The 58,038-nt window shown below is 43.1% G+C and overlaps 2 protein-coding genes across 2 annotated transcripts; one reads left to right on the top strand and one right to left on the bottom strand.

The window, feature by feature from the left end:
• Window positions 1-10,622: 10,622 nt before the first annotated feature.
• MMP28 (matrix metallopeptidase 28) lies at window positions 10,623-42,731 on the top strand (the record flags this gene model as incomplete). Its single annotated transcript, XM_083374451.1, has 8 exons — window positions 10,623-10,721; window positions 17,518-17,594; window positions 18,493-18,677; window positions 25,730-25,951; window positions 27,683-27,928; window positions 30,659-30,811; window positions 32,691-32,858; window positions 39,054-42,731. The coding sequence occupies 8 exons, from the start codon at window positions 10,623-10,625 to the stop codon at window positions 39,449-39,451; spliced, it is 1,548 nt and encodes a 515-aa protein (XP_083230577.1). The 3' UTR covers window positions 39,452-42,731.
• Window positions 42,732-45,684: 2,953 nt separating this feature from the next.
• Window positions 45,685-49,957, bottom strand: LOC310632799 (uncharacterized protein C17orf50; the record flags this gene model as incomplete). The annotated part of the gene is made up of 2 exons (XM_083350229.1): window positions 45,685-45,913; window positions 49,731-49,957. The coding sequence occupies 2 exons, from the start codon at window positions 49,955-49,957 to the stop codon at window positions 45,685-45,687; spliced, it is 456 nt and encodes a 151-aa protein (XP_083206355.1).
• Window positions 49,958-58,038: the final 8,081 nt, after the last annotated feature.

Genomic DNA, 58,038 nt, shown 5'->3' with positions numbered 1-58,038 from the left:
TGATACTGATTACTGCTCATCTGGGCTTTGATTGATCAAGATTTTTACGTAATACAGGTAGTCCTTGACTTATAACAGTTTGTTTAGTGACCATTCAAACTTACAAAGGCTCTGAAAAAAGTGCCTTATGACTATTTTTCACATTTACGACCTTTGCAGCATCCCCATGGTCATGTGATCAAAATTCAGACACTTGGCAATTGACTCATATTTATGACAGTTGCAGTGTCCTGGGGTCATGTGATAAGAAAAGGCTTTAAACTAGGTTACCAGCCTTTGTCGCACCTTTGCTATTTGCAGAATTCTCTCCTGACAGGGCAGTTCTTGGTTGTTGTGCAATTAGCTCACATGGTGTAACAAGATGGTGGGTTTGTTGTCACTGTGAGTTGTGGGGGGGGTATGAAGGGAGGCTCAGCCAATCTCACTGTATACATGTTGTACTTTGATAATAAAGGTTCATTCATTCATTCATATGGGTATCTTTTGGCTAGTGCAGCCAAAGTCCAAATCAATTTCAAACATGGTCACACTGCTGTGGGTGCACTTAAGGTTTCTCATCTGGAGGTCACTTTGCAAATCAAGCTGCTGCTGTCCACATCCTCTCCCACTCTAGCTAGCTGTGGGTCTCAAAAGTGGCCAAACCCCAGAAAGTAACCACAAAATTGATGTGATCCTTCTGGACTATATAAAAAAAACAATCAGGAATGATAGATGCCAATCCTGCCTGATTATTTACTTATACAGACCGAATAACCAAAACCCGGGGTTTGGCCATAATCATGCCATTTTCAAGAAAGGAAGGTTTCCCTGAAAATTTTCACCTACAGCAACTATTTTTTTTAGTACAGTAAGCAAGATACACAAAAAATATTTATGCTGGAAATTCCCAGACTAGATGGGAGACAGAAAATATTTCTTTGGAACAGAGAGGTTTCAAGAAAAAGAAAGTCTACAGCAGTGTTTCCCAGCCTTGAGAAAATTAAATTATGTGGACTTCAACTTCCAGAATTCCCCAGCCAGTATTCTTCAGCCAGCCATGAATTCCCCAGCCAGAGAGCGTCCTCTCGTATGGTATTGTGGTTCGGTATGCTGGTCTGACAGCTGCGGATAGGAAAGTATTACAGAGGGTAGTGAGCACAGCACAAGACATTGTGGGCTGTCCCCTGACACCAATGGATGACATCGCCAGGGCTCGTTGCCTTGGAAGAGTGAGGAAGATTCTCAGGGATGACTCACACCCTGGACGGTATCTCTTTACTCTCCTACCATCAGGTAGGAGATAGAGGAGTATAGCCAGCCGCACCAACAGGCTGAAAAACAGCTTTTATCCATGGGCTGTTAGGCTTTTGAACGGGAAATAATTTTTATAAACTTTATGCAGAATTGACTTGCGAGGCCGGTGTGTTGTGCAATTAGTTCACATGGTGTAACAAGATGGAGGGTTTGTTGTCACTGTGAGTTGTGGGGTGGGGGCACAAAGGGAGGCTCAGCCAATCTCAGTGTATACATGGTTGTACTTTGACAATAAAGGTTCATTCATTCATTCATTCATTCATTCATTCATTCATTCATTCATTCTGGGAGCCATCCTGGGAGCTGAAGTCCACATAACTTAAAAGTTGTCAACACTGTATGTCTGTCTTAACTTCTTTATGAAGTGGAATTAGGGCTCCATCCTGCCTGGGTACGTCTATCCAATCCAGGTTTTTAAGGAAAATCAAATGGCATGTTGTACTTCAAGCAGCATTCTCTCCAAGGCTGTTAAACAGTCTGGGTGAGAATATGTAATATCTGGCTAAGTAGAATTTCCTCCCACAAGACCTGGCCCCATTGATAATGGTGAATTCCTTCCGTGCAGCTTGGAAAGATAGGGTAGGGCAATGGGACTTCCCCTCAAGATTTGGGGAATGGGGTAAGGCCATGCCAAATACATCCTGGGATGAAGACTAAGAAATGGGCAAATAGAAAGATTAAGCAGAATTTCCGCAAGTGTGTAATTCGTCAGTGTGTATATATCCCAAAAGCAACATAACATCTTAACTCCTTCTCCCAAAATATTGGAGAGTTTTCAGCTGGCTTGCTTTGATATTCTCCCATCAGCAAATCTTGAGGGGAGATACAAGATCTCATTGGAAGGATTGTGAATACTGGTTTCTTAAAATGTCGGATGTATTTTAAGGTATTTTAAAGATTGGTATCGTTCACTTAAACTTAAGAGAGAGGTTGCTGTATTGCTATTATCTCTGTACTAAAAAAGTGGGAGGTCATTTTTATTATAGATTTGTTTGATCTATTTTTTGTCTGTTTTCTAATCTGTCTTGTTATTTTGCTTCCCCTTTTCCCTTCATTTGAGTTTGTATGTTTTTGTTTGATTTTGAAATTTAATAAAGATTTTTAAAAAAGAAGATCTCATGAAAGGAAAGACTTGGGCAGTGTGAAGACAGGGCATTAGAAAATTTTGTTCATGTTCTCCTGCACTATTGTCTGTATAGAAATCCTGTTAGCATTTTGCTTAGTCCCTTTGTTGCAAAACAATTCCAAATGTTTCTTATGGTATTTATGTAAAACATTTAATTGAAATAGACTGTTGGTGGTCTAGTAGTTAGAATTTGGCACTTTCAAAGCACACTGTCTCTTTAGGTGTAGAGCTATGAAGATGGCCTTAAAGAAATATTCAGAACTGTTACATACACAAAAAGGACAGAAGTGTTCCTTAAATGCTGAGGAAGGAGATAGTATTAAGAAGAGACTCTGGATCCCCCCTGACTCAATGAGGTATAAAAGGGAGGGAGGAGAAACACATTCAGACTTCCAATAGCCCAGTGTTTCTAAGCTTTGACAACTTTTAAGACATGTGGACTTCAATTCCCAGAATTCTCCTGGCAGTTTCCTTTTTGCTTACTGGCTGGGGAATTCTGGAAAATGAAGTCCACATGTCTTGAAATTGCCAAGGGTGAGAAACACTGTTATTATCTATCTCAATAATGTATAGTTCTAGTCCTTCCATGGAACCAATTTCCTGATCTGGTCTACTTTGAAGAGCTGACAACAAAATTGTTGACCTCACATTAATAGAAAGTGTAAGGAATAATAATAATAATAATAATAATAATAATAATAATAATAATAATAATAATAATAATAAGAAGAAGAAGAAGAAGAAGAAGAAGAAGAAGAAGAAGAAGAAGAAGAAGAAGAAGAAGAAGAAGTTGGAAGGGACCTTGGAGGTCATCTAGTCCAACCCCCTGCTCAGGCAGGAAACCTTATACCATGAAGCCATCTATTACCACCGCTGCAACCCACCAACACTAGCTTGTTTTTTTTATTTAAAAAGTTTTACAATACATTTTGACTTTAATCCCCCCCTCCCCCACCCCTATCTAGCCCTCCCTATCCCTCTCCCCCATTCCCTCCTCCCCCCCGACTTCCCAGAGCTAAATACAGGGTATAAAATCAAAAAACAAACGTAAGCACCGCTATGTTATCAACAATAAACTATTAATTTTATTGTTACGGACTACTCCCCCAGGAATAGGCTTTGCGACTGTCGTGAGAGGACGGTGGTTGGCCTGTCCTGGGGTGGCACCCAGCTGAGTGGCAGTGGCTGGGTGGAAGCTCGTGACACCTATTTGTTCTCTGTTTTGACCCTCCTTAATTAATTGACTATGGACTGCCTGTATCTGGACTGCTTTTATGCCTTGTTTTAGGTACTCCTCTACGGACTTGCTCGCCCTCAGGGGTGCTCCCTCTTCCTGGGGGCGACCCGCCTTTCCAGCCGAGTACAATCTCGAGGAAGGGCCCATTTATTGGGACCCTGAGAGATGGCTGGACATGGGTACGGGCCTCCGACGTAAACCTAATAAGAGGCCCTTGGTTTGTTTTTTGTCGAAATTTTTTCGGGGGTTAGGGAGGAGGGAGGGTTCTTCTTTTGGTTGTTTGGACGAGGGGGGCAGTCCAACAACCTCTGTTCAGGCCAGTGCCGAGGCGGATCGCGGGGGGGAGGAGCGGGGGTCGGTTGCTTCTGGGGCTCCAGGGCCAGTCGTGGGACTACCCATTCCCACGACGTTAGGGAATGGCAGCAGGTGTAGGAACAGAGGGCCGTATCGATCTCAGGGAAGGCCTCTCCGCTGCTTACAAGCGGTGAGGCACTCCGACCCTCTGGTTCCGCCCCGAGGTCCCGGGAGTGAGGATGTGCAGCCTCCTGAGCTCCGGCTGGTGTATTTGAATGCCAGGTCGGTCGTTAACAAAGCTCCTCTCGTCCGTGACTTGGTCGAGGGTGAGCAGGCGGACCTGGCTTGCATCACGGAAACTTGGTTGGGCCCAGAGGGCGGCATTCCTCTGGTTGATCTTTGCCCACCAGGTTTCCGGGTGCTGCACCGGCCCCGGGCTCAGGGTAGGGGTGGGGGAGTGGCTGTTGTTATGAGGGAGACCTTGTGTCCGCGGGAGGCCACCGTTCCCCAGATAGTCGGGTGTGAGTCTCTCTTTTTGAGATGCGGTCCTGGTGCGCAGTTGGGCTTGCTGCTGGTGTACCTTTCGCCTAGTCATGCAGCAGCAGCCCTGCCTGAGCTTCTCGATGTCCTCTCTGGGTTGGTGGTTGAGTTCCCGAAACTTATAGTTTTGGGGGACTTCAACCTACCATCTCTGGGAGGATCATCTGAGTTGGCTCGGGAGTTCATGGCTTCCATGACGGCCATGGACCTGACGCAAGTAATTTTGGGACCGACTCATGAGGGAGGCCACACCCTTGACTTAGTTTTCTTATCTGGACGGTGGTTAGATGATCTTGGTGGGGGCTCCCCAATTGTTATGCCCCTGTCATGGACCGATCATCATCTCCTGCGGCTGGTCTTCCGTTTTGCCACCCCCCGCCGTGGGTGTGTGGAACCTATTAAATGGTACCGCCCCAGACGCTTAATGGATCCCCAGAGGTTCCAGGCGGCGCTGGGGTCCCCACCTGCCTTCCTTGCTCACAGCTCGGCAGATACCTTAGTGGAAGCCTGGGAAAGGGCAGCCACTGAGGCTCTTGACCGAGTTGTACCCCTGCGGCCCCTGACCCGGTGCAGATCCCGTCGAGCCCCATGGTTTTCCGTGGAGCTCCGGGAGATGAAGCGTCGGAGACGGGGCCTAGAGAGCGGTTGGAGATCCAGCCGATCCGAATCCGATCGATTGCGACTAAGAACCTATACTAGGTCTTATCTCGCTGCGATAAGGGAGGCGAGGTCTAACCACTTCGCCACCCTTATCGTGTCCGCAGATAACCGCCCGGCCGCCCTGTTTAGGGTGACTCGCTCCCTCCTGAATCAGGAGGTGAGGGAGGATCCCTTGCAGGGTCGTGCCGAGGAGTTTAACCAGCATCTGTCGGACAAAATCGCTCGGATTCGGACCGGTCTGGACTCTGACTGGGCAGAGTCTGTCGAGCAGGACACGGGTGGTCTTGTCGATATCATCTGGGAGGAGTTTGATTCTGTGACTCCGGAGGAAGTGGACAGGATCATGGGGAGGCTGAGTACCACCACATGTTTATTGGACCCGTGCCCTTCCTGGCTGGTGTATGCAGCCCGGGAGAGGACACGTAGCTGGTTCCAGGCAGTTATATCGGCCTCTTTGAGTGAGGGTAGCTTCCCCGCTGTCTTGAAAGAGGCGGTGGTGAGGCCTCTCCTCAAGAAGCCTGCCTTGGACCCAGCTATATTGAACAACTTTCGTCCTGTCTCCAACCTTCGCTTTCTTGCGAAGGTTGTTGAGTGTGGTGGCACATCAGCTCCCTCTGGTCCTGGATGAAGCGGATTATCTAGACCCGTGCCAATCGGGTTTCAGGCCCGGGTACAGCACGGAGACGGCATTGGTCGCGCTGGTGAATGATCTCTGGAGGGCTCGGGACAGGGGGCATTCCTCTGTCCTGGTCCTATTAGACCTCTCAGCGGCTTTCGATACTATCGACCATGGTATCTTGCTGCGGCGTCTTAGGGGATTGGGAGTGGGAGGCACGGTTTTGCAGTGGTTCTCCTCCTATCTCCAGGGACGCTCGCAGTCGGTGTTGGCAGGAGGGCAGAGGTCGACCGCGAGGTCTCTCATTTGTGGAGTTCCTCAGGGGTCGGTCCTCTCGCCTCTCCTGTTCAACATCTATATGAAACCGCTGGGTGAGATCATTCGTGGTTTTGGAGCTTTTCTTTTCGACCCCAAACCACCCCAGTGATGCCCTCACCGTGATGTCCCGTTGCCTGGAGGCGGTTCGGGTCTGGATGGGGAGGAACAGACTTCAACTCAACCCCGACAAGACCGAGTGGCTTTGCATACCTTCATCCCGGGTTTATTCGGACATTCCACCTCTTGTGATGGGGGGCGAATCGTTACCCCCCGTAGATAGGGCTCGCAACTTGGGAGTCCTCCTAGATTCACGGCTCACCCTGGAAGACCATATAGGAGCTGTGACTAGGGGGGCTTTCGCCCAGGTTCGCCTGGTGCGCCAGTTGCGGCCCTATCTAAGCCGGGATGATCTATGCACGGTCACTCACGCGCTCGTGACCTCACGACTAGACTACTGCAACGCTCTCTACATGGGGCTGCCCTTGAGGACCACCCGGAAGCTCCAACTGGCACAGAATGCAGCCGCGAGAGTTGTGTTGGGAGTTTCCCGATACTCCCATGTCACACCTCTGCTCCGTGAGCTGCATTGGTTGCCAGTTGTCTTCCGGGTGAGATTCAAGGTACTAGTCATGGTATTTAAAGCCCTACATGGCAGGGGGCCGGAGTACCTTAGGGAACACCTGCTGCCGGCGTCAACTTCCCTTCGCCCTGTCCGTTCCCACAGAGAGGGACTCCTCAGGGTGCCACCGGTCAGAGAATGTAGATTGGTGGCCCCCAGGGGGAGATCTTTCTCTGTGGGCGCCCCGGAGCTATGGAACCAGTTACCGGTTGAGCTCTGGACGGCGCCGGATCTTCGCTCCTTTCGCCGCGATCTGAAAACATACCTGTTCGAACAAGCCGGCCTGGCCTGAGGGTGGGATTGCTGGGGTTTTTATTACTATTTTATCGGGGGTTTTATTAATGTATTTATTGCTTTTATTTATGGGCATGTATTTAATAACTTTTTAATTTTTGTAACTTCATGTTTTATTCTTGCCCTGTACACCGCCCTGAGTCCCTCGGGAGAAGGGCGGTATAGAAATATTAATAAATAAATAAATAAATAATTCTATTAAGTCATCTAGTCCAACCCCCTGCTCAGGCAGGAAACCTTATACCATGAAGCCATCTATTACCACCGCTGCAACCCACCAACACTAGCTTGTTGTTGTTAGTTGCGAAGTCGTGTCCGACCCATCGTGACCCCACGGACAACGTTCCTCCAGGCCTTCCTGTCCTCTACCATCTTCTGGAGTCCATTTAGGCTCACGCCTACTGCTTCAGTGACTCCATCCAGCCACCTCATTCTCTGTCGTCCCCTTCTTCTCTTGCCCTCAACCTTTCCCAGCATTAGGCTCTTCTCCAGTGAGTCCTTCCTTCTCATCAGGTGGCCAAAGTATTTGAGTTTTAGCTTCAGGATCTGGCCTTCTAAAGAGCAGAACACTAGCTAATGAGATCCAAAAACTTAGAACTTAAAATAACAGAGTTGGAAGGGACCTTGTAGGTCATCTAGTCCAACCCACTGCTCAAGCAGGAGATCCTATACCATTTCTGACAAGTGGCTGTCCAGTCTCTTCTTGAAATCCTTCAACAAAGAACTGAGATAGCAAATTTGAGCAATCAAGCCAGTTTGTTACTCATACAAGCTACTCTGGAGAACATGACCCCACAGATGGGAAATTCAGAATACCGAAGAAATCCAGTTGTAACTGATCTGCCCCAGACTAAACTTGCATCTAGCCAAAATTACAGAAATAAAGTACTTTGGCTAATCCACAACAGTATACTGGGCTGTGAAACTCAGCCAGCTAGGGAAATCAAGCTGAAGAAAATACAGACCCAAGAATTATCTGGCAAGCATCAAAACTCTGTTTAGCAATAAACAGAAGAGCCTCACACTTAGCTAGATAAACATTTTAGGATTTTCTACTGAACTCATGAAATCTGATTAGTGGCACTAACTTATTTACTTTTTGTGTCTTTCAATCAGTGTTAACTCCTACTGTAAGTGCCCAGGCTAGTCCCTGCAGTTTTCTTGGCAAAATTATAGAAGTGATTTCCATTTCCTCCTTCTTAGGGTTAAGGGAGAGTAACTGGCCCAAGGACACCCAGCTGGCTTCATGCCTAAGATGAGACTAAAATTCCTGGTTTTCGCCTGGTGCCTTACCCACTACATCAAACAGGCTCTTGACACTTACAATCTTAAAAAGAAAGTGTCTTATCAATCAGTAAATTTTAACTTTAAAAAAATCTGTATTAACTTAGACCAGCTTTGAGGGACATTAGCAGAGTATAAGTATTTTGATTTTTGTTTTCCATATGTGTGTTCTTATGAATGAAGTGCTCTCTGGGTTTAGTTGTTTGCCGGCTGATTAGGTAACATTAGCAGATTAGGTAACATTTTCAGTGTAGCAGGTGGCTGACGATGAGAGCAAACCCCACTCCCTTGTAACACTGAAGATGTTACCTAGTCTGGTAACTGAATGTCTGCCAGCAAACAACCAAGGTCAAAGAGCACCAAGGACTTCACAAGAGTTTACACTAGTGGTTCTCAACCTGTGGTCCACGGATCACTAGGGAGCCATGATGTCATCACAGTCGGTTATCACAGGCAAAGGCTTGAAGAAATGTTACAATTTAAATCTTAAGTCTTGGGGGTTCGTGGCCATGGTCTGTGGCCAAAAAAGGTATTTAAAGGGGTCCATAGTGAAGGAAAGATTGAGAACCACCGATTTACACAACAAAAACCGCCTCACTCCAACATATCTGTCCCCTTCTGTGTGAGTTGATGCCTTAAAAACAATAAGTCTGTGCAATAAATAATAATTAAATGTGAACTATCTGCCGCCAACATACTAGTCTGGGTTGCAAAGCAGTCTCTAGATTAGAGAATTTAGCTTGTCTAGCACGTTGTCAGCAAGCTCATGGTAAGATGGGGCTTTGGTAGCCTTTACAGCAAACTGCCCAAAATGTGCCAAAGCCGACTTTGCTGAAACTTTCTTTATCTTGTCAAAACCACGGTTGTAAAAGTTTTAACTGACCAAAGCCATGTTGGGTAGCAGAAGTCCATTTTCATGGGTTGATCAGTGCCATTAAATATTGGGACAAATACCAGTTCTGTTTCCTTTGGCTGAGCATTTGTTTCCTTTTCTGCACTTTGCAGAGCATTGCTGGCTTATCCCAAAAAGGAATTCATAGATGGGCATGATTTGAAATCCGTGGAGAACACTAACTAAAATCTCCCTTGGATTTTGTTCTGGGGGTGGGGGGGTGGGGCGAAAGAGCGGCGAAGGACGTCATCGGGCCAGCTTATTCGGGGGAATCGATGGATCTGTTATGCTCTGACACACAAGGTTTACTTTTCTGACTACAGTTTGCAACGCATTAGTTTAGCGCAGACATGTCAAACACAAGGCCCGGGGGCCAGATCTGGCCCGCAAAGTGGTTTCATGTGCCCCCCCCCGAAGCCATCCTAGAAACAGTGAGGGAACAGCCCCACTGCCTTGGCCCTGGCCCAGAGACCCTCCTTCTGCCAGAGACCCCCAGATCTGTCCCACTCCTACCCAGGCCTCCATTGGCACCCTTGATGCCAATGATGTAGAGCTGGCCATGCCCACCCAGTAGGCCATACACACTCTAGCCACGCCCACCCAGTAGGCTGTGCCCACCCTGGCCACGCCCACCTGGTCCCCCAAGGGCAACCACAATGCTGATGTGGCCCTCAATGAAATTGAGTTTGACACCCCTGGTTTAGCGGATGCAACCAATCAACCAATCTAGTCAATCCCCAGGCGTCTTTCCTTCCTTCCTTCCTCGCCATTCCCACTTCCACGTAGCTTTTCTCCTTTTCTGCTGGATGACACCGGCTCCCCACCCCAAAGTATCATCAGGAAGAGGATCCCTCAGTTCAGAAGCAGCTGGGACTGGGAACCAATGGTTGGGAGAAGGGGAAAAAAACACACCATAGCGAGTGCTGGCGCGCGTTTCCCCCAAGAGCAGGGGTAGGCAACCTCGGCTCTTTTATGACTCATGGACTTCAACTCCCAGAATTCCTGAGCCAGCCAAGCTGGCTCAGGAATTCTGGGAGTTGAAGTCCATGAGTCATAAAAGAGCCGAGGTTGCCTACCCCTGCCCAAGAGAAAGGAAGCGGGACCTTCGGGGAACGGATTCAGCTCTTCCCACGTTCAGAGGCGCTCAGGAAAATGATTCTCCCCGTGGGCTGTCCTTTGGTTCTGGTCTTCCCCGGTTGGCCTTCTGCCCACCCCGAAGCCCCAGGAGGCGCGGCCGAGTTACGCGGCGGGGCGAGGCGACCTTCTCAGTCGCGCCCGAGAGGGCGGCGGAGGGCTTCAACCGGCGCCCTGCCTGCAGACCTGGGCGTGCTCCATCAGCCCTGCCGGATGGGAGGAGAGGCCGAAGCCGAAGGGGCTGAGCTGGACTGAGCTTCCCGGCTCCCTCGATCGGCTCCTCGGCGGGACGGGAGGCAGAGCGGCGGCGAGGCGATGGCCGCGGCTGCTGCCCTGATCGCGGCGCTGCTTGGGCTCCTGCCCACCCAGACGAGCACCGGCGCCGGAGGGAGAAACCAGCTCGGACCGGCCCAGGTCAGGCAGGCAGGCAGGCAGGCGGGAGGGATGCCGGACGTCGGGACCGAGCGGGAGTTAGTCAGCCGGGAAGGGAGACAGAGCTCTCTGTACATGCCCAGAGACACGATCCGTGTTAGATCTGGGCCTACCGTCGCTTGGGAAAGGGGACTAGCTAGAGGGGGCTTTTCTCATAAAAAGTGAAAGAGGCTTGAAAGTTACTTGACCGAAATCGAGATTCCAAGTCTTCAAACTTGGCCCTTTTATGACTTGTGGACCTCAACTCCCAGAATTCCTCAGCCAGGCACGCTGGCTGAGGAATTCTGGGAGTTGAAGTCCATAAGTCATGAAAGGGCCAAGTTTGAAGACCCTCTAAACGGAACAATGCCATTCGTGCTATACTGAAGTTTTCCGGATATATGGCTCAAAAATTCCTTCCTAGAGAATATGGAAATTAAGCTAGTTGGAGAGCCCCAGGCTGGCACTCCCCAGCTGTGTGTTCCTGGTGTCTGACAAAGCTTCCTTTGTGTAGAGAGGCTCTGTTGACTGTCTACCTTAATAGCTGTTGGTAGGACTATTCTTTGCCATTACTTTCATCGTTCCTTTTAAAGCCTTTATACTGGTACCAACGCTGTGGCCAGTTTGATGAAGTGGTTAAAGTTCCAGGCTAGAAAGCGGAAGACTGTGACTTCTAGTCCCACTTTAGACGCAGCTGGGCAGCTCTCTCCCAGCCCTAGGAATCAGGCAATGACAAACCATTTCTGAAAAACCTTGCCGAGAAAAACTGCTGGGATTTGTCAATGCTAACTTAAAGGCGTCCCCCTCTACTTAATGACCATGAGATTTGCTTAATGACTGCAGGGAAAAAAGGTCATAAAAGTGGATGTGACTCACTTAACAACTGCTTCGCTTAGCAATAGAGGTTCCAGTCCCAATTGTGGTTGTAGAACTACTTATACTAGGGGTCCCCAACCCCTGGGCCGCACCCCACTCCTGGGCTGCAGTCCTGTTCAAAACCAGGCTGCAATGCACCTTGCACGGGAGGTGTGTGCATGCATGCAAAGCTCAATTTGCCCAAGCAGTGGTTGCTCACAGACTCAAAACTCCATTTGCACTAGTGATTAGTAGAATTGTGTCGCTTGTGCAAATAAAGCTGTGCGCACTTGGCATGTGCCTGCCACTCCCCACCACCAGTCTGCCAAATCAGAAAGGTTAGGGACCGCTGACCTCTACATTATACAATTTTGTAAACAGGAATTGGTTCCTGAGACATTCCCCAAAGATACACTGTTGAAAGAGTCATTCAGTTGGAACATGTACTCAGAAGAAGTCTGGTTCTTCAGCCCCACTAGATAGCCCAGGCCCTAAAATCAGCTCCACAGGAAGGCTAAAACTTCCTTTATTGAGCTTGGCTCTAATACCAAAATCTTGCAAGTCTGATTGTGCTATACTTCCTCCCCCTCCCCCTTATAGTTCAGTAAATGAGGAGGCATCCATCTGAGCTGATTCTGATTGTTATCTGGCTGCCCTGGATTTAAAAAAATTCAACCCTTTTGCCTCTTACAAGGTAATCTAACTACTTCTATACTACCTGTATATGAATTCTGGAACTGAGAAAGGGCTTTGTGGCTAAGTCCTGACTGAAATGAAGGCATTCATTGGGCAGAAAGTATAAGTATCTGTGTTGAAATCACCTGCCATATCTGTCTGGCTAGACCAGTCACTGTGGAAGTCATTGTGTGGGCTGGCCCAATAGGATTCAGCTAGAAAAGAAACTGGACAACCAGTGAAAATGGGATAGTTTAGGGCAGGGATCAGCAACCTGAAACAGTGAAAGAGCCACTCGGAACCGGTTCCCTCACAAAAGGATAAACTGGGAGCCGCAAAAAAAATGTGTGCGCATGTGCGTACATGCGCGCATGCGCAGAACAGGGTTTGACTGAAGAGTGGAGCCAAGGCGAGATATGCACCTACCCTGCATATTTGAATTGATTGGTTGAACTTTTTTAGTCCCACTTTTTTTTTTGGACTGCACATAGCAGAGGACTGGGAGCCGCAGGAGACGGCTGAAAGAGCTGCATGCGGCTCTGGAGCCGCGGGTTGCAGACCTGTGGTTTAGGGGATGCAAGAGAGGTTGTGTTACACAAACATATCCATGTTTTCATTCCTTGACAGTCTTCTCTGTCAACTTCTCTGTTCAGCATCAGTGTGACACTAGTGTAGTTGGTTCCCAGACTGATAAGGATTTAGGAGACTGTTATGTAAACAACCAGCTGCCTGATTTCCTGTTACCAGTGAAGACACCTGCTGTAGAAAAGCTGCTTGAAAGAAAATCAGAAAATCTCCAACTAATAACCACATGGGGACATACTGGCTGTAAAGTCAGTTGCTGGAATTCTTGCAGCTCCATCAATTCCCTTCAGTAAAAAAAGAAACTGGTGAAATTGTACTTGAAAACGACGTGCTTTGGCTTTGAGACAGTTGCCAAAGAACTCGACAATCTGCCACCTGCATCTAACAGCGGGATAGATCCTGTAGATGTGTTCGCAGGACCTGAGACTTTTGTTGAAATGACAAAACTAGCAACGTGCCAATGTGGTGCAGACTTTTTCTTTTTCTGTGTATGCTTGCAACATTATAGCACGGGAGTGTATCTTGTATCAATCAATTAGAATAGGGCTGGAAGGGACATTGGAGGTCTTCTAGTTCAACCCCTTGTTCAAGCAGGAGACACTATACCACGGGTGTCAAACCCGATCACATCACATGATGTATCATGATGCATCCTGATGGTTTTTGCCTTTGCGGAGCTGGGGTGAGCGAGGCCTGCATATGACGCATCCAGCCCGTGGGCCGCCAGTTTCACACCCCTGCCCTATACCATTTCAGACAAGTGACTGTCCAGTCTCTTCTTAAAAACCTCCAGCAATGAAGCACCCACAACTTCTGATGGCAAGCTGTTCCACTGGCTAATTGTTCTCAAGGTTAGGAAGTTTCTCCTTCATTCTAGGTTGCTTCTCTCCTTGATTGGTTCCCATCCATTGTTTCTTCTCCTGCCTTCTGGTGCTTTGGGAAATAAGTTGACCTTCTGTTCTTTGGGGCAGCTTAAATACTGGACTGCTGCTATCATGGTCAGCCCTAGTCCTTCTTTTCTCTAGACTAGCCAAACCCAAATCCTGCAACCATTCTTCATGTCATAACAGTGCTATGTTACTTTTGACATTTGTCAACCCCTTGACCCCTTTTGCCACTCCTTAAGCCTCTGGCCCCAATCTCTGGAGCAACCCTCCTAATTTGCAAAAAAAGCATCTGTTTAGAATGCATTTCCCAGCTTGTTTCTTCAGCATTACTACTTCATGTCCTAACACGAATAGGCAGTCCAAACCTTGCTTCTCCGCTGTCTTGCGGGAACAAAGATCTTCTCTCCCGCCCTCTCTAAAATTCTGGTCCTTGTGGGGCTACTTGTCATCCATGCAGCAGTCAGTCTTGACAGGCCTTGATTTGTGGTTTCTGGGGGCAGCCTCTGGTCTTAAGCCCAGAGAGAAATTAATGAGGGAGTAGGTTGTCTGCCTCTGTGCATCTTTCCCGTTGCACAGAACAAATGGGAGAGGTATCTCTTCAGCTTAGGGCACGTTTTTTTGCAGTGTGTTTTCCCATGATGCTCGGTTGTTTATTTCCTGCTGCTTCAGAATATTCTATAGAAAATGGAATTTCCTCCTTGGGGAAATTAGGGTGGGGGGAAGAGACCCAGAGTTTCTTATGGCTCTGGGTCAAGAGTAGAGCTGTTAAAAAGCTGTTTTGAAGGAGAGTTGAGAGCTCTTATTGGAGTTGACGCATGAAGCAGCTTTTAATCCTGATGTTATCTGGCCAGTTTATATTATTATATTTTCTCTGACAAGTGTCATGAATGTTCCAGTTTGGAACTTATAAACACATTTTATCTCTTTCTCAGTCTTACAGAAACCTTCCAGAGTAGACATTCTCCCTAATTAAAATTTCACTCCTCAAAATGTTGACTTTATAGCCTGTACAGGCTAAATATCACACACTTTTAAATTCCTTTCATGATTGCTTGGAAATCTTCTACCTGCTTCTGTTATATATGATTCCTTATAGGTTGTCTGAAGAGGAACATTACCACATTCTTTCTACTGTGACTTTGCTGTTTTATGTTGCTCAGTCTTAGTCTAAACAGCTAAATTTCTTCCTGTCCTCTCATTTAAACCCCTTACTGCAGACACATAATGCAATTATTTTATTTGTATTTCTGCCAAGATGTGCATATAGCCTTTCACCTCTGCTTCCAAGGCACTTTACAAAAATAGAAAATCTGTACTGTAGGGAAGTGAGGGAAGTGATTAACAAATAAGAGAATCATTACCATAATATATAGTAGGAATATATAATTACATATTATCCACACACATGCACATATATAAAAAAATAATCAGCCAAATGCATTGCAGGATAAGGAGTTTTTTTATGGAAAGATTTTGCTAAGCTGGTCCAATGCAACTGGCATAAAAGATTTTTTTGGACTTTTCAATCCAGGGCCCAAAGTCACCCAGTCAGTTTCTGTGTCTAAGGGAGGATTAGAACTGGAGTCTCCGAGGCAGCAATACTTTAACTGTTACATTACATTTTATCTCGCATATGTGTGCATGATTCAAAAAAAAAATAATACTTTGATTTTCTACAAGAATCTGTTCCTCCCCATTACAACTGAAACTATAGACATCTGTTAATTACCGGTCAGGAAAATGGCTTCCTTGCACTGTTTATAGTTTCCCATAATGATACAAATCTGCTAATGGTCACCATTGTTATGAGGGCAGTTCTCAACATCATTGCAATTGTATCCATGGTGATCTTGTCACAGTGATTTCCTGAAATGCTGATGAATATGTATAACTAGTTTTCCTGGCAGAAGGTATGCCCATTAGTAGTTCTCACATGGTAAAGTTTGAGGAAATCCTCTGGTTTATACATTTGTTGTTGCACAACAGTCTAGGTCAGGGGTAGGCAACCTCGGCTCTTTTATGACTCATGGACTTCAACTCCCAGAATTCCTGAGTCAGCAGAGCTGACTCAGGAATTCTGGGAGTTGAAGTCCATGAGTCATAAAAGAGCCGAGGTTGCCTACCCCTGGTCTAGGTGATCCCCCGGGTCAATATTAACTCAAAGGCCCACATACCCATCTGCCCCCACCTCTACATACAAACAAATCTTTTGACAAACTGTACAAGCATATCAGTTGTCTGGCCTTGTATGATCCATCTATCCCATCAATCACAAGTAAGACATCCATCTTATCCCTTGCAACATGCCAGGAAGAAAAACAAAAAGTGGAAGGGTAACCAGGTAATTTTGTGTGCTATTTGCCTCTGATCTCCTCTCATTGCCCACAGATATTGACAAAGTGGTACAAAGCCTTGTCAATTTCACTTTGAAACTGATAGGAATAAAGTGTCAGTAACACGAATTCCTCTCCCCATTTCAGGATTGATGAAAATGGCATTCTCCCCCCCCCCCACCTTTATAGAGTGTTTTTGGGCCCTTACATTCTGCTATTGTTTCCAGATCTTTTAGAAGTATTTGGTGGTGGTTTTTTATAGTTTTTGTTTCTAAAAAAAACAAAACCCTGAAAACTATGGAACAAATGTCATCTCTTCCTAAACTTTCCATTTCTGCAGCAGTAAAAATTCATCTTCATTCCACACAAGACAACTAAAAGAAAGTGCATATTGGGAATCATCGTAATTTGGCACTTTCTACTTTGCTAAATAGGGACGCGGTGGCTCAGTGGGTTAGGACGCTGAGCTTGTTGATCAGAAGGTCGGCAGTTTGGCGGGTCAAATCCCGAGTGCAGTGTAGCAGAGTGAGCGCCTGTTACTTGTCCCAGCTTCTGCCAACCTAGCAGTTTGAAAGCACGTAAAAATGCAAGTAGAAAAATAGGGACCACTACGGTGGGAAGGTAACAGCGTTCCGTGCGCCTTTCGTGTCTAGTCATGCCGGCCACATGACCACGGAGACGTCCTCGGACAAGCGCTGGCTCTTCGGCTTCGAAACGGAGATGAGCACCAGCCCCTAGAGTTGGAAACGACTAGCACGCATGTGCAGGGGAACCTTTACTTTTTTTGCTTTGCTAAAGCATAAACATAATTATTTTTTCCTTATTAATCTCTTTCAGGTTGCCTCCTTTTTCAGGTTTATCTTTTATTTTTTCCAAGAAAAATATAGTCACTTTACATATTACAGATATTGCATTATCGTGTCTTCTGTTGTGGTGGTGTCTCTTTTGATTATCTGGTCTTTGGAAAAATACTATGGCTGGAAAAGGAAGTTCTCTCCCTTTTGCTCTGCTCAGTCTGGGATGAATTTGTTTTAGGAATCAAAAGCTGATAAGGAAAGGGAGTGCTGGGAAAAACAGAGCTGACAGAGATACAGACTTTAGAATGAAGAAGTTTCTCTGGCAGATACAATAACTGCAAGATAAATCTTGCAACTCTGAATTGAAACGGTTTCTTGGCAGACACAAACAGCATTTGAAGTGGTGTCATCATTCTGGGAGGCATGCAGTTACAAGTGGATATTCTTTGAGGTTGTGCCCAGTATTTAAAAGAGATTTGGGAGCTAACTACAATTTCTAAAATATGACCAAGAATATCCAGAATCAAAAGTGTGTAGATTTTGCATACACATTGAGTAGAAAAGGTTGGATTTACAAGGAAATAATAAAAGTAAGTATGCCAAGGGTTTGATTTTTTTTTCATATAAAGCCTAGTGTCTTGCCCATTATTATTTATTTTGATTTTAGAAGTTTCTGGAGAAATACGGCTATTTTGAGTCTGTACACCAAGTGACGGACCCAGAAGGATTCTCAGATGCCATAAAGTAAGTCTGTGACTCTCATCCTCTCCTTGCTGGTTTGAATTGTTGGCTGGAGATACAACTTCCCAGCCTTCCGCCTCTGTTAATATCTAGTTGATCCCTAAACCCCATGCCTTCTTATGCAGTCTGTGGCTAGCTTAGAGCATGCAGCTGGCCAGCTTTTAATGACAATGAGTTCTGCTCAGTGGTTTCCCTTGTATGGGCTTAGTTTCTTTTGTAGAATGACCAGCGCAGCAGTTTTGGCCCAGCCGGTAGATTCCTCAAATGCCAGTGCTGCCATCTGGACTCAGGCCACCTTCCACTACTCTGTCTGGGTTGCTCTTTTTCTTAAATCTTTTATTTCCTTTCCCTGCTACCGGCTTCAAGTTTTGTAGAGTTATGGTGACAAATGCTTAAAAATACAATGATTGTTGTATGGTTTAGTGTTAAAGACGCTCACCTCCATTTGGAAGTTTGAGGGTTCAATCCGAGGTAGCGGCAGATTTTTCTCTCCTATGGTGCAAAGAAAAAATATCTGTTGTGAACTCTACATAGGCATCAGGAAGGCTATTCGGCCAGTAAACGCTCAGCTCTATCCAGTCATGACTCTACCCCTAATAAAGACTACAGGGTCACAAAAAGAGGAATTCACAGTGGGAAATGCTTTTGTGTTTAAAAACCAAGACCTAAATCAGTGTTTCTCTTTTTTTTAAACTTAAAAATTTATATAGCCATCCATCTTTTAACCAATTTCTCCTAGTCTCCCAATCAATCTGACAACTTTAACATTGTGGACTTCAATTCTCAGAACTCCTCACCCAGCCATGAAATCTGCACATCTTCAAGTTGCTGAGGTTGAGAAATACTGGCTTAAACAAAGGAATATCGTGCAACTTCCATCCCACTTCCTTTACTTTTACAGGGAATTTCAATGGATTTCTCAACTGCCCCTCAGTGGCACCCTGGATGCCATCACTCTCCATCACATGAGTCTCCCTCGCTGTGGTGTCAATGATGCAGAGAGCCATACGGTGTGGAAGGAGCGCATGGATGCCCTCTTCTCAGGAGGGAAAGCCAGGAAGAGTCGCAGGAAACGGTACTTGCAGAGTAAGTCTGCTTGAATTTGGAAATACTGTATGTATCCTTCTTCTGGACCAGGCTGTAATTTGAAACCATTGCTTTAAGGTGGGAACTCACAACTCCAAGGAGGTGTCCAGCAGCCCAGTGGAGTTTCTGAGCATCTACTCTATGGCTAGTACAGGTCTGGGCACAAGAGACCTTTGGAAACTCTCCACTCAATTTCTGGGAAGAATAATTGGATGGGTACTTTCTCCACGGGACGCTGACTTTCTCCGGTGGTCTTTCAAGGAGAGGGCTCCTCCTTAGCCGCAATACTCCTGAAGAAGTCCAGTGGAAAGAGTTCCCTCCAGAGGTCTTCTCTTAATGTTCAGTGGAAATGTGGGACACCTGGGAGGGTTGCAGACCAAAGAAGAGTTGACTGTAGCAGTAGTAATAACAATAGCATTTAGACTTTATAGCATTCTGTGGGCAGTGTATAATGTAGAAACTTTGTTTGCATACTTCCCCCAACAATCTGGGTCCTCATTTTACTGACCTCGGAAGGATGGAAGACTGAATTAATCTTGAGCCCCGTCAGGATTGAACTTCAGGCTGTGGACAGAGTTTGCTTGCAATATTGCACTTTAACCACTGCGCCACATCAGTGTAGAATGAAAGACTGTCATATGCGCATGCATACACAATACATACACAATAGAGTACTTGGCTACATCCTAATTAAGTGTGCCGCCCACTAGAAATTCTTTTCTTTATAAAGCAAATGTTCTTTCATCAGACTGAATAAGAACGAATAGAGGAAAATACAATAGATGTTCTCTATCTGCACTTAGAAAAGTATGGAGGCCAATTTCCCAGATACCACCATAGTTCAGGAAGAAATTTGGCAAGAGACCTGGATACCTAGTCTTCCAAAGCACAGTCACCTGGAGAAAAGACCATTCAGAGGGATAGTTAGGATAACTTCCAGTCTCTTTGTTTTTCATTTATTCATTTATTTACTTATAAAATTTATACGGCTGCCCATCTCATATCAAGTGACTCTGGGTGGCATATAGCAAAAAAATGTATAAAAACAATAAACATGTCAAACACAGTTATATTAAAAAAAAGAAAAGGCCGCACTTGAGAGATTTAATCAGCAAAAAAAGTCTCCTTGCTGGAATCCTTCCAGAAAACTAAAAAAAAAATAGTGCTGGCTAACTAAGCCCTGAACCACTTATTCACTTTGGGAATTTCAAGTGGCAGGCATTAGGCTCTTTGCCTACTTACCAGCTTGGTTGGCTTAATAGCTTTCCTAGACAACAGTAGTCAGAGAAGCTGAGAGAGCAGCTGTTTTGAAGACAAACCCCAGGAAATATTTGAGTGGAAGGATTAGGCAATTGCCTGTGCCAGCCAGGCTTCAAATTGGGCCTGACAAGGCTGCATTTGGATAGGGGGCCAGAAACACCAGGCTGCCGATCTCCCATGTGCAAGATTTTTGTGGTTGTCTTCTTTTAGCATGAAGCAGGCCTGGTTTTTGTCACAATCGCCTGGCCTTCTTGCCCTCTTGCATTTATGCCTGAGGATAGGCAGCTGGATTGATTCATTTATTTATTGAATTTGGAGGCTGCTCTGACACTGAGAGGATTATACTTTGAAGAAAAGCAGTGAAGTAATAGAAAAAGATAATGCACATCCAGAGAAAGCAAAGTAACACACCAAAGAAGAAGGAGAACCAGTTTGGGTTAGTGTTTAGGGCACCAGGTGAGGTGAGATGTGAGTTCGAGTCATGTCTCAGGCATAAAAACTGGCTGAGTGATTTTGAGCCAGTCACTCTCTCAGCATAATCTACCTCACAGGGCTGTTGTTACGGGGGAAATAGGAGGAGGAAGGAATGTTAGGTATGTTCACTGCCTTGAGTTGTTTATAAAAATAATAAAGGTGGGATAAATACATTCTAAGCTAAGCTAAAAGAAGAATTTATGTTTTTTCCCCTGTCTGCGACTACATGTGGGATCCTTTGGGGTAAGTCTATCCTATTTCTACTGCATTGTCTTTTCTCAGGTGAAATATATGCATCTCCCTCAACCTCTCTTCATAGGATTTAGCTTTCAGTCCATTGATCATCACTGCCTTCTTTTGCTTTTGCTTCAATTTGTGAGAAAGTGAAACCTTTGAAAAATGGGGTAACACGAACTAGATACTGTACTAATTCTGGGGTCTAACCAATGCAGAATAGAATGGAATTAAAGGTAGTCCTTGACTTAGGATCATTCACTTAGCAATTTTTCAAAGTTAGAGTGGTGTGGAAAAAAAATCCAGTCCTCACACTTCTGACCGGTCCTTGCATTTACAACTGTCACACTATCCCTTTAGTGACATGATCACAATTTGGGTGCTTGGCAGTTGGCTTACATTTATGACTGGTTGCAGTGATCCTGCATGCAATCACATGACCGCATTTGACAATGGCATTTACTTCAGATTTTCAGCAAAACTGGCCCATAGAAAGCCATTGTTTCACTTAACAACCAGGGCATTTGCTTAATGACCACTGCAATAAAACACATCAAATTGGGTCAGCCACATAGCTGATCCCATTTATAACTGTTACGACTTATGACCATTATTTATTTATTATTATTTATTAATTTGTATACCGCCCTTCTCCCGAAGGACTCAGGGCGGTGAACAGGGCAATACATATTAAAAAACAAGATACAAAAATTAAAAGCAATTAAACAACAATGCCCATGACTAAATTAGTACACATTAAAAAGTTAAAACAGATTTATAAAACCCTGCTCCCAGCAAGAGCAGAGGGAGGGCCTCTGAGGCCCAGAAGCTTCCTTTAGTATGACAGAAGACAGGGCAGTAGGTCTAAGAACAACCAGATTTGGTAGCAAACTACTGAGTAATCAATTTAAAAATGATGTAGGAAGCTTTAGAAAGGTTTTACAAACAAATGGTGGCAATTGGAATTGGAGCTTGCTCTAAGCAAGGAAAAAAATAGTGCCTGCTTTTTGCCATGAAAAGCAATAATGCAAGAAAACTTTGCCCCTGCGTAAATGATTTTTGCCTTCCTTTGAGGAACACACCTGTAATTTGAGTCTGAGAAATTTTGCAAGGTTTGAGTCATGTTTCCCCCCCCCCTTAAAAATCTTAATTGCAGCTGTCACTTGTACCTTTCACTTTGTGGGGAAATAAACAGCTTTGCACCCATCCCAAAGGCACGTGTGCTTCTTCGGGCCTGCTGAAACTGGGATGTGTATTTCACTTCTAGAAGTTGAGCGTCAGAAGTTAGGCTCTTATAAAATAGTTGATCTTGTTATTAGGTGATGCCCATTAGGACAGACTTTTGTTATGGTTTTTAAAACTTTTGTACTTGAGCCTCTGGAGATAGAAAGAGTAGCTCTGTTCACAAATCATGAAGTCATTTAGTTTGCTCTTGAATACATGTTTCTTCTAAGCCAGGTTCAGAATGTTTTATGCGAACACAGCCAACAAGTGCCATGGAAAACACAATTGGTGGGTGCCTCAGAGCAAAACTGGCTGTTGGATCTTGGAGAGTGTCCAGCTTTGGCAAGTCTACAGTAGGTCCAGAACTGAACAGCAATGGCTGCAGGGCAGCTGTGTATCTCTATTTACAGAGGGTGATCCTCTGATAGGAAAGAATAATTGTAGCTCAAGATTGAACTGTGGTGTCCTTGGTGCTCTCTGAGTTTGGCTGTTTTCTTCCTGACATTTCATCACCAAACTAGACAACACCATCAACACCAGAAGGGAATGGGGTTTGCTCTCTTTTTGTACACTAGTGACTTGCACTTAAGCCTTGGTGGAGTGTTGTTGGCTGCTTATTTATTCTGTTGTTTATTGTTAGTTTGTTTATCTGACTTGGTAGTTCCTTGATTGAGATATTGTTCACTTCCTGATTATTTGTCTAGCCGCGCTAATTTTGCTGTTGACCCCTGCTCACCTTGGTGTTGATTGGTGGTGAGATGTTTTGGTCTTTTTGTTTCATTTTTGGCTTTTTGACTGTCTCTTTTGAATGCAGGATGTAGATGTTGTTTATCTCTATGTGTCTGTTGATGGCTGATTTGTCTGAGGGCCAAATACTCTGTGATGATCCTCCATTTGAAGGCTTGTCAGAGTAGTCCTTTGACTGAGGGTATCCTTTAAGGGAAGTCTTAATGGAGCAAATCAAGTTCTTATAATCAATTATAAGGAAGGAGAGTAGGAGCTTTGAAGTTGCCCTTTTATGGCCTGGATGGATCAGGAATTCTGGGAGTTGACCTCCACAAGTCATAAAAGGGCCATACCATGCTTACCCCAATCATGGTAAGCATGGGAACACAGGAAGAATCTCTCAAATCACCCCCCCCCTCAAAATTGCTTTCCTCAACCAGTTGGGTCAAGAGGAATCTCTCAGGGGAGGGATGCCATTCCAGGGGTGTGTGTACAATGGAGAAAGAGTCACTTCTAAGTACCCTGTAGATGACATTTGATAAGAGAGGGAACCCACAAGAAGTCTGCTGTTCTCAATTTAATCGGGTGGGAGCATATGGTCCCATAGAGGTAACGGTTGAAGCTTGGTCTATAGCCCTCATTACTTGAATGCTGACAAGGGATAATAGGGGTTATATTCCCAAACCTCCAGTCGGTGTGAGATTTTGGAAGGGGTGTTTTAATAGGCATACAGGCATACTCTAAAACATAGCATTTGTTAAAGATTTGTCACAACCAAGCTGTGCTGTTTTACCGTGATCAAAATTTATACTCCAAGCTATTTTGCAGTTCATAGTGTCCTTAATCTTCTCCCTGGGACTTCTTGGGTTTGGCAGATGGAGGGCTGGAGTAGAGTAATTGGAGAGGGGAAGATTGACATCCTGGCCCCCAAATGATGGTCTCTGAGGCTTCTTAATCACTAGGATGAGCTCACTCTTTTTCATGTGCCCATAGCAGGAAGCAACTCTTTGGGGAATGGAACTGTCTTTTCTCTTAGAAAGGAAATGCTTTCAAGAATCTAACGGCTGAAGTTTGTGTCCTTTCCTTTACTGTGAGAATCACAGCGGGCTGCCGAATCTGGAGCCCTTTTCGACTGGTACAGAATGTCAGTCTGAAGTCAACTCACTTCCTCAGAGCGATAGAATCCTCTACAAATTCCTGGGATCAAGCAAGCTGCTTGTCTATTCTCACTTGCTCTAAACTGAGGATTTTTTTTAAGGGCTGGATACACTAGCGCTTCTGGATGGGAGGTATGCCCACATTCCTGTATCGCATTGTGGGAATAATCACAGCTTATTGTAAGAGAATAACACCCATTTTCACTGCCCCAAAGCCATCCCTTAGCCGAAAAGGCAAGAAACAAAGTAGCTAAAGATTCCTAAAAGTGCATTGGTCCAAAACAAAGAACTGAAAGTGATCAACATGGCAAGGGAAATTAAAAAGACAAAAACCCCATGCCCATACTTTCCTTCACCCACAAAAGGAATAGCTAGACACCTCATACAGGACAAAGAAAGAAGCCCACAGTTATAGAAAAGAACACATAGATAGAATTGCCATCTGGCCATAAAGTGCCAGAAGGCAAGACAAGGAACAATGGATGGAAAGTAATCAAGGAGAAAAACAACCTAGAGCAGACACGTCAAACACAAGGCCCGGGGGCCAGATCCGGCCTGCTAAGTGGTTTCATGTGGCCCACGAAGCCATCCTGGAAACAGTGAGGGAACGGCCCCCACTGCCTTGGCCCTGGCCCAGAGACCTTCCTTCTGCCAGAGACCCTGAGATCTGTCCCACTCCTGCCCAGGCCTCCATAGGCACCCTTGATGCAAACGATTTAGAGCTGGCCACGCCCACCCAGTAGGCCACACGCACTCTAGCCACACCCACCCAGTAGGCCACGCCCACCCTGGCCATACCCACCCGGCCGCCTGAGGGCAACCGCAATGCTGATGCGGCCCTCAATGAAATTGAGTTTGACACCCCTGACCTAGAGCTAAGGAGAAATTTCCTGATAGTGAGAACAATAAACCAGTGGGATGACTTGCCTTCAAAAGTTGTGGATTCACCATTACTGGAGGCTTTTAAGAAGAGATTAGACAACCATTTGTCTGAAATGGTATAGTTTCCTGCCTGAGCAGGGAATTGGACTAGATGACCTCCAAGGTCCCTTCCAACTCTGTTATTCTATTATATTAGCATGATTCAGAACTGAGCAGGGAATTGGACTAGATGACCTCCAAGGTCCCTTCCAACACTGTTATTCTATTATATTAGCATGATTCAGAACTGGAGGAGGAAGTTACCAAGCCCATCTTAGCCTGACATTTGGATTGTGTCATATGTGGTGAAGATGACAGTGTGAGTCCTGCTAAAGAGAAGGAAGGGTTATTGATTTTAGAGAATAAAATTCTTCAGCTGTAGGGAATTGGGGCAGTAGGAATTTTATGAGGAAATTACAATTGGAGAGACAACATTTGGATGTTGGTGTCCTTGACTATTCAAACGGCACCTATGAACGCCCCATTTAGTTTGAATAAGACCCTAAGCCAGGGGTCTTCAAACTTGGCCACTTTCAGACTTGTGGACTAGCTGGCTGAGGAATTCTGGGAACTGAAGTCCACAAGTCTTAAAGCGGCTAGGTTTGAAGACCCCTGCCCTAAGCATAATTTATGCCATTAGTCCCTCGTGACTTTGTCTTCTTTGTAATTGAATATGGGCTCTAATTAATAATTTTCATTTTCACTTGAATTTCATTTAGTGGTTTCCTGCAGAAAATCACAGGATTTCAGAATCAGTGTATACACACACACACAAACACACACATACACACACGTACGTTACTGTTGTGGGAGAATGAATTTCAGTTGTATTTCTTAAATTTCTGCTCTCTTCTAACTCTGGGGCTGTTTCCACATTTCTTTCAAACATTTCCTTGGAAGATGCTGAGAATGTGCTCTTGTTATTGTGCTCGTGCTATTGTTATTGATGTGCCTTTAACAAGGAACAGGGTGCTGCAAACAATAGTCTTATCTCTGATTTTTCCCCCTGATATTCTCTCCGCTAATTTCTCTTTTCCCCCCATCTCAACTTTGTAGGTGGCAAGTGGTATAAACGACACTTGACTTACCGGCTAATCAACTGGCCTTGGTATCTGCCAAAGCAGCAGGTCCGACTGGCAGTGAAAGCTGCTTTTGAGCTCTGGAGCAACGTCTCTTCCTTGGTTTTTTGGGAAGTAGCAGAAGAGCCTGCCGATATTCGCCTGACGTTCTTCTATGGAGATCACAATGATGGAGTTGAGAATGCCTTTGATGGTCCAGGTGTTATGTCTTACCTCATAAGCATCCTTTGGTTATAAGACCATATTGGTCCAGAGTTCTGATTTCATGCATCTTCTGTCATGGGGTTCCTACTGTTTCTGAAGTCACCCCCAACCAGTCAAGAATTTAAAAAGAAATATGTGACCAAGATATTTGGGCTTGGAGAGAGGCAGAGAGAAGGCTGGTAGTGCAGAAGTTAGCTTTGCCCATCCTGATGTGTTCCATGTATGCAGAAAATACTATTTTCTAGACAATCTGGTTTTGCCGAAGACTTCCAAAACTCTCATTTATAGGGGTGCTTGACCAATATTGTAAATAAAATATATTTGCAGTCAAACTGATTGAAGACTTGAAATTCTGATCCTAAGTTTGAGGAGCTTCATAGCTTATGGGATTCTTCTACATGGGTTCTGTGCAACCTTCAAAATGAGCTTTGCTCTGGTGTGAAAAACTCATCCTCCTTCTCTTCATCTTTATTTGGCAACTAAGCAACTATCAAAAATTATCTTAATTTTTAACATCTGCAGTGCTGAAGCCCTACAGCAGATTTTTTTTAAAGAACCCCCCTTTCTTCCTGGCCTTCAATCACCCCAGCAGGTCTTTTAAGCAGAAAGGTGGCTTGGTGGCTTTTCATTTTCCTCCCCATAGGAATTATTTAGATTTTTTTTCCCATACAACTCAAAAAAGCACACAGTATTAAAGAAAGAACTTGGCAGCAAGGATGAAAGCAATTTATTTTATGTCTGTTTTGCATGGAATGAGGATGAAAGTTTTTTGTTTCTCCACTGCAGCAACTTAGGGCCAGGCAGTGATCCTCCTACTTTGAGGAGTTGGCATTAATAAAGATAATAATAGAAGAAGCATCAGCAGTATGAAATGCTCTGATGGATGGAACTGACTGACTTCCATAGCTTAATATAAATAAATGTAGTCCTCGACTTATGATCACAACTGAGCCCAAATTTTCTGTTGCTAAGCAAAACAATTATTGAGTTTTGCCCCATTTCACAACCTTTCTTGCCACAGTTGTTAAGTGAATTATTGCAGCTGTTAAGTAACATGTGGTTGTTAAGTGAATCTGGTTTCCACCTTGACTTGCTTGTCAGAAGGTCACAAAAAGGGTTTACATGATCCTGGGACATCGCAACTATCATAGATATGAGCCAGTTGCCAAGCATCCAAATTTTGATTACCTGACCATGGGGATGCTAAATGGCTGTAAGTGTGGAAAAGGGTCATAAGTCACTTATTTTAGTGACTATGTCATTTTGAATGGTCACTAAATGAATGGTTTTAAGTCTAAGGTAAAGGTAAAGGTTCCCCCGTACATGCGTGCTAGTCGTTTCCAACTCTAGGGGCCAGTGCTCATCTCAGTTTCAAAGCCGAAGAGCCAGCGTTTCTCCAAGGACGTCTCCGTGGTCATGTGGCCGGCATGACTAGACGCCAAAGGTGCACGGAACGCTGTTACCTTCCCACCGTAGTGGTCCCTATTTTTCTACTTGCATTTTTTACGTGCTTTCGAACTGCTAGGTTGGCAGAAGCTGGGACGAGTAACAGGCGCTCACTCTGTTACGCGGCACTCGGGATTCGACCCGCCAAACTGCCGACCTTCTGATCAACAAGCTCAGCGTCCTAACCCACTGAGCCATCGCGTCTCTTTTGGTTTTAAGTCTAGGACTACCCATATGTTCAAACTGATCTGGGATCTGATTTCTCCTTCTCTTTCCTTAGGGGGTGCTCTGGCACATGCCTTCTTCCCACGCCGTGGCGAGGCCCATTTTGACAATGCCGAGAGATGGTCCCTGGACAGTGGGAAAGGCCGTAACCTCTTTGTGGTGATGGCACATGAAATTGGTCATACGCTGGGCCTGGAACACTCTCCTGTATCCAATGCTCTTATGTCCCCTTACTACAAGAAGCTGGGCAAGGGTTTTGTCCTGAACTGGGATGATGTTCTTGCCATTCAGAATTTATACGGTAAATAGAACTTAATTCCTCAAGAGTAGAAGTTTCTCAAGGTAAAGTTGGTATGACCATATCTTCTCTCTTCTCTGTGACAGCGCCTCAAATATTGGAAGACTCACCTAGCAGTTTGAAGGCATGCAAATGTGAGTAGATTAATAGGTACCACTTTGGGGGGGGGAAGGTAACAGTGTTCCATGTGCCTTTGGAGTTTAGTCATGCTGGCCACATCACCACAGAAAATGTCTTTGGACAATGTTGGCTCCCTTGGTCAAGAAACAAGAGAGTCAGACATGACTAGACAGGGAAACCTTTATCTTTACTTTTGCTATTATGTCATCCCTAGTCCTTCTCTTAGTTAAACAAGACATACCCAATTCCTGCAACCGTTCATCGTTATGTTTTAGCCTCCAGTCCCCTAATCACCCTTGTTGCATGCTTTTGCACCTTTGGAACCAGTTGGAGTGAATGAGACTAAAAAGAGTGCAGAGTGGTCATGTGGCCAGCCTGGCTGTATGCCAGGCACATGGAACACTGTTACCTTCCCACTGAAGTGGTACTTATTAATCTACTTGCATTTGTGTCTTTCAAATTGCTAGGTGGGTCTTCCAATATTTATGGGGCTGTTGCAGAGAAGACAGGGTCCACCTATTCTCCAAAGCACCTGAGGGCAGGAGAAGAAGTTACAAATGGAAGTTTATCAAAGAGAAATCCAAGCTAAAATTAAGGAGAAATTTCAGTGAGAACAATTAATCAGTGGAATGGGCTTGCCTACAGAAGATATGGGTGCTCCATCGCTAGTGGTTTTTAAGAAGAAACTGGACAGCCATTTATCCCGAATAGTATAGAGTCTTCTTCTCAAGCAGGTGGATGGACTAGATTAGAAGACCTCCAAAGTCCCTTCCAACTCTGTTATTCTGTAATTTTGGAGAAGAGGAATTGCTTAGCCCTTTCAGAATGGCTGCTGTTCCAGTTGAAACTGCTATTGCAACTTCACTTTCTGCTTTACAGATGTTGCTTTGCCATCTTTCCACCCAACTACCCAATATTCAGGGATGTGTGACTCTTATATAAGGCTGTGCTGCCTGGTCATTATGTTTATGGCACTGGGAAGCTAGGAAATTTTAGGCATCAACTTTTTTAATTGCATCATGCCGTTCTTCAGAGAATGTCATAAAATGGATCCCAGTTGATAAAAAGCATCCATGAAAGAGACCTAAAACAAGACGGATTGACAACATCAGCAATTTGCAGGCCCAATTGCCAAAAGAAAGCTCAGGACTTTAGTGGTTGGAAACATGCGGAAGAGGCCTTCATCCTGCAGTGGATAGAGAATGGCTAAAAATGGATGATGAATGAATGAATTCTTCAGAGAACCACGGGAAACTTATAATTTGTCCTTTTCCACCTCTGCTTCCTTTTATTTATGCAGTGAGAAAATGACTGGCCCCAAGTTATGCCACTACCCTGTCTGCAACTCTTGCCCCGTTTCCAGAGATCATTCTCACATACTATTACAGCCATTGACTGATCTTAACAGTAGAGTTTTTGTCCTGCAAAAATTCTAATAACCACCAGATGGCAGAAAAAAAAGAGAGCCTTTTTCTTACTTCACAGTTTGGGAGCTCCGCATTGCTGTGAGAGAAGGATCTGCCTGCTTATCCCACTAAGCCTAAGAGGAATGGTAATGTCAAGACCTGCTTTGGTGGCAAAGCATCTCCTAGGGATTTTTCAAAGTTTAAATTTGTTTTGGAAAATTTACCTGTAAGGGCTGGAGAACAAACCTAAGTTAGAGAAAGACAACAAATGTCAATGTGGCTTATTTAAGATGTCCAAATAAAGCTACTTCCATAATATGTTCAAACTGCTGAATTAGGGCATTTTTTTTAATGAGAGGCAAGGATTCAAGCACTTAGCTAAATTCTTCAAATATATAGGCTCTGTGTAATTATAAAAAGATGTTGACTTGCCAACCCAAATGTTGGAGGTGTGGTTGTGAGGATGCAACATATTTTTATAAATGGTGGACTTGTAAAAAGGTTAAAGCTTTTTGGATTAAAATTTGGTGGAACATGCAGAAGATATTTAAGAAAAAGATAAGGTTTTCTCCATAGTTATTTCTGTTGGGTATTATTACAGATTGTACTGTTATAGATACTAAATTGATGTTGAATTTAATTACGGCAGCGAGACTTTTATTAGCACAATATTGGAAGAAGGAAGAACTGCTGACTATAGAAGAGTGGACTTTGAAAGTTTCTAACTTGGCGGAAATGGCAAAGATTTCAGCATATTTGAAAGACCAATCGCAACAGAGATATATTGTGGAATGGAGAAGATGGATTGAATATATTCAGAATAAATATGGGACTAAAAAGTATCATTTAGCATTTGAATAAGTAGCGGATTCTTATGACGTATAATTAGTTATTTTATTAATATTTTGACTATGGAGAGTTAAAGTGTGATAGAATTTAATGTTTTATTATTGTTGTTAGCATATTTTAGATTATGCTTGTTTGTATTAATATACCCTGTATTCAGCTCTGGGAAGTCGGGGAGGGGGGAGGGGAGGGGAGGGTTGGGGGGTTGGGGAGAGGGGAGGGGGAGGAGGGGGCTTTTTGTATTCAAAAATGTAAAACTTTTTAATAAAAAAAAGATGTTGACTGAATTCTCCTCAAGTAAACACCAACAATACATACAGGTCTTTGTTTGTTTCTGATTGTTGTCTTTTCTGTTGAACAGGAAAACCATCCCGAGGCCCGATAGTCCAACTTCCAGGAAAATCATTTGCTCGTTTCCAGGATGGGAAGCAGTACCTTGAAAATAGGGAACAGAATCAAGAGACAAATTTCAGGTTCCACTACTGCTTGTCATCTTTTGATGCCTTAACTGTAGGTAAGAATGAACGGACTTGGGTATTGTAGCACCGTTTCTCTAGAAAGATCTATCAGACGTTTTTAAAGGGAATTTTTTTAAAACAAGTTTGCTATTTAGGTTGACCATCCCTGCTTTAGGAGGTATCAGGAAGCCTCATATAAAGTAATCCTCTACTTACAACTGTTACAGAGCCTGCCAATTACAGTCATAAGTCATGACGATTGTAATCATTGACTGACCCAATTTTATTGTAGTGATGGGTAAACAAATGTCACGGTCATTGTTCGCTATGGGCGGAAGTATAGGCTAGTTTTTGGTGACATCAATTGTAATGAAATAGAATAGAATTAGAATTAGAATTAGAAATAGAATAGAATAGAATAGAATAGAATAGAATAGAATAGAATAGAATAGAATAGAATAGAATAGAATAGAATAGAATAGAATAGAATATAGAATAACAGAGATGGAAGGGACTTTGTGTGTCATTTAGTCCAATCCCTTGTCCTAGCACCTTTTTGACAGATGGCACCAGTCTCTTCTTGAAACTTCCAGTGATGAAGCTCCCACAACTTGTGTCCAAAATATAGTCATGTGACCCCAGAGAGAGACTCAGCAGCTGGAACTTCAGAACCTGAGTGTAAATATATTTTTTTGGGGGGGGAAGAGGGGGTCTGTTATAACGTCAATTAGTTGCTAAGTGACTGGTCATAAGTCAAGGGCTACCTGTGCACAGTCACATATGCCTACTGTCATTAGCTCTACAAAGCCCTGTCCTTGAAGGCTTTTTTGATGTTTCAGCTGGTACAGCGTGCAGTTGCCGAAATAGTTATGGCGACACTGAAATTTGTTCATGTAACACCACTGTTTCAGGTGCTGTATTAGTTACCAATCAGCTTCCAGATACAATTCAAGTTGTCAGTTATCTACAGCTCTGTATGGCTTGGGACCTATGGCTTTGCCTTTTCCAGACTGAATCTGGTCACGAGATCCAGTCTGAAAGCTTACAAAGGTTTCCTTCTTTGAGAAATGCCACTTACAGGGATTCTGAGGAGGTAGGGGATTTTCAGTGATTATCCCTCATGTGTGGAACCACTTATCCCTAGTTATCTGACCGTCTTCTACCTTTCTGGTTTTCTAAAGGACTTTAAAGATTTGAGTCCTTAGGAAAAATTTGGAGATATGGAGGCTTAGCCAACCCCTGTGACTGATTCTGTCACAGCAAGTTGCTAGAAGCATTTTACATGATTAGATGCATTTAGCATTTTTGGTATTTTATAAGCCTCTCAGGATCCACAGGAATGGAGAAGATAGAAGCACAGTAAAAAAAAAGAAAAGAAGTGATTTTTACACTTCTCTTGAGTGGTTTTTATAGTTTTTCCAGATGAAAAGGCTGCAATACTCTTAATACTGTACTGTTGAACACTAACATGGTTATTATAGAACATAGGTTATTTAACAAACTTTTGATGGATTTTATTTATTCAAACATTTGTTTTTATCTTTTTTCTCTCAGAAGCTCGCAAAGGTGCTCTTCACCTTTTATTTTATTTTTTATCTTCACAATATCAGGGAGGGAGATTAAATTGAAAACTTCACATTATCTAGTCAGCTGGGTGGGAATATAAACCTGAATTTCTTCAGCTATGCTTCAGTGTTGATTAGGTTTTGCTATAATCTTGGTTTCATTATAATTATAATTTTCTTCTGTCTTTATTATTATGTTATTGTTACCTTGAATGCTACTCTGGGGAGATATGGCAAGTTGTACATTTAAATGAAAAATAATAAAATATGGCAGAATTCCAATCAATGCACATTTGTATTGGTCAACATAGCAGTAATTATTATGTCTTTGGTTGAAATAATCAAGGCATTTACATTTTATTTTATATAGATACGGAAGATAATGTGTACATCTTTAAAGGCAAGTATTACTGGATTGTATCCAAAGGAGAGTCTGCTGCCGGTCCATACCTTCTCCAAGCCAAATGGCCAGGTCTCCCTTCTGCCATTGACGCTACAGCCTTCTCAGAGAAAGACAGGAAATTCTACTTTTTTAAAGGTAGTTCATTTGATTGTAGGTATCAAATCAGATCTTATTTCAGCTGCATAATTGCCCAGAGGCTATAAATAAAATATAATCTTTCAACCTCCACCTTTCTATTTACAATTTGGCTATAAAAAATAATAGCACGCCTTTTCAAATTGTTTTCGGAATTGCTGAGATACAGTGCTTGGAATATTTCAAAAACCATTCTCAATAAATGGAAGAGGGTGCTGATTTTTCTAATGACATTGGAGAATTCAAAGGGGCAGTTTGGGTGAGCAATGTGGCACTGCAATACCCGCACATCTGGAGTACAGCAAGGCAATCCTTGCAATTGATCCAAATTAAATTCGTTTTAATCAGTGAGTTGGTTTTCATTTAAATTGATTTCAAAGGGAGATTCAATACAATACGGTACCTGTGCTATGCCTTGGTAAAGGTGGAAGATGCTGATGATGTTTTAAAAATGGTAGGCACGAGATCAGTGAAGGTAACATAAAGATAGCCCAACTTACAACCACAATGGGACTTCAGTTTCAGTTGCTAGGCAATGCAGTCATTAAACAAGGTGCCACATGACCAATCCTGATTTTTACGACCATTTTTACTGTGGTTGTTAAGCAAATTACCATAGTTGTTAACCAAATCACATGGTTACTGTTCTCTCAAATAGTTACTAAGTGAATTATGTGGTTGTTAAGTGAATCCAGCTTCGCCCATTGACTTTGCTTGTCGGAAGCTGGCTGGGAAGGTCACATATCATGATCACATTACTGCAGTATGTCCTAACTTGTAAATGTGAGCTAGTTGTCTAACACTCATTTGCAACCAGTTCACATGACCACATGACCACCAATGTGGTGCGACAGTAATAGCTTTGAGGGTGGCTAAGTTATTTTTTCCAAGGCCATTAAAGTTTGAACTGTCATTAAACAAACAACGGTAAATTGATGACTACCTGCATATGACCTTTAACACAAAGTAGAGCTGGCAAATTGATGTCGTTAATGAGGAAAAGACTTTCACTCTTCGCCATAGTGGCTACATCTAGTGCAGGGTTGTCAAACGGGCCAGATGCATCATGCCAAAACCGCGCCCACCCCATTGCCGGCAATGTAAAAAAAATTGTGATACATCACAACACTCACGTGACATTGCGAGTTTGACATCTCTGATCTAGTGGATAGGTAGATATTCTTCCTCCCTGCTATAGGGGGTTGCCCCATCTTTTGGGCACTGCTTTGCTGCAGGGTTTAGTGACCGTGGTGTTGACAGCAGATTTCCTGATGTTTCTGTGGCAACTGTGTCTGGCATCTTCAGAGCCAAAGTGGATTACTCTGCAGATTACAAGTGACTGAGCAGAGACTGACCAAGCTCCTGTCTTTGTCACCAGGTGACCTGACCTCTGAATGGCTTTAAGTAGAGGCCCAACAGAGCCTAACAGATACAGTAGTACCTTGGTACTCAACTGCTTTGAAACACATCAAATTTGGCACTCAATGCATTTTGAGGAGAAAATTTTGTCCTGGTACTTGTCGTTTGGTATTCAAACACGCAAGTTAGAACTTGTCGGTGTCAGTTGCGTCATGACTTACTACTCTTTCCAGCTGAAACAAAGAGCGACACATTAGTCATGTGGTAGCTCTTGCCCTGTGCACATCCCCTTGCAGTCTTAGCATCTGTGGTCATTTTGTGTATTTTTGGGCTTTTAATTTCTCGTCAGTACAGGCAAAGTGAAGTTTTTATTTTATTTAATCTAAGTTTGTATTAATTTTTAGGTTTTATTTCTCATGTAAAGCAATGATATGCAACCCAATCTTTTTACATATTGCCTTAAAAATGGGCATTGTCTTTGGTTTGGGAATGCATTAAATTTATTTACATTATTTGGTACTCATTGTTTTTGATAGTCATCGTGCCTCCTGAAACCAATTAATGATGAGTACCAAGGTACCATTGGTACTGGTCATGAAAGCCTACACCAGTATGTTGCCCCATCTTATTGGAAAGGTTTCCCCAAAGCCATCTAATTGGCTGACAGACTTGCTGTTTCCTGTCTCAGTCATTTTAACACACAATGCTACATTAATGTAAGTAGGAAGCCTTGTTGGTTTGCCCTTTGCCTTGTATGATTAAAAGGCCTGGAGACTAAAACATATGAAGAACGGTTGCAGGATTCGGATTTGGCCAGTCTAGAGAAAAGAAGGACTAGTGGGGACATGATAGCAGTATTCCAGTATTTGAGGGGCTGCCACAAGGAGGAGGGAGTCTGTTTATTTTCCAAAGCACCAGAAGGCAAGACAAGAAATAACAGATGGAAACAAATCAAGAAGACACTTCCTAACTATGAACTTAATTAACCAGTGGAACAGCTTGCCTTCAGAAGTTGTGGGTGCTTCATCACTCGAGGTTTTTAAGAAGAGACTGGACAGCCACTTGTCTGAAATGATATAGGATCTCCTGCGTGAACAGGGGGCAGGACTAGAAGACCTCCAAGTTCCCTTCCAGCTCTATTCCGATAGATTGACCTGCGATTAGTTGTTCAACAGGCAGAAACTTTTTTACAGGCCTTTCTCCCCCATGACCTGTTTTCATTCTCCAGTTAGAAAAAAAAAATCACCAATTAAGCATTGCTGCCATCTGCTGGTTTTCTGTGAAAAACATGCTTGCCTAGTCTAATTCTGTCTCCGATTTAAATTGGTTCTCAGCTTAGCGGTGATGACCCATTTTTCAGGGTTGAAATGCTGCCAGGAGTAATTATATTATTTGAACAGTATTTTATTGTTGCACACAGAGAAAATTGCTGTATTAATATCAAGATTTCCCCATATGTAGAATATGGGCCCTGCCGTAGCTATCACTCAATTATGAATAACACCCCTGCAGCCCATTTCAATAAAGGTAACTGTTAAATAGCGGGTTCTTTGGTGCAGGAGTGAAGATGTGGAACAGAGTACAGTAACCCCTGAAAAGGCCCAGTGTAGTCTATGTGAACCCTAGACCAGGGAGTGTGTGTTTCCTCCAACCTGTGAACTGGAGCCTGTGGCATTTCAGGCCTAGCTTGCTAGCATGCTTGCTGACTCCCCGGGAAGCTGCACTCTTTGGTCGAACTTGAACCGCCAAGCCATTTCAGACATCTTGGGCTGGAAGTGCCCGGTTAGCTTCTTTTTGAGATCTGCGTAGGAGACCGCTTCGATTGGTGTCAGCGCGAAAAGGTTCTCAGCTAAATCAAAGGTAGCTGGGCCGCACACGCAAAGTAGCGTTGCGGCCTTCAGTCCTTCCATGATCTGGTTGGCTCTGAGGTAGTTTTTCTACTTGCGATAAATATGATGTCCATTCCTCTGGGTGTTTCACGTTGAATTCTCTCAGTTTGCCAACCTTCGGCATTCTTCTTGCTGGTTCCTGCGTTTTCCGGATCCTGCTTCAGGCTCAGGGAATGAGTCCACTGAGCACGAGGTCGCTAGCGTAGCTTGCTAGCCAACCTTGAGAGGGGGGGAAATGCCTCTTCCCTCCGGCGTGTTCTGCCTTTCTCTCGTAGACTTCAGCTCTTTATTCGGTGAAGCAGGATCCCATCCTCGTCGCCAATGTTAAATAGTGGGTTCTTTGGCGCAGGAATGAAGACACAGAACAGAGTACAGGGTAACTCATTGTTTATTTTGTGCTGGAACTGTACCCGGGAAATGTCTGCGACTAGCCACAGTGTATAGTCTAGCCCCTAGGTGGCAGCCAATAGGTTTGAATCAACCATTGCCACCTGGAGATAGCCAATTGCAGCACAGGAGACTTGTAGTCTGGGTTGCTGGAGAGCCGTTAGCTGCTCCAGCAACCTACGTAAAAAAGCCCAGTACATAACAGTAAAAATTCCCTTGCACTTAAAAAAAGAAAAGTTGGAGGAGATACCATGAACTTATGATGAGTCCAGCCAGGTCTTTCTCATTCAGACCAGCTTTCTGTGTAATATGTTGGCTAGCCAGGAGCATTTAAGAAGGTGAGAATGCTCATGTTACAGGTAGTTCTCAACTTACGACCAGTCACTTAGTGACAATTCAAACTTGTGGTGGATCTCCCCAGAGGTACCTATGACCCAGTTTGTAAGTTCTGACAGGGGCCTCCCTTAACGGTCATTTAATCACATTTTGGGTGCTTGGCAACTGGCCCATATTTTGAGCTGTTTGCAATGACCCATTTTCATGTGACTGTGATTTTTGGCTTTTTTTTTTGCCAAAAAAACAACTTTTACTTCTGGTTTCCTACAAAAAAATGCCCATTGGCTAAAACAGGTTTGTTTAACGATCATGACATTTGCTTAAAGACTGCTACAAGAAAGGTAATAAAGCCTGTTGCAGTCACATAGTGGCCCTCTTGATGAGTGCCACAACTTATGGAATTACAGTCATAATTCCAGGCTGAAGTGCAGGTACTGCCTTTACTGGTTTATGCTAACTCTGCCTCAGAAGTCAGTGCGCATCTATCAGCTCAGGCAGTTTCTTTATAACTAGCAATTAGAGCAAGAGCAAGAGCACTTAGACTTATATGCTCCTTCACAGTGCTTTATAGCCTTCTCTAAGCAGTTACACAGAGTCAGCCTATTGCCCCCAACAATCTAGCTCCTCATTTTACCAACCTCGGAAGGATGGAAGGTTGAGTCAACCTTGGGCCGGTAAGAATCAAACTCCATACTGTGGGCAGTTTGCTTGCGATACTGCACTTAACCACCGCACCACTAGGGTTCCTTGCAATTATGCAAACAATAATGAAAATTCTCTATCAAATTATATAGTAAAATACCTAGGAATCTTAGCCTGTAAACAATGTACCAGCCCTTATTGCATAGTAAATGAAAGTGGGCCAGCCTTGTTTGCTGTAATTGCAGAAACCAGAAGGATGGAACTGAATTAGAGTTTCTGGTGCTGGGCTGCAGAGCGGCAAAAACAGTAGCTATAGAATACCATTCAAGTATTAGGAGAAAGCTAGGGGTAGGCAGGGGGGCTTTGTTCCCGCAGCAGGTTTAGAAAGCAGTGGCTCTGGCTTGGGTTTGCTCTCTTCCACCTGAGGCCTTGAGAGTGAGAGTGTGACATCCAGGTAGAAGCCATTGTAGAGAAACATGAATCCTGTTTTACAGTTCTGGGTATTCTGAACTTCTCTGTGGAAGCATCAAAGGAACTGGGGATCTACCTGGATGCTCAGTGGGCTATGCAGCTGCTGCTCTGGCTAGCATGTATCCCACAACAAATCTAACACACTAGGCACACTGTATAAAGTCTCTTGTTTAATGTGCTGTGTTCTTTGGCATTTGTATTTGCTCTTGAGGTTTTTTTGAGTCCCACCAGAGTCTCTTTGTAGAATTGGACACCCATATAGAGGGAGGGAGGGAGGGAGGGAGGGAGGGAGGGAGGGAGGAAGGAAGGAAGGAAGGAAGGAAGGAAGGAAGGAAGGAAGGAAGGAAGGAAGGAAGGAAGGAAGGAAGGAAGGAAGGAAGGAAGGAGATATTTATACAACATTCTTAGCTGGTTAGTTACAGATCAAATGACTTCATTCACATAACATGCTAAGCACAACTGATTATTTATGGGTGATTTACAAAAAATACATAAAAATCATACTAACAAGACCAATGTCAAACAGAATACAATTAAGAATATTCATCATACTATAACTCACATACAACAGGCATATTGTCCTGCCCAATGCTGATGAAAAAGGCAGGGGTTTGTGGATTTCTGAAAAACAAATAGGATCAGGACCATCTGGATGTTGAGGCTGTTCCAAACGTCAGGTCCTGTGACAAGGAAATCATGTCTTCTGAATTCTATAGGATGACATTGTCTCAGAGAAGGCATCTGGTACATGCCAAGCCTGTATGATCATACAGGTATGAATGTATGTTTTCTTAAGTAACCGTGGTTCTCAACTACAGGTATGGCTTTATGATTTAGGAGCCGTGTTGGTGCAATGGTTACAATGCAGTATTGCAGGCTAACTCTGCCCACTGCCAGGAGTTTGATCCTGACCAGCTGAAGATTAACTCAGATTTCTATCTTTCTGAGGTTGATAAAATGAGGACCCAGATTGTTGGGGGCAATATGCTGACATTGTAAACTGCTCAGAGAGTGCTGTAAAGCATTATGGAGCAGTATATAAGTTCTATTGTTATTTAATAATTGACAGGCTTTGTTTCCTTACAACATTATTTCCTGTTACTTTCAACAGGTGGACGGTGCTGGCGCTACAAAGGATCTTTCCTAGAAGTTGGTTTTCCCCAAAAGTGCAGCCTTACTGGTGATCTCCCACGTCACCCTGACACTGCCCTGTTCTTCCAGCCACTCCATCGGCTGGTGCTTTTTAAAGGACCCAAGTATTTTGTAGTCAATGAGGAGACCCTCCAAGTGGAACCTTATTATCCCCGAAGCTTGAAAGACTGGGGAGGGGTTCCAACTTTGGCAAATGGTGCTCTCACACATCAGGATGGCTTTGTCTACTTCTTTCGAAATGACCAGTTCTGGAAATTCAACCCAGAGAAGCTAGAAATCGTAGAAACTGGAAAATGGGCTGTTCAGCTGAGATGGCTAGGCTGTCAGGATGTCAGTCTAAATCAAGCTGGGGCCTGATCTTTCTGTTTATCTCTGGATTTGTCACTCATTTTGCCAGTAAAATCTCCAGAAGGCTAGAACTTCTTAAACTATTTACTCTGTGTGCAGCAGCATTCCAAGTTTGCTTTTAATCTGGTCCCAAAGAGATTACAAAAAACCAAAAACAGTACACAAGGCCTGAGCCAAAATTGTATTTTCTGGAAGAAAAATGCAAACCCTCCAGAAGCAAAAGAGTTTGATGTGAGGAACCGTCAATCAAGATTTGCACCATCAATGTTAATTTATTGTGAAGTTGATGAGACATACCAGTCCTTGATTTGCAGTGATTGTAAGACACTAAATTGATGTTGTGCCTTCTACTCAGAGGCATTCTAGAAAGATGGAAGATAAGCGTAATTCTCCACTGGCAGTTGGCTGCACCTTCATATAGAAACGGGTCTTCTTCTTACAACTATCAGTTTAACTTGAAGTCTTCTGTATTTATCATCCAGAAGTGACTGGCATGGAGAATGCAAAACCAGAAGATCTTTTCAGCAGTAAATTTTCCTCTACAACTGAGCCTCAAATACTGGTGCCTAATCATGTTCCGTGTACCTTCGGAGTTTGTTCCATTTGATACACCTTCAGTATGGCGCTGAGCATGTTCCAGATTACTACCTCTCCTTCCTGTTAGAAAATGTAATTTCTATATGGTGCTTTTAGTTTCTCTCTTACACAGGTAGCCATTTTGTAGGATTTTGATGTTATATTATAGCAATCCTGTATTCTTTTTCCGTGTATTTTCACTGCAACATTTGTCTAAAGAAAAAATATGGGACAATGGTACACTCAGAAAGGACTCCACACCGTCACAACAGATTGAGGAATGAATCTGAGGTTTCCCTTTGGATACCCAAGTCTCCTTTGAGTGCATTAAATTGCTAGAGGATTAATTTTTTACCTAATATCTCCTAAGTCTTCTAACATATTGATATTACTTCTGTCAGGCATGAAGAATCAGGATCAGATATAAATTCCAGTTCAAAAGATTTATTGCTCAAGAATCTAGTCAACTAATGGTCAGCACTAAATTGGCGCTATTGTAGATAAGAGTTAATGGAATTCAAGAGGAGCTGGACTAGGAGTATTTATAGACACGTAATGATTCTAGGCTGAGTCCTCTCTTGATTCTGTCCCCAGACTCTGCCAGCTTTTCTCCTACAATTTTCAGTAGACCTGCAGTTCGAAGATAATTTTTCTCAAACTGATATATTTGAAAGATGCTGCTATTTTTAATAGCTGTCTCTATTTAGAGATTTGGAATATTCTAACATCATTGTTCCTAAGAACATATAGAGAGATATTCTGATTCAACAGATATGAAATTCATCTTGACCAACATCTGATTTCCCACATTGAAGCCAATAGGCAGAATCCATGTTCCCAGCAAATGTGGCTGAGACGGTTATGTTTTCAAGCTTTGGTAATTCCAGTGGCATGTAAATTGTCTTCTACAATACTTAGACAAGCTGCTCGGGCACTCAGAACTTGGTTGTTCTGGAGGGCTGAGCTCAGATAGTATTATACTCTATCAAGCAACCATGTCAGCAACTCACGGCAAAAGCTGGGCAGTTATAAAACACATTTCTGAAATACCAATTGGCCATAAGAGCTATAAAATGAAACCTCCCCAGCATTCTTCAGCTACAAAATCTTTGCATGCCAGGCAGATCTGGTTATTATGATAGTTGCCAAATTGAATGCAGATGTAGTGGAATGTATTCTGGATTCCCAGGAGGGAGGGGCTGCACTCCAGAGGGCAAAGATACACTGAAGCGTGGAAGATTTGGTTGGGAGAAAGATAGCTAAGAAGGCTCCTCCCTAGTGATTCCCAGAGTATATCTATAGTGATGCAAATAGTTGCTTTAGTTTGGCAAGATTTCTGTCAAGAAGTGAGGAAAAATAAAGGAAATTACTCAGAAGTAATTCCATATATCTTTGACAGGTGAGGAATTATGTCTAATGCTTTGGAGATTGACTGGTGCCATCTTATGTGAACATGGTCATTGTGTCCTTATTTTTGCAATATTTTGTAATGGTAACAAAATCATTTTCTTCTGTTGATGATCAACAGAATGATGATCAGATGACTACTGATAAATTGTTTTCACCTTTTGATTCCTTGCTGCACTATGACATTTGGTCTCTTTTTCCTTGCCAGAAGAATGTAAAAAGGAGTCGATCATTCTTTGTCCTTCTTCATGTTGCAACATGCCAATGTTGACTTTTGTCAATCCCATACTGATAAACTGCTTAGAAGGCAGCAGCCTGTTTCCCAGGATTAGACATTTGTTTACCAGTTAAAAGGCATGCACAATGCATACATATACATTGAGCAATTTTTCACTGGTTGACAAAGCTGGAAGAGGACAGCCGAAATAACAAAGGCATACTTTGCAATGGATCCTGAATGGTAAAAAATGTGCAGCTAGAAGACTGACAGCTATCAAATGTTGTTTCACCTGCTCCATCACTTAACATTTCTTTGCTACCTGTCACTGAGCAAAGAGCTCTTTGTTAGCATTGTTTCCTTTTGTTTGAATTAATATATCTTCTGATTCTCAGAAACCATGCATTTCAGGGTTAAGGACTTTATAACTATGTTTTCACAACATGCTAAGCCTAACTTTTGGATTAACAAACTACTGGAGATGGGCAAAACACTATTCATTTCTCACTGGAAACAGCCTGTCTCTGTATTCCCAGGGCTGGTTCAGTTTTTTTCCAGAAGTGGATTGTCCAGAACAAGAAGTAAAAGTCTTAAAATAATTTGGGTCAAGATACCACAAACCTCTTCCTGCTCTTCCACTTCCAGAAATGCATGAATTAGTCCTGAAACACCTGGACTGACTCAATCTGGGTGAAAATGGCCAAATATCCATATACTGAACACACAGTTGCTGTGCATAGAACACACATGCTGTCCAAACAAATCAGATTGTTGTTTAACATAATAGCATGACTCATGCCAAAATGACACACTGAACCAGTGTATCAGACCAGGGAAAGAAAATCCTCCAGGCAGTTTAGCACACATGCAGATCTCAGGGATGCCATTCACTATTTGTGCAGGGCAGATGGAATGGCCTTGAAGAGCTGCCACCAAAGCAACAGTCAGATAAACGGGGCTTGAGCCCAGACCAATAAAATAACCTGAGAAACTGCCTCCCTCTCTAGTTCACATAAAGATAAAGTGAGGGAGGGGGAAGCACATTCAGGCCTGCAAGGTTCTGTTACTATAGCTGTTCAATAAAATCTCTACAGCATTAATTTTTTAGTCTGGTTTACATTCTTGGGCTGACAGAGTTTCTGGCAAAGACGTTACTGTTTTGCTTTCAGTCATTCATTCCCCATCAATAATGGGATTTTAGGTTGACTTCCAGATGAACTTTTCATTCTTAATGAATGAAACACCTAAAATCATTGGCTAATTTTTGTATGACAATTACTTTGGGAGAATTCCCTCACGCTATAAACACAAAATACCCAAACTCAAGTAGCTTGGGAGAAAAATAAATGTTTTTCTTATTGACCCCAAATTTGTTAATTCCAAAGAAACTTGGGAAACTACATATGATCATAAGAAGTTCTGAGGGTTTAAAGACACGTTTCTAGACCAAACATGAAATATTTGGAGAGGAGAGGTTACCAACACAGTTGGAGCTAACAAGTTGGAGAACATTGATATAAATAAAAGTATGAAAGGGACTAGGGCATAGTTAAAATCTATGAACTGAGCTAGCAGAGGTAAAGATTAGAACCATCCTAATCCTTAGGATGCTATACTTAAAATTTTTCTGGTATCCTTTCAACCTTGTTATAACTCCATGTTTTTGGAAAGCCTCAAAGCCAAATAGATTTTATTCACAACAATCCTTTCGCCATACACATATGAGTAGTCATGGTGACTATCCTTTTAGGTTAATAAAGTAAGCAGATGGCTGGTATTGGTGGGCCATCAAGAAATAAGTCCATTGTTCCTTCTCACGGCCACTTTGTCTCTCTAGCTTCTGTTTCCACTGGAGCACCAACTAAGTCTATGGAACCTGGAATAAAAACAGTTAAATCAGACCTAGGTTTATCCAGTCTGGCATTATTTCCATTAATGATAAGCTAAATATCTTGGTGAAGCCCTTTCCTCTTTAGGCTTAGCACCTGGCATAGTTACATTTATAGCTAATAATGAGAGATATTCCACTGAGACATGGTACTGTATGTGCTAAATTCTGTTTTTCATAAATGTGTTTTTTTTAAAAAAAGCATAACATTATCCTTGCTACCTCAGACCAAAATGTTCTTCAAATCCAGTATCTGCTGTCCGACTATTATAGTCAACAAAATAGTTCCTCCTAGGACAATGTTTCTCAACCTTGGCAACCTTAAAATATGTGGACTTTAACTCCCAGAATTTTTCAGCATGGCTGTCTGGAGAATTCTGGGACAGACGTCAACTCTGTCAGACACATCTTAAAGTTGCCAAGGTTGAGAAACACTGTCCTAGAACATTGAGACACACCCTGAAGGGATAGCTTCTCCCAATGGGTTGTCCCTGTATATTGAATGCTGAGAAGCAGGTGGCTTTTGAATACCAAGCCCAATCACTATTTTTTTTGTTTTGCAATATGTGCCCTGCTGGACAAGATGAATATATCTCTGTATTCCAAGGATGGTTGGTGTGGTAGGATGGAGGGTTTGTTGTCACTGTGTGTTGGGAGGAGAGAACACCGGGGGGGGGGAGGCTCAGCTAATCTCAATGTACACATGTTGTACTTTGACAATAAAGGTTTATTATTATTATTATTATTATTATTATTATTATTATTATTATTATTATTATTATTATTATTATTATTATTATTAAAATCCCAGAATTGTGCTGGGCTTTTCAGTGATGCTAAAGAAGCTACTCCCTGGAAGATGAAGTCCACCCATTTTAAAGTTGCCAAGTTTAAGTTAGTGCTTTTCTAACTTTGCATCTTTAAAATATGTGGACTTCCTCTTCCAGAATTCTCCAGCCAGCATGGAATTCTGAGAATTGAACTCCACACATCTTAAAGTTGCCATCTTGGAAAACCATTGCTCTGTCTAAATTGTAGCACAGCAGACTAAAATTAAAACTAAAAGGTGATACTGTTTTATTTAGTCAATTGGAAGACAAGCAGCTGTATACATGTTTAAAGTAAAATAGGTTTACATGTAATCAAATTTAGTTAAGATGGATTAGTCTCTAGTCATACATCTCAGGGTTTTCCCTTCTGTTACATAACTTGCATTTGCCTAGCAGGGTAGATTTGCTTAATTTTAATCTCTATCTTTTAATAAATCAATGAGGCTTATGCTACAAAATATTGGAGAAACTTGATAATTGAGTTGTCTCATGGAGCTTCTGCAGGATTTTGAAAAAAAATCAGGATAGCATCTGTGATTGCACAATCAAAGCCACACCCTTTTCCTATGCATAAAAAGGGGCACTTTTAATCTCTCTCTCTCTCTCTCTCTCTCTCTCTCTCTCTCTCTCTCTCTCTCTCTCTCTCTCTCTCTCTCTCTCTCTCTCTCTCTCTCTCTCTCTCTCTCTCTCTTAGTAAAGTTATTGTAGGATTGGAAAATTCACACTCAAACTAACATTCATCTTCAGTCACAGAAAAACATTGACTTTGGGCTAAGCTGAGCCTACTCTCAAATTTGAGGTCCTGTAACAAACTCAGCCCTTGACTGAGCTCCTGGGAAAAGGGTGGGATATGAAGCTGACAAACAGGAGTCAAAATATTTATTTATTAGATGTCCATCCCTTGTTTATTTTTAGACAGCACAAAGCATCCATACAACAGGTACCCAGTGAGATGGATTAAGTTGAGAGACAGTGGCTTGTTCGAAATCACCAGCCAACTTTTATGCCTAAGGCAGGACTAGAACTCTCACTCTCCTGATTTCTAGGCCAGCACTCTAGCCATTGCATCAAAGTGACCAAAGCTCATAAATTATCCCTTTTGGGGCTATTTCAGGGTCTGTTCTCTCAAGGGAGTGGATCAGATGCTGTTGGGAATTTCATAAGCAGAAGGCAAAGCCTATTTTACATTTACCTTCACCAGAAAAGAAACGAAGCAGCCTCTCTTTCCACATCATTAGCACCATTCCTGGTCTCGGAAGATTTTTCTCAGCTTTACAAACTTGATAAATAAATAAACCCAGCCACCGGTGGCTGAGTCTACAGACTACAATGTAGAAACCCAGAAAGGTGTCTTGCCTGTGCTCATGGTGGGACTCGGAGCCTCTGGCAAGCTTTCTGTGCTGTGACCCAGGAGCCCATGTTCAATGAAGACCCGGCTGTAATGTAATGTCTCACATTTTTTGCAGAACATAATCTCACATGCCGGGCACATGTTGCTGGATGTTCTTTTTCTCTGCACTTGGCAGCAAACTGGCTCCTGAAGGGACTTGTTTCTGCAGCAAAGAAAGAATTCAGACACTTAAAATGGCTCAGAGCAAAAGCAATTCTCTTGCAGGGAGCAGAAGATGCTTTTCGAACTATGCTGCTTCAGGCAGTAATTCAGTCCCTGTTCAAAGTTAGAACAGCGTTGAAAAAAGTGACTTATGACAGGTTTTCACATGGCCGTTGCAACCCCAAACCACCCCAGTGATGCCCTCGACGTGATGTCCCATTGCCTGGAGGCGGTTCGGGTCTGGATGGGGAGGAACAGACTTCAACTCAACCCCGACAAGACTGAGTGGCTGTGCATACCGGCATCCCGGGATATTCAGAATATCCCATCTCTTTCCATGGGGGGTGAACTATTACCCCCCGTAGATAGGGCTCGCAACTTGGGAGTCCTTCTAGATTCACGGCTCACTTTGGAAGACCATATAGTAGCTGTGACTAGGGGGGCCTTCACCCAGGTTCGCCTGGTGCGCCAGTTGCGGCCCTATCTAGACCGGGATGCTTTATGTACGGTCACTCACGTGCTCGTGACCTCTCGTCTGGACTACTGCAACACTCTCTACATGGGGCTTGCCTTGAGGACCACTCGGAGGCTCTAACTGGTACAGAATGCAGCCGCAAGAGTTGTGTTGGGAGTCTCCCGATACTCCCATGTCACACCTCTGCTCCGTGAGCTGCATTGGTTACCAGTTGTCTTCTGGGTGAGATTCAAGGTACTGGTAATGGTGTTTAAGGCCCTACATGGCATGGGTCCGGAGTACCTTAGGGAGCACCTGCTGCCGGCATCAACTTCCCTCCGCCCTGTGCGTTCCCACAGAGAGGGCCTCCTCAGGGTGCCACCGATCAGAGAATGTCAATTGGTGGCCCCCAGGGGGAGGTCCTTCTCTGTGGGCGCCCCGGAGCTATGGAATCGGCTGCCGGTTGAGCTCCGGATGGCGCCCGACCTTCGCTCCTTCCATCGCGATCTGAACACATTCTTATTTGAACAAGCCGACCTGGCCTGATGGGGATGGGTTGGGTTTTATGGTCATTTTTAATATTTGTATTTACTGTTTTTAGTCGGGCATATGTTTAATTTTCTTTTAACTTTTGTATTTTTGTATTTTTTATATATTTGCCCTGTTCACCGCCCTGAGTCCTTCGGGAGAAGGGCGGTATATAAATAAAATTAAAAAAAAAAACATCCCCGGGGTCACCGGATCAAAATCCAGGCATGTATTTATGATGGTTGTAGTGTCCCGGGATCATGTGATCACTTTTGGCGAACTTCTGACAAGCAAAGTCTCTCCCTCCCTATCTTTTAACAATATTTTATCCTGACTGGGATTTCTATTTTTATTCTTTTAAAGATATTTATGTGTTAGGATTTTAATGCTGCCCAAAGCTGTTTGCTACGAGACAGGCGGCAAATAAATTCAATAAATTAGTAATAAATTAATAAAGTCAGTGGGGAAGCTGGAGCCACTTAATCATGTTAGTAACTTAACAACTGCAGCGATTCACTTAACGGCTGGGGCAAGAAAGGTAATAAAATGTGGCAAAGCTCATTTAATAGTTGTCTTGCTTAGCAATGGAAATGTTGGGTTCAATTGTGGTCGTAAGTCGAGTACTACCCGTACCACCTTGCAATATATTATCTTGCTCAGCTCAACATGCTCTCGGCTTGATCCGTGTTTCCAATCAAACCCTGTTTTTCCAGAATGGAGCCCTACAGCTCAGAGCACAAAATGAGATTTAACTTAAAGATTTAAATGAGACTTAAGTGCTTGAAATAGATCAGCAGCAAGAAGGCGAGTAGGTGAAAAAAAAGTGCAAAACATTTTTTTTTAAAGACTAAATATCTAGCTCTTGTTATTTGCAAATCATCAGACGAGCAGATAGCTCCAGGCAGGTGTTCGTTTTTACAAATTGTTAGTGGTTTTTTCTTTTGTTTTTTTAGGGGAAGGGAAAAAAGAGATTCCTTCTTTCTCACTGTGACGGAAACTGATTCTGAAGGTGATTCTTCCTCTGATCTTCGAGGGGGTTAGGGAGCATATCCACAGACCAGTCCTAAGTAGTTTTACTTCTGAACCAATCACAGAGTTAGGGAAAACCTGTTTCCTCCTCCAGCATTCACCAATGATGATGGAAGGGGCCCCCCAGCAAAAATGCTGATATGATTGCCTTTGAATATAGTCATTCAGCAATTTACAGCTTTCTCTTGTTGGAAGAAAAACCACCAGGTCCAGTTCCAAGCTGGGAGTAAATAAAATGGAGACTAAGACTCTGGAAATAAAATGGAGGCTAACTGTTTGGAAAGAAGGTTTAATGATGACTAGGACCAAGCATAGTATGCAGTTCTGGGACAGCTGACCAAATGGAGTTGAGAGTGGGTAGATCTTTATGGGCTCTGAGACTTTGAAGTGGAAATGTTTCTGGGTTGTGCAATGAGGTGGGCTTTTGTGTCTTTTGCTAGTCTAATAAAGGTAAACGTAAAGGTTCCCCTGCACATGTGTGCTAGTCGTTTCCAACTCTAGGGGCCGGTGCTCATCTCCATTTCAAAGCCAAAGAGCCAGCGCTTGTCCGAGGACGTCTCCGTGGTCATGTGGCCGGCATGACTAGACGCCAAAGGCGCACAGAACGCTGTTACCTCTCCACCGTAGTGGTCCCTATTTTTCTACTTGCATTTTTACGTGCTTTTGAACTGCTAGGTTGGCAGAAGCTGGGATGAGTAACAGATGCTCACTCTGTTACGCGGCACTCGGGATTCAACCCGCCAAACTGCCGAACATCTGATCGACAAGCTCAGCGTCGCAACCCACTGAGCCACCACTTCCCTTCAGCTAGTCTAATGGTGGTGGGTTAATCCTATTATGTCCTAAAGGTCCTGTCCTGTCCTTGGAGCTGGGTGGGGGAATGTAATTCTTAAATCCCCATCAACTGTAGGCATTTTGCTTTTTTTTTTTTAATTCCATTTATATCCCACCCTTCTCCGAAGACTCAGGGCGGCTTACAAACTTAGCAGTACTTATGAGTACTGTGCCCCAGTCTTTCTGAATGGATTACCAAATCTGCAATTCTAAAGAGTGGCCTCCTCAGCTTTCTGCCTGAGGAAAGGGAGACTGGGCACTCTTTCTGCGTACGATTTTATCTCCATTTCTCCTTCAGGAGTAAATGGAGTAAACATTTTAAGATGGTAGACCAAAGGAGGGGGAATCTGTTTGTAAAATGATGAACAATCCAGCACCCTTTGGAAAACATGAACAGAAGAAAATTATATTTTTCCTCTGATGATGTGGAACTTAGGGTTGTCCTTTGAAAATAAACAGGATTTAGAATCAGAAGGATCTCTTTACAAATTATGGCCTTCATTGCTATGAGACACAGGCCTTGTTCCCAAGGCCATTGGCTTTGCTCCCTGCCACAGAGTATTTTAATGTGAAAAATATGTAATTGCATGGTGTCCAGCTGGAGAAAGAGGCAGGACTTATCATAATACAAGAGTTTCAATTGATGAATAGAAGACTCATTGTTCAAAGTCTTGGTCTCTTTCTTGCTTCAAGAACCATCTTTTCAACTGTCCCCAACATGGTGCTCAACACCTTAGTTGAACTTCAGCCCCCCACAAATCCATGGGGAATCCAGAGATTAAAGACCCTTCAGGACCCATTAGGGAAGCTGCAGATCTGCAGTACTGAGTACAGAGATGGTGTAGATGGTCTCCAAGGATCTCCCCAGTGTTAGGATTCCATGTTTCCACCCTCTGTTAACTTTAAATGGAGCCTTTCAAGTCTGACCAACCTGAAGGAGATGGTTTAGCTTGGTTTAAAGCATTGCTAGTACCTGTCTCCCAACCAGGTCAGCCCGGAGAGAAGAGGGAAGGGAAACCATCCCCAAAGCCAGCTCTCAGGCTTCAGTGCTTGTTCCGTGGTTGAAGTCTGAGGACCATCTAGCAGGCTAAAATCAGTTATGCCTGCCCTGGCTTCCAACTCCTTTTCTGCTGCTTCTAGCTCTTGGTGGCATTTTTCATCTGACTGGGTTTCTTCATGTTCTTGTCTGTTTTGGGACATTGGAAATCATTTGAAACCTGCCCCTCCAGAAAGAAGGGAAAACAAATGAAAACAGTAAGTAGCAATAGCAGTAGCACTTAGACTTATATACCGCTTCATAGTGCTTTACAGCCCTCTCTAAGCTGTAAGCAGAGTCAGCATATTGCCCCCAACAATCTGGGTCCTCATTTTACTGACCTCGGAAGGATGGAAGGCTGAGTCAACCTTGAGCTGGTGAGACTTGAACTGCCAAAATAGTGGCAGTTGGCAGTCAGAAGAATTAGCTTGCAATACTGCATTCTAACCACTGAGCCACCACGGGTCTTAGTAGTAAAGAATAGGTCAATGAAGACTCAGTCATCCAGGCCAAAGGTGTCTAAAGGTTGAATCATGACAAATGGACCAAATTTTGTTAATCTGAGACATTTCACTGCTCATTCAAGCAACTTCATCAGTCAGAACAAAATTAGGCAGAGAGTCAGAAAGTCGTTGGAATGTACCAACTCTTGCCACACCAACTTCAGGGGTTTCTTCCCAAATGCGTTGCAATATGTCAATGAAGACTCAATCATCCAGGTCAAAGGTGTGTAAAGGTGAAGAATAGTTAGTAGTAAAGAACAGGAGACACAGATCCCAGCCTCTTTGAGCTGGAGGCATGCTGGCTGTTCAAGGACAATGGTTGCCATGGGGAGAGGCCTTGCCTATTTACACTGGAAAATACCTGCAGCAGTGGCTGCCTGTAGCTGCTCTCAAAATACCCCAGACAATTGGTCTCTTCTAACCTCTGTAGCCACCTTCTCCATCCAAAATACTTGTTGATGATTCCCAATTTATTACTATCTTGTGTCTGAGCAGATGAGTACTTTTACAAGGAAATCAATGAGTTTACCATATTTCTTATCTTTCTTACTTCCTAGCATTTTACCACAAGGCCAAGCCTGACATCATAGGTTGAGAAAGAGTGACTGGCCCAAGGTCACCCAGTTGGTTTTTATGCCTGAGGCAGGACTAGAACTCACAGTGTCCTGGTGATTGTCCCAAAGTCACCTAGTTGCAGTGGTGGGATTTAGCCAGCTTGCACCACTTCAGTAGAACCGGTAGCTAATTTTTTGTTGCCCAGGCCCAGAATGGACTTCCAGAAGTGGCATCCACACAGAGAACCAGTTGTTCACATATTTGAATCCCACCACTGCCTAGTTGGCTTTGATGCCTGGGATGAGACTAGAACTCACAGTGTCCTAATGATTGTCCCAAAGTCACCTAGTTGGTTTTCATCCCTAGGGTAGAACTAGAACTCACAGTCTCCTGGTTTCTAGCCTGGTGCCTTAACCACTAACCAAGCTGGTTCCCAAATGGATTTGCTAAAATTCTGGTGTTTTATTTATTAAGAATGGGCCTGTATGAAATTCAAGGTTTTCTGGGAACTGTTACTGAGCTTCGCAGTAAACCAGATCCATTGTAACTCATGTATAAGATTAATCTTTAATTTAAAATAAATGATCCCCAAAACCTTCCAATATTTACATTTCAAGAAACAAACAGTCTCATTATGACTACTATAATAAAACACAGAAACTCCAAATCAATCAACATATCGTTCTCAAAAATCTCATAATGAAGTTTATGGAGTGTGACTACAAACATACAGGCCACTGAGAGATCTCCCAACTGGACTGCATTTTTTAGCTTTGATTAGAAAAAGCAAGCAAAGTTGTGAAAAATAATTGCTAACACAAATGAGAACCTTTCACCAAAGGAAGATTCACCTCTTACTGGATTTTTTTTTAAATTTTCCCATTTTTGCTAATCTGCCAAAACAGTATAATAATAATTCCTGAAAGGCTTTTAAGAATTTTAACATTCCAACAGATGTTGTCATAATTCATTGCAGCAACTAAAAAAATTATTCTGCATTTATTTTGCTTTCCGTTACTGTGAACGGAAAGGAAAACTATTTTTTCCAGGCAGCCACAATGCCTCATTTCCCACAATTTGGAGGGTCTCTTGAAGTTCCACAGGGATATCACTGTAAAATTCAATGCTGGACTTTTAAAAAAGATAAATAAAATGCATGCATTAAGCCTAATCAATAGGCTTATTTCAGTGCTTATTAAGAAATGTTACATCTGAAAATTGGGGCTTTTCTGGTTTCATGGAAAAATGTGGGGAGTGATGGAGCACGCGTTGTGATATCACACTGCAGACACTGCAGGATTTATAATATATTTGTATCTCACATTTGCAAATATAAAAGGGCAGGATCTGCCTCATGACATCAGGATGTCCATTTTGTTATTTTTCTTAGAAATATCTCCCCAGCTCCAGGCTGCCCTTCTCTCTGACCAGCCCCAGCCCCAGCCCCTATCTTGCCCTCCAGTCACTTGGGATACAAATTGTCCCCCTCTTCTCTGTGCCTATATAGTTTACAAGCCATTTGTAGCACTGATTTAAAGTAAAGGTAAAGGTTCCCCCGCACATGCGTGCTAGTCGTTTCCGACTCTAGGGGCCGGTGCTCATCTCCGTGTCAAAGCCGAAGAGCCAGCGCTTGTCCAAGGACGTCTCCGTGGTCATGTGGCCGGCATGACTAGACGCCAAAGGCGCACGGAACGCTGTTACCTTCCCACCGTAGTGGTCCCTATTTTTCTACTTGCATTTTTACGTGCTTTCGAACTTCTAGGTTGGCAGAAGCTGGGACGAGTAACAGGCGCTCACTCTGTTACGCGGCACTTGGGATTCGACCTGCCAAACTGCCGACCTTCTGATCAACAAGCTCAGCATCCTAACCCACTGAGCCACCGCGTCCCTAGCACTGATTTAGTGGTAGTTTAAAATCTTCTGTCCTTGCAACTAGCTTCTTCATTTAATAATCCTTAGCATGACCACAGGAGACAAATGGAAACAAGGCCTATGGTTTCTCAGGGTTTGAGCTTCAGATTTTTTTTAAAAAAACAAAACCCTTCTCTTTCCAGTACTAGTAGTCCTCGACTTACAACAGTTCATTTAGTGACCGTTCAAAGGTATAACGGCATTGAAAAAAGTGTCTGATGACTGTTTTTCACACTTATGACCATTGCAGCATCCCCATGATCAAAATTCAGACACTTGGCAACTGGTTCATATTTATGACGGTTACACTGTCCTGGGGTCATGTGATCATCTGTTGCAATTTTCCGACAAGCAAAGTCAATGGGGAAGCCTGAGTCACTTAACAAGCATGTTACTAACTTAACAGCTGCAAGGATTCACTTAACAACTGTGGCAAGAAAGGTCATAAAATGGAGCTAAAGCTCACTTAACAAATGTCTCGCTTAGCAATGTAAATTTTGGGCTCAATTGTGGTTGTAAGTCAAGGACTGTCTGTATTAAGGCATAACATCTTTGTTTTTCAGCACAAAAGAAAAAGGAAATTGTACCTTCTATTTCCCCAGAGGACTTTTCCGTCAGACCATCACACTGTAGCTAACTAAATGAAAACAAATTGGCTTTAGCCATTGTGAAATCATGTGGAATTTCATATAGACAGTTCTGGGGAAACACCGCAGGTGATCAACAAGGAGCATTCCCTCTATTCAATTATTATTATTTATTTATTTTATTTATTTTAATTCCATTTATATCCCGCCCTTCTCCGAAGACTCAGGGCGGCTTACAAGTTTATCAGTAGCCTTCATTCTATGTATATGCCTGCTTATTAGGGCTTTCATACACCCCCCAAGCGGCATTATTACAAAGTCAGCTTAATTGCCCCCAACAATCTGGGTCCTCATTTTACCTACCTCAGAAGGATGGTAGGCTGAGTCAACCTTGAGCCTGGTGGGATGCGAACCTGCACTAATTGCAGGCAGCTGGTGTTACTTAAGGAGGCATTAGCCCACTGCTCCACCAAGGCTCTCGGTGGTTACCCATCAAAGTGAATAAGGCTGTTTCTAACCCCAAACCAATTTCATCCCTGTCTAGTTTTGGGGGAAATCCGCACAGGAACTGAATAAGGAGAGTCTGCCCAGCTCTCATTGAAAGACAGCTGGACCTCCCCCGGAGAAAAATGAATCTGCCACAGCAACATATGCTTTCATTAGGTCTGATCTAGACAGTTGTAACCTATGTAACTGACCTTCGTACGTGTTGGTAACTTCAAATAATACAAAGGAGAAAAATAGATGGCTGATACCGTGTACTTTACCAATTTATCTCTGAACTTGAAATAGCTACCCCAGCCTTCTATTTGTTTCCAAACCCAGTTCTAAATGCCCAGTTTTGACCTTTAAAGCCTTAAATAGCGCCCTATTCAGCACTGAGGTTCAGGACAGTTCCTGGATTTAAGAACTGCCTAGTCAGAATTGGTGTCAGCATCATTCTCTTTCTTTAATAAGCATTTGTCTACCCTAATGAAGGATGAAGATCTAGAGCAGGGGTGTCAAACTGCCGGGCCAAGGGCCGGTTGCATCATATGAAGGCCATGCCCATTTCAGCTCCAGTAATGGAAAAAGAGGAGATCAACCCTGACTGCTCTTTAGAAGGCCAGATCCTGAAGTTGAAACTCAAATATTTTGGCCACCTAATGAGAAGGAAGGACTCACTGGAGAAGAGCCTAATGCTGGAAAAGGTTGAGGGCAATCGAAGAAGGGGACGACAGAGAATGAGGTGGCTGGATGGAGTCACTGAAGCAGTAGGCGTGAGCCTAAATGGACTCCAGAAGATGGTAGAGGACAGGAAGGCCTGGAGGAACGTTGTCCATGGGGTTGCGATGGGTCAGAGATGACTTTGCAACTAACAACAATGCAAAAACGTTGTGATACATCGCAACATATCACGTGATGTGGCAAGTTTGACACCTATGATCTAGAGAGAAAATAGTTTAGCAAACACTTTTGCTTAAGAATAGAAGCTTATGTATCTGTGTCTGCTTCCTCAGGTCTCAGGGGCTGAAACTGATCCTGCATTAATTAATCAGATGATACATTGACTGCTACTGCCAAATCTGCTTCAATTTTTGGCAGTCATAGGAGTATAAATGTGGAGCTGATGTCATTTGGCATGCAGTCTTTTTTAACCTAGTAACTCATGGTGCTGGGACTGGTACTCTTAGAATGACTTGAGAATCTGAACAATGGGGCAGAGCCTTCCTTCCTTCCTTCCTTCCTTCCTTCCTTCCTTCCTTCCTTCCTTCCTTCCTTCCTTCCTTCCTTCCTTCCTTCCCTTCCTTCCTTCCATACAAGATCAGAAGTTTCCATGCATACTGATGGCAAATGGGTTAGGAATTGGGAATTATGACATTAGCATCGGGAACTACTTTGTTTGAGTTTGATAGTCTATTCTTCAAGCATCCATACAGCCTATTACTATATTAACCCATTTGCTGGATGTGCACAATATCTTGACCCATAAGCTAATCAGATGGGCTGAGTTCACACAAAACCAGTACAGTTGTTGTTTTATTAATGTTTAATGAACATATGAATATATCCATTATCTATTCTGACTGATACAATGTTTGTTTGTATGTTTGTTTCGTATTTCTTAACTGCCCAACTCCCTCTTCCTCAGGCTTTCAGAGAGCATGCCAGGAATTGAAGCAGGGCTTTCTACATAAAGAATATATACTGTATTTTCCTTAGATCTATGAGAATTGGGTCGCCAATACATGGAGAACCACTAGATCTAGATGGCACCACTAGATGGCAGCAGAGAGGTATAGGACTTCCTATGCCTCTCTGCTGCCATCTGATGGTTATGCAGATTTTTGGTTATAGTAATGAGGGGTCCTTGGTGCTGTCTGAGCTTGCTTGTTTTCTTGAAGATGTTTCATTACCCAAACCAGATAACATCATCCGTGCCAGTAAGGAGTGCTGTTTGCTGTCAGTTTATATTCTGATGGCTTGCCTATCAGTGTTGGTGGGGGTGGTCTTAGAGATTCTTTGGTTGGGGTGTTTGCTGTTGGCTTCTTTGACAGTTTATTGATTGGGGTATTGTTTATTTGATTGTTGCTCTGATGTTAACCTTGGAGTTAATCTATGCTGATCTGGGTGCTGATTGTTGGTGGAGAGGTGCTTGGGTCTTCTTGTTCCTTTCTGGGCTGGGTGATAGTCTCTTTTGCACAGTCTATAGATGTTGTTGATGTTTATGTGTCTATTGATGGCTGATTTGTCAGAGTGCCAGGCTTCTAGAAATTCCCTGGCATTTTTGGACTTGGCCTGATCTAGGATTGTCACATTTTCCCAATTGAAACTATGCTTAGGTCTGTCTATATGTTGTGAAATTAAAGAATTTCCCTCATGCCTTTTGACTGCCAGTTGCCGTTTATGGATGCGTTCTGCCAGTCTTCTGCCTGTTTATCCTACATACTGTAGTGGTTGTTGCAGTTCTTACACTGTATGTTGAGGCAACTCCTGTTTTTTTTTTATGGGGTTGCTGGGTCTTTTGGTTTGTTTAGGATGTTTTGAAGGGCTTTAGTTGGCTTGTGTGCTATGCTGATTACATTTGGTTGTAGTAGTCCAAGAACTGTGCCCACTGAAAATGTTGATTTAAATTACCCAAGAATTTTTTTACCTGGGTGACAGCTCAGATAAAACATGCAGATTGTTCAGATCTATTAATTGGAGGTGCCAAATTGAAGCTGGGATTTTGGTGCCAAGTTGAAAGACAACTCCTGATGAATATATAAGTTCATCTAACTGATAATGCCAATGACGGCATCTCTCTAATACCCACAATGAACAAAGATTTCTACAGAAGATTCTTTAATTAATTAGAGTGCAACTCTGAGAACTTTGCATGTAATTTATTCTTGAATTACAGTTCTTTGTGGTGAAGCAGATTTAGGAGGAAACCTCAGGTAGATTTTTTTTTTAGCTCTGCCATTCAATAACCTTCCTTACCATCTCCTTAGGATACTGATAACTTGCATGTTTTACTTCTTGAACCTGTTACACAGTGGACTAATCTGGTCTCCCAGTGATACTGTATATATAAAAATTAAGATTTAAAATAAAAAAATATTAAAAGCATTTCTAAAACAATAAAATGTTAAAAGCTCATTTCAAAAGATATCTTTTAGGACCCTTTTTAAAGGATGAAAAAAGGATGAAAAAGAGCTACAGTAGGTCTTCTCAATTCAGTAGAAAGTATGTTCCAGTGTTCCAGAGAAACATTTAAGGATAAGACTCAGCTTAAGATAAACTGCCTTGAGTGGTGTGTGTGTGTGTGTGTGTGTGTGTGTGTGTGTGTGGTGTTGTTGTAGGTGGAGCAAAGGATCACAGAGAAGGAAATAAGTTGGATCTAAGCCATAGAGAGCTTTATAGGAAATAAATACCTTATGTCACCGGGATACACATTTCTAACTAGAGTGATGCTTTCCACGATTTCTTTTTATATTTATTTATTTGCAAGGCCTACAGATCATGCTCTTCCTGCCAAGAACAACTCCCCAATATGTAACTGTAATTAGTTTAAAAAGCAGCCACTAAAATATGGGAATCACTTATAAAAATATTAATGATAATGAAAAGAAAGCTAATCTCACCAGAAGACAATTACCTCAATTGTTGAGGCCTGGTGGAACAAGGTTTTCATCAGCTTCCTAAAAAGCCAGAAGGGAAAGAAGTAACCAGTTGTCAGAGGAGCTCTGTTGGTGGCTGAAAGCATGCTTATGTGGCCCTTGAAATTTACACTTTCTAATTGAGGGGATATCTAGTGAGCCTACTCTACTGTACTTTATCAGGAAGACAGATGCTGCTGGGAGAAGGTCGTATTTCAAACTGTAGGCTCTGAGACAGGAAGGACTTTAAAAGTGGCAACCAGCTTGAATTGTCCCCAGAAGCCAACTCTAAGCAGAGGTGTTATGTTGCTACCTTGAGGTGTGTCCATCGCTACTTGCATTCTGTAGCTTCCAAACACTCTACAAGAACAGCTTCACGTACTGCATATTGCAATGATCCACTTGAGAAGTGACTAAGGCATGATTGACAGTGAGTAATACTTGCTGTTCTGGGAAAGCTTACAATTGGAACACAAGATGGAATTGTGCAAAGGTTGTCTTAGCCACAGTGCCCCCTGCTCTTTGAACAAAACTTGTGAGTCCAGGAAGTTCCCCAGATTATGAATCA

The sequence above is a fragment of the Vipera ursinii genome (genome assembly GCF_947247035.1).
Source record: "Vipera ursinii genome assembly, chromosome: 1".
In the NCBI taxonomy this organism is placed as follows: domain Eukaryota; kingdom Metazoa; phylum Chordata; class Lepidosauria; order Squamata; family Viperidae; genus Vipera; species Vipera ursinii.
Note: the sequence above shows the minus strand (reverse complement) of the source record. Positions and strands in the feature narration are given on the sequence as shown.